The sequence below is a fragment of the Microchirus variegatus genome (genome assembly GCF_963457635.1).
Source record: "Microchirus variegatus genome assembly, chromosome: 20".
Lineage (NCBI taxonomy): Eukaryota > Metazoa > Chordata > Actinopteri > Pleuronectiformes > Soleidae > Microchirus > Microchirus variegatus.
In genome coordinates this window covers 18291621-18363709 of record NC_139821.1, presented here as the reverse complement: position 1 = coordinate 18363709, position 72089 = coordinate 18291621, and the positions used below count along the sequence as shown (strand labels likewise).

General features: G+C 38.6%; 4 protein-coding genes across 4 annotated transcripts in view; 1 reads left to right on the top strand and 3 right to left on the bottom strand.

Annotated features, from left to right (window-relative positions):
* Positions 1-19274, bottom strand: part of ppp6r2a (protein phosphatase 6, regulatory subunit 2a) — a 20695-nt gene extending 1421 nt beyond the window's left edge. Inside the window, exons 1-23 of the mRNA XM_083907308.1 lie at positions 18888-19274; positions 15565-15734; positions 11020-11274; positions 10686-10872; positions 10467-10604; positions 10325-10390; positions 9501-9613; positions 9154-9267; positions 8807-8933; positions 8520-8672; positions 8127-8351; positions 7887-7951; positions 7543-7658; positions 7359-7444; positions 6933-7013; positions 5676-5773; positions 5395-5452; positions 4882-5009; positions 4637-4761; positions 4381-4525; positions 3494-3582; positions 3202-3370; positions 2569-2679 (exon numbers count right to left, since the gene is read on the bottom strand). Coding sequence (XP_083763434.1) covers positions 2569-2679; positions 3202-3370; positions 3494-3582; positions 4381-4525; positions 4637-4761; positions 4882-5009; positions 5395-5452; positions 5676-5773; positions 6933-7013; positions 7359-7444; positions 7543-7658; positions 7887-7951; positions 8127-8351; positions 8520-8672; positions 8807-8933; positions 9154-9267; positions 9501-9613; positions 10325-10390; positions 10467-10604; positions 10686-10872; positions 11020-11246 — 2621 coding nt within the window. The 5' untranslated portion in view covers positions 11247-11274; positions 15565-15734; positions 18888-19274. The remainder of the gene's footprint in view (positions 1-2568; positions 2680-3201; positions 3371-3493; positions 3583-4380; positions 4526-4636; positions 4762-4881; positions 5010-5394; positions 5453-5675; positions 5774-6932; positions 7014-7358; positions 7445-7542; positions 7659-7886; positions 7952-8126; positions 8352-8519; positions 8673-8806; positions 8934-9153; positions 9268-9500; positions 9614-10324; positions 10391-10466; positions 10605-10685; positions 10873-11019; positions 11275-15564; positions 15735-18887) is intronic.
* Positions 19275-20134: 860 nt separating this feature from the next.
* cbll1 (Cbl proto-oncogene-like 1, E3 ubiquitin protein ligase) lies at positions 20135-27308 on the top strand. The gene is made up of 6 exons (XM_083907368.1): positions 20135-20149; positions 21127-21291; positions 24846-24952; positions 25207-25290; positions 25380-25453; positions 25941-27308. The coding sequence occupies exons 1-6, from the start codon at positions 20137-20139 to the stop codon at positions 26947-26949; spliced, it is 1452 nt and encodes a 483-aa protein (XP_083763494.1). The 5' UTR covers positions 20135-20136; the 3' UTR covers positions 26950-27308.
* A 2382-nt stretch (positions 27309-29690) lies between these two features.
* Positions 29691-44791, bottom strand: LOC310941804 (chloride anion exchanger-like; the record flags this gene model as incomplete). The annotated part of the gene is made up of 19 exons (XM_083907052.1): positions 29691-29702; positions 30963-31102; positions 31184-31238; positions 32469-32690; positions 32786-32881; positions 32962-33054; positions 34872-34941; positions 35287-35393; positions 35475-35570; positions 36371-36448; positions 36584-36697; positions 36921-37068; positions 37162-37244; positions 38383-38535; positions 40705-40869; positions 40958-41109; positions 41919-42029; positions 44449-44588; positions 44664-44791. 19 exons carry the CDS (start codon positions 44789-44791, stop codon positions 29691-29693), a joined length of 2163 nt encoding a protein of 720 aa, XP_083763178.1.
* A 6172-nt stretch (positions 44792-50963) lies between these two features.
* LOC310941802 (chloride anion exchanger-like) lies at positions 50964-69685 on the bottom strand (the record flags this gene model as incomplete). The annotated part of the gene is made up of 21 exons (XM_083907050.1): positions 69649-69685; positions 68353-68530; positions 65901-66040; positions 64627-64737; positions 63686-63846; positions 61575-61739; positions 61310-61462; positions 60968-61050; positions 58604-58751; positions 58415-58528; positions 57592-57669; positions 57395-57490; positions 57195-57301; positions 56633-56702; positions 55823-55915; positions 55523-55618; positions 52241-52468; positions 52099-52153; positions 51381-51526; positions 51243-51302; positions 50964-51035 (listed from the first exon to the last, which is right to left on the bottom strand). Exons 2-21 carry the CDS (start codon positions 68481-68483, stop codon positions 50964-50966), a joined length of 2307 nt encoding a protein of 768 aa, XP_083763176.1. The 5' UTR covers positions 68484-68530; positions 69649-69685.
* Positions 69686-72089: the final 2404 nt, after the last annotated feature.

The window sequence follows — 72089 nt, the reverse complement described above, 5'->3', positions numbered from 1 at the left end:
GAAGATGGAACAAAGCGGTCACATACACAAAGAAATAAAAACTAACTGACAAACTAACCACTCCACAAATGTGAATGTGTGAGTTTCTCAGGACATTCTCAGGTGGATTTCTTTGTTGTGATGCTAACATCATCCATGTTGAGCCTTTATTTTAAGATTACCTGGTTGAAATCACATAGTTCTATGTATAGTTCTGTGTTTAAAAAGAAACATCAAATTAAACAATGGTGTCTGAAATGCACATGGTCTTACTCATTAATTTAGTAATTAGAAGAAAAGCTAACTTTTAATCGCGATGAATCTAGATTAACCTCTTCTTCACGGTTGCCCCCTGGGATCGGGGGCAGCGTCAAACGCAGCGACAAAAGCGTCATAAAACCATATCTAACTTTAACAAACACAGACATGCTGCATACCCACAGAAAGGTCATAAACTCAGCTAAAAGCTCATATAAACCATTCTTATGTTCACCAAACACAGTTAAAACATTGACAGGTCAAACCAGCAGGAGCGAAAAAACCTGTTACAGCGCACACATTGAAAAGCAGTAGCGTCAGCGTGATTATGTAAACAAAAAAAACACATGTCAGCTGGACACCGGAGAACCCATAGATTCCAACAGTACCATTTTTACACTCTACGATCAAGATTCACAGATGCAGCCCCAAAGTAAGAGCAAAACAACAACTCACTTTCAAGAAATACAAGCAGAAATGTTGTCTTACCTACCTGCGAATGTCCGCACAAATGCATCATATGCATTTATGTCCTTTTGACTCGCTAATGGAGTGATTCTCACGCATTTGGAGACCGGGATCTGATTTTACCAGTTTAGAGGTTTAAAACGAGCTGTCAATCACCCTAATTGACCAAGGTAAGCCCGAGCTATGGCGCTGCGTAACTGAAGACGCTGCAGAGTCACAGAGTTATTATTACGCACCGCACAGGGAGCATCGATTTACAGCGAGTTATCATACTTTTTTTTTTTTCAAAACAAGTTCTTTTTAGATCTGTAGTGGCATATAAATAAAATTAAATGGGTTTTTAATAATTTGGTACCTAAGAAATCTCAAATGGCACAGATGGTGCCAAACTGTGCCAACAGAGAGAATGCATAGACATCTCTTTACTAAAACCTCTGTAATTTCACTCTGCTTCATTTCAGCAGCATCAGACTTTGCACAGCTCATGTCCACATGTTGTTACATGACCTCCATGTGTTTTTAAGCTCCTACTGCATATTTTAAAGGTGATATTTGCTTTAAAATGCAATCTTTTTTAGGCTAGAGAAAAAAAATCCTTCAGTTTTGCTGTGCTCCAAGTGAATTTACTCTGACATAGTGGCATCTACAGTGAAACTTACACCTCTGGTTGAATCTCACAAGTGTTATCTTTATTTTGATACCAAGATAATCCACATAGAGCTTGTAACTGCAGAGATATAATCTATTTAGTTTGGGCATGTCATTTTCGAGCAGGGACTCCAAAAAGAGGGTCAGGGTGGTTAACAAATGATACCATATCAAGTATATTCATAGTTGAATATCTCACTGCAATGTTTCTGCTCTTTTCTGGTAGCATTCAAGGAACTTCTGATCCATGTACAAGCAGGGTATATGCAGGAATCCTGAAGTTCAATTCAATACCTTTTAAGACTTTTTTTTAAGACCTTCTCCCGACAACACATTTTTTACTTACAAAACTGTTTTAGTTTGCAATTAAATCTATAACGCACAACCATACAAAGGAACGTATAAGTTGGAAAGGAACAAAGCGTGTCTGCTGTCACATGTAGGCGCGCGGCCTGAGCCAATGTAGCACGGCGCGCATGCCTGCACATCATTGTTTTTAACAAGACGCAGGGAGGAACATAAATACATTCATGCATACGTTTTGCAGTCAAACTCAATGGACAAAATTGTATATCTCTTGAAATCATGATTAATACATTTAAAGACCCCACAGATACCCCGACAAGGTTCTTGAAAAAAACAAACAAAAAAAAAACTACATTATATGAGGTACCAGCGTTGTTGTTTGTCACAGTAACAGATCATAGCTTTATCAGCAGCAGTAGTAAGGGCAACTTCTGTGGGTTTTGTCTTGGTCTTTTGAACATTCAGGCCTATTATTGACGCATGTTGACGCATATCAGCATCACCCTTTTTTTTTTTTTTTTTTTAAATCATCTGGCCATAAAGAGATTTATTTATTTAAAATTTAATTTAACTTTATAAGAGATGCTGCCGACACTTTTTGTTTGAAGTTATGCTGCGTTCAGTGCAACTCCAAAAAGGTGAACAAATGAGGCTGTGACGGATGCTGGACAGGGTACTGAAAATCTGTACATCAGCCATGACATATGGTCACCATAGTTGATCACTTTTAAAAGTGGGTCCCCTCATTCTGCTTTCACACTGGACAGCAAGCTTACAGACAATGCACAGATGCTAGTAGTTGCTAGTTATGTAGAGGTTCATTTTTAGTTTCAGTTTTTGTTTTTCTTTATGCAAAGTGTTGAGTTCAGTGAACATGGAGATTGAGAGATTAGAAAGGTGTGGACTTACTTCCTGTCAGTCTGTGCATTTACAGGTAAGTCCTCAGCAGGCTTCTGCTGCTCTGATTCTTTCACAGGATCTGACAGACAGAGTTTCTCCAGAGACACTGCACACTCCTCACTGTGACACACACAGACACACACAGGATCGTTAGAGGTACTGTTTCTTTCACAACAGCATCTGGAAAGTGTCACAGAAATGAAATTACATTTAAAGAATGAGTGCAGGGATTCATTTACACACGCACACAGCAGAGGCTTTGGCTTCACTTTGAACATGGCATCACATTTTTACCAAACTATGTATGTGTTTATGTTTAATGCATTTGCTGTTTTCCTCTGTTTTTATAGGAAACCTTGCAAATCTTGCTACGAAGTAAGCCCCACCGTTAAAGATAAAATTGATGCTACTTACTCAGCCTCAATTCTTAAAGACGTTATTTTACCTTTTACATTGAATTGGAACAAAAATGGATTATTCCTCCTGCTCTGTTAGTTTGACCAAGAAATTAACATCATTTTAGTTTTTCTTTTATAAGCTGCAGGCTTCTAGCTCAATGTGGTAACTAAAACACACACACACAAACAGAACAGAATGGACTGGTCAATAGAGAAGGACTATACAACAGCTACAGGATCAAACCTTTTGAGGTCAGCTGTCTTGTTGCTAGCTGTTTCCGTGGCGATGGCTGTAGTAGGAGGAGCACCAGTGTTTTTGTCATCCTCCTCGCTGTCAGATCCCCCAGAGGAGCTGCCATCTGAGGCCATGGTGGGAGCCTTCCTCCCTTCTCCTGCTGGAGACGCGACGTCTGCTGACATGAACACAACAAACAGGACAGTGAGATTTTCATGTGTCTCAGTTACATTTTTTAAGTGAAACTGGTGTCCATCTATAACAGAAAGGTGGATGTGTTGAAAAGCAGGTTAGCACTCACCACTCTTGTCGTGGTTTTGTTTGGCTTGTATATTTGTATCCCCGCTGTCCATGTCCACAGGAGAGCTGCACCTGGGATTATTATCTGAACTGTAAGAGAGTTAAGAAAAACTTGTCACCAAGCTAGAAAGGACAAGTGATCAATCACTAAGGCTGCGTTTCAAATAAAGACTATATATAAACTTTTCCAACCTGAAAACTATAGTGCAGTTCAGCATGTCACGCTAGTATTTGGAATGGTAAACCCTGATCAAGCTTAGCATTTCCACCACGAGAATGGTGAGAATCTCAGTCTTCCTGGCAGATCCTTGCACACCTCCATCAGATTTGATAGAAGATATCTATAAAACTGACATTTCCCAGCCTCTCCACAGACATTCTCATGTTTAATTCTGGGCATTAGCTGAGACACTCAAGGATAATTTGAGCTTAACCCAAGGTCATTCCTGCAAGTCTCTCTCCTTCTCCCTGTCCCAAGGTGCTGCCACGACCACACTTCATACTATCTGATGGTATTGGGATCATGTTATGCTTAAAGAATCTTTGAATGTTTCTTGATAAACACCAGCAGATGGCATTTCACTGAGCGTAAGAACTTCTGTCATTGTCGTCCAGTCGCCTGACGGCTGAGTGAGGCTGCTGAGATGGTTGTTCATCCACTTGGTCCAGCCACAGTTAAACATCCAAGATTAACGGTGGAATCATCACACCCGCATGCTAGCCAGGTTGGAGGTTAATCACTCAGCTTTTATATAAAGATGGTGTGGAGCTGGTTCAGGTGCAGTTACAGGTGAGCACAGCTTTACTGATGTATATATATCCATCAACTTCTATACTTGGGTTCATGGAGACCATGTGTTGTAATGTAGCGACAGGTTTGCCTCTCACCGGGAGAAAGGCTGGAACTCAGTGAAGTTTGCCCATCCCGTTTCCTGTGTCTCTACTCCTCTTCCCGCTGAGCTGTCCCACGTGGACGGGACCTGGGTAGCTGCAGTCCCTCCAGATTCCCTGAAATTTGGTGACCAGCCTGGACCTAGAAGTAAGACAAACCGTGGGTAAGTCTATCAAAGAACTTTTTTAAAGGCATGTTTCCAGGCTAACCGGACACTTGTGTTATGTGAAAGGCTGCTGTCCTTAAATTTACTTGTATCTGAGGTGTTTTGCTCCGAGTCTTCGTCCTCGTCAGATCCAGAGCCGCGGTCCTGCTCCCTGCCTCCATTCTCCATGCTGCTCCTGGAGCTTCCCTCTGAGGTCTGGGAGACCCCAAACCTGGAAAGATAATGGACAAACACAGAAAACAGAAAAGAAGATTGAAAAAATAAAATAAAATTGACATGTAAAGAAGTACAGTGAGGAAACAAAAAGCTAGCACATTATTAGCAGTTTTACCTGCTTCTGGATTTAGCTTGTGTTGCATAGTTGATCTCTTTCTCCTCCCAAATGTCCTCTTCCTCATCAGCATCATCAAACTGGCGTATCCTCTCTTTACAGCAGGCTTCAAATGCAGCTGCGTTGGCCTGGGGACAAATTAAACATTTTAATATTTTCTTTTTGGCAAAATTATAAACTGATGTTTTGCCATGAAATTGTGATCAATATTTACTTCACAATGACAAATTAGCAAACCTACTCTGTTACGCGCGTAATAGGCCTAAGTGTGAGAATGTTCTTAATTCTCTCACAATGTAATACTATTCACCATTTTTGAATTATGGCACAAAACAAATACATTTTATAGTTATTTTATGACATTATCACATGGTTGGTCACTCATTTTAATATAGTGCTGCATTCATTGTGCATTGAATTTGACTAAAAATTTAAGAAGAAAACAGAAATGTAGAAGCTTTAGCAACATCATTTGCAGTAGTATCCACAGTAAGTAACAGAGTAAGCACTTACACTGTTATCATCAGCATCTAGATTGAAGTTTATTTCAGCGATTCTGTCAAATGTGGCACTGACAAAAAAGAACAAGTGGAATGTTAAAATGATAGACAATATCCAGTAGGTGAGGTGATTCATATACAGAATAGGACAGTCAGTCAACAATAATAATAATAATAATAAAACAGACAAATCAAGTAGTGCTTACAAGAAACAATAATTTGCACAGTACATACAGAGTAGCAAATCTTGCTTGTTTTTCCTGGTTGCAAGTTGTGTAAGACTTTAAGACGTACTTGATATTTTCATCATGCTCACTGAACTCCTCATCATTGAAGCCAAACTGATCCACAAAGTTGGCAGTCATCTGTTGGATCTGATAGTCGGAAAAGGCCTGGAGAAGTTAGAATATCACTCATTAAGATGATGTCATTATGGACAGAAGAGGTCAATATTTAACAGTGGTGGGAGTAGGGTTGGGTACCAAACTCAGTACTTTCAATGGTTCCAACTGATGACTGACGCTACTACTGAGTATCATTTTATCTTACATCAGTCAGTGGCAAAATGTTGTTCTAAATCTAAAATCTTCTGCTCTGCAACTGCTTCACCTCGAAACTGTAAGCCAGAGAAAAAGAACAAACAGAAACTGCAGCTAATATAAGCTGTTGCCCTGACATGCTGTTGAATTTTCTCTGAATACATGCATGTGCAGAGTAACCAGTCCATTAATACACACATAGATATAAAAGAGCCCTGCCAACATGACAGAACATGACTCAAAAGTGAAAAAATCACCTCAAAATATGCAATTTGTCTTGCTGGAGTGTGCAGTACAGCTGCCATATGTATATATCCCCAAATTTATTGGGGATTTTGATGATAATGAGTCAATATTCTGTCAAAAGTAGATTTTAATAGTTTAACTCATTGTGTCTTACAAATTATATCAATGGACAATGTTTCAGGAAAACAACTGTTATTTTCTTCAAACTTAAGCATTCAGGTAAAAAAAAATTCAAAGATGTATAACTGAACTACAGTGTAGAAACATTGAACTCTGGGTAAACATTCAGATGCTCTGCTGTAAAGGTAAATTGTGCAGCAAACAAGCAAGAGGGAATAATAAAACACTTCTCCACAGACTTGGTTGTGGGGGCTGGTGTCTCCAAGTTTTCTCCCTATTAGCATAACCAGACGTGGCTAACTTGTGTGGCATGGAGGATTCTAGGGAGAGGTCATGTGATCAAGTAGGCCCCACTAGTGGCTTCTGCTGTGGAGTTTGTGTGGAGTTTTAGTGCATGTTATTATACTTGATAATGTCTTTAAATCAACAATCACAGTATTATCTTGGACAACATATCTTGCCCACCTCTACCTTGCAGCGCTTGGAAAGAAGTAACATAATGCAACATCTCTACCATCTCAGCTGAGCTGCTGTTCTGCAGGAACTGCATTGTCTTTTGAAACAACAGTATTGTTTCAAACGTGAATGGTACCCAACCCTAGGTGGGAGATGTACTTCTGTTTCCATGGCAGTGAGTCCACTCTACCTGCTGGAGAGACAGGTCGTTGGGAAAGGGGCTCTCCATGTCATCGTCCTCACTGGATGAGTGCATGTTGTGGGTGCTTACCTGCGAGACACAGTGTGGACGTTTGGCTAGTTGTATTTTTAGCATTGCACAGTTCATTCCTGCAGTCCAGTGGCCTTGTATTACATGTGTGTACATCACACAATTATCCTATGGTTGACACCTACTTGAATATTAGCAGTTAGCGAGATTTGATCTCATATGACCTTTTTGAACGGTGGCACTGATTTCTACAAATAGTTCTACATTTATCTGTATATACTGGTGTAATACCTTGGATTTACTGAGGCTTAATAATTCAACACAGATGAAGGATGAAAATGCCACCTAAAGGAGAAATAAACATTGTAAGTTTAATGTAAAAACTAACTCTAAATGAAATCTCACCAGCTCCACGGTGTTCCTCCTGTTAGTCTCTCTCAGGGTCTCGTCCACAAAGCTTTCCCAGCGACCTCTGCAGTCCTCTGGCAGCTCTGAAAGAGAAAACCACGGAAAGGATTTTAAGTGTTTTTGAATTTTCAGTTTAACAATTAACGCATGTGACATCACACACACTGTCGTTCATGATCACCTTTTATGAGGTCAGCGATCTGGGTCTGTACCGGTCCTTTCTCTAGGTTCTGGACCACCATGTTGGCAATTCTAGTGAGATGACCCATGTTGCCTCTCCTGGTGCCTTTCTCAGACCTGGTGATTCACAAGAACACTTCTGATAATATTCAGCACAATAACACAATAATGCTGCAACACAATTTCACTTTTGACAGTCAACAGTTTTACATCTCATATGAATAATCAAATTAAACTGCAATATAAACCTAGCAAAAAGCATCTAACAGAAATACAGCATCAGAAAGTAGTTGTTGGAAATATGATGTTTAAATTGGACATCTCTAGCTATAAAAAAAGACTTACTGTATTCTATCATTCTCTTCCCAGGCGTCAAGGATCCTCTGGACCAATCGACACTTCTGGAAGAGCTGACAGTTTAGGAGAAAAACAGAATGTGATTATGCCAACACTGCTGTGTAAAATAACTCTGATATCTTAAAGAACACATCCACTGTATGACTAACAAAAAGAAAAATTAGACTCTGAATCTTCTTTATTCATTGACTTTTAGGGTGTAATACATTCTTATGTGCCGGTTCTTACATGTGCCACAAGGGCATTGTGGATGGAGGTCTGTGGGTCAACGGTCCTGCCTGTTTCCACATCCTCCCCCTGCACCTCTGGGTTGGACGTTGCAGACCTCCCATGGTGGTTCTGGAGGCCTGGGCTGGGCCGCTCCTCAGAGGATGGATGGTTCAGGACAGCCGCCACACACAGCTCAACTTGGAAGTGCAAAAAATTATTCCAGGAGTATTTGAAGAACAAATCCTGTGAAAAAGCAGATAAAGACAGACAATAAATTAAAATTACAGATTTACAGAACCAAACCAGTTTCTTCAAATGCACAAGGGCTCAAATATCACCGACTACTGCATGTATGCAATTACAAACAGTGGTTAAGTTTCAATGTCCACAATCAAGCCAGGCTTAGCCTACCAGTAGTAGGTCCATGGTGGCAAGATTGCAGAGCTCCTGGCAGATACTGGGGGCATTGGTCTGCAGTAGGGCGGCAACCAGCCGGGCCACATGAAGGCGGGCGTTCCCCAGTGGCTGCTCTAGAAGGCCAACGGTCGTCAATATTGCACTTTTCTGTAGGTGGAAGAAGAAACGTGCATCAACAAGTGCGGTCACAAAAATTATTTGAATCAACACAGAACAACATAGACATGGTTAAATCTAGAATTAATAGTGCTTCATCACATGGGAATGCACTGTGGCTGTACCTTGGGGGGATCCAGAAGAAGCTGCTGGAAGTCCTTTAAATGGGGCTCAATGGCATTTATAATACTGCTGTTGACAGTGTAAGACCTTTCGTAACCCTGAGAATACAGATCCATCAGCCCTTCCAACCTGGGGGAGACGAGCAGACAAAAACATTACTCACAAAACTTAAAAGGGCAGATTCCATACAGAGATTTAAGCATTTGCTCGACAGGAAATGAAACAAGATTTTCATTATTTTGTTCTTATTGTGTCATTGCTCAGAGAAAATTGGATGGACCCGGGGCAAGACAATCCAAACCTCTCAACATTTACAATAACATATTTGACAGCAAACAGTTTGACTCACCCAGACCTCCTGGTCTCCAGTAAGGTAAGTAGCACTTGAGTTCCGTTAACAATGGAGGCCTCCCTCCTCTCACCCTCAAATAAGCTCTTGAGGAGCCCCGCCACGTTCTCCTGCCTGAAAAGTCCATACATTTATGTTGTGACCAATTAGCAATTGAATCAACAATTATCAGCTTAACATTCCCATATAGCAAACAAATCAAACGGTCTGCAGTTGTCTAGTTACAGTTTACAGACACTGATGGAAAAGTATGGGTGAGATGCTGCAGCATAATAGCAGTTTTCCATTATGTGGCACCATTAAACAACTTAAGGCAAACTTTTATCTGTAAGACAGTGTAAACTTACGACTCTAGTACAGCCAACAGTGGGTCAGCCTCCATGTTTTCTTGCATCTGATTGGCCTGGTCTCGACTAAGGCGGATGATGTCACAAAGTGTTTGTGATGCATTTGATTGTCTCTGAAAAGTAAATTGTTGAATTTTTAATCTACATTAATAGTCGATTTCTTTGAGTTTTGAGACAAAGACATTAGTTTTAAGTGATAGTTGAAGTTTGCTGAAGTATGAGGGTGAATTTTTTCTGTGCATGCGAGCTGCAATTAACCTGGCATAAGATATGGATGCGGGCAATGACGCAAGTAAAGCAGATTTTAGTGAACCTAAAATGATAGCTGCTTGATTTAGACACTATTCCAACTAGAAAGTGTGTGTTATTCTGTAAACCTCTCACTCTCCCACACCTAAGTACATTGAGAAAATCTGAAGTTTTACATCACAGCACACAGAGTTGTGGATCCACCACTGCCTCCATCAGTAATTTCAAATATGTTATTTTGATACTTCAGTGTTTCAAATCCATCATTCAGACCTGTTTTTCCCCATGCATTTTGGTGCAGGAAAGTGAGCATTTCATATACTTGAGATGCAAATATGTTCTTCAGATATTGTACAGTTAAGCAAGTGTAGATTTAATTGGGTCAGCTGTTTATTATGTGGCATTTCCTCACTGGTAGGAATGTTTTCAATGTTCATGATTTAAGATGGTTTCTGGCAACAGCATCTCACTGGTGACTTGCACTATGAAACCAGCAATCGATGTGTGTCAGTACCTCAAACAACTTCATAAAAACATGCACTAACAGACCAGAGCTGTAAAGGTTTAACACTCACCTCCTCATCTTTACCAGTATAAATGAGCTCTGTGAGTCTCTGTACCAAATTCTCCTCATTCAGCCACTGGGTTGGAGCAACAAAAACTAAATTAGATACTTTCTTGCCTTTTTTTACACAGAGGAACAAAAACAACACTTACATGAAGGACCTCTTGTCTTAAGGGAGCAGGCTCCACACAACTGATGAGGCGAAGCAGTAGGTCCATCATGGCAGAGGCATCAATATGTTTCAGCACCAGACCAATGAATCCCTCCTTTTTCTTTAGAAAGGTAATCACCTGCCAAAACAAAAGGTGCTTTCATTTTTACACAGCTCTTATGTTGAGTGCATTAACAAGCCATGGTCTTTTCCACTCTACCTGTTCAGTTTTTCTCGCAATGAGATTGCCAATAGTTTTGCTGAAGAAGCTGGCCAGTAATGGGTTGAGAGGAGGGTCCTGTTCCAAGAAGTGGTAAAGCATCTCGAGGAGAGAATCGTCCCCGCCCAGCTTATCGTTAATAATGGACACGTCTGATGTCAGGAGCTCACAAGCAATGTTGGGAAATCTTAAAGGAAATAACACAGAATAACAATGAGTCCTGGAGTAAATAATGAGTTGCGTCTCCAACAAACATTAATGATGCATATAAAACCTGGATTGTAAACGAGGTAACATTTTAACACCGTCTAGACACTGTTGTGGCGGTGCTCACTTGAAGCGGCTCCTCTCCTCCAGGTCAGCAGGAGGCTCTGTGGTGATGAGGCTGACCAGCTCCTGCATGCAGTGATCCTGGGAAAGGAAAAGGAGCAATCGGCGGTTTTGGGCCTTGCACTCCTGCAGGACATCATCCTCCTCCATCAATTCTCTCAGCGTCACGTCCTCCCTGTCCAGGAGCTGGTCAATGTGGGAGGTGGTGTGAAGGTCAAACTTCCAAAACATGGTTGGCGCTGGGACGGTGGACACAGCCCTGGGTCAGAAGAGAAACACAGTGGAAGGGAAGGTGGGAAAGGAAACAGGGGGAAAATGAGATGTAGGCAGGATTGTAAGCTTTTTTTTAATAAAAAATAATTTTTCAAAAAACGTACTTTTTACTCCTTTATGACTGTAAACAAATAGCTTTATTATATTTGGGTTTAATGAGTTGTAGTGTGTAAGTTGTGTAATATCATGTACTGTATCATATACTGTTAATGCAAGAAGTTTGACCTGCCGATACCGATTTTAGCCGATTCCGATTTAAATTTTTTAAACCACTTTACAGCTTACTGAAATATATATATTTTTGCATATTTTCTTTAATATAACATTTTAACATTAGAAATACAATCAGTTCACATCCAATATCCAACTAAAAATACAAAAACGAATCACTACCTGTATGTGTAGTTTATTTAAGTTTAAACATATTTCACAACATATTACCTACACACAAATAAGTAAATGAACTAATGACCAAGAGCTCAGAGCTTACTCTCTCTCGCTCGCTCTCTCTCTCTCTCTCCCACCCCGTGCCAACAATGCCCCGCGCTCTCTGTGCACACAGGTTTAAATGACAAACAAAAAAATGCTGAGTGCTGATCAAAAGTTTTGTGCAAGTGATTTAAGGTCCCGACTCTTGTCCCAAATAAAAAACGTATTCAGTGTGAACCGGTATACCGCCCAGCCCTACACTCTACTACATGTGCGTGTAGTCGCGTGCACATGTGTTGCTGATGCTGCGCGATGCGGGTGCATTTTGATCGGCTTATTAAAATCGGAATATTCTGACTGATCACGTGAAAATCGGCCGATTCCGATCACTGGCCGATTAATCGGTGCATCCCTAGTGATAAGTCGACTAATCGAAAGCATAATCGATAGATTAGTCGATAACAAAAATAATCCTTAGTTGCAGCCCTAGTTAATATGACTGAATGCTTTAATATTTTGTTAGTTAAATTTGACACATTTCTTTCCACTTTGGGAGATGACGCAATCCAGGCTCCATCAGTGTTGGATGTTGGGAAAGCTCTCCATGGACTGATGTCCAGTTATCTCACTAAGCCTTACTTATTCCTCATTACTCAGACTGAGGATTTTACAGACTGCAGCATTCGTCTATATATATATATATATTTAAGATTTCACAAATCCAAAGGCATTTAGATTCCCCAGGGAGCTGACCAGGCTGGTCACTGTCACTTTCCACCTTTTCGATCAATAAATAAAATGTATAATGACTTTAACAATAACAATAAGCATTTGAATGGAATGTTAAAAATTATAAACCGCGGGGAAAAATAATTATAGTGTGGCACGAAATTTCCTGCAGTCGGTGTGACCTTGTATGGCCGAAATAGGTAAGATTAATATTCAGTATCATCATATTATGACTGCCTTTTATGTAATTAATATGAAAATTAAAAATGAATACACATAGGCCTACAACTTTGGGAACAGTCTCTCAAGCTGTGCTTGATGCGCGATTCCCTCCAGCTGTGGTGGTGAGGCCAAGAAATATTCTAAAACAGGAGTTTGGATGTGAAGCTGCTGCAGATCAATGCGTGTGCGATTTTTATGAAATGTCGGGTGCTCTGTTGACCATTAAATTAACGTGAGAAGTTGTTAAACTAGCATGCATATGGGTCAATGACAAATAAAGCTTCTAAAAAGGTATTTTTAAAAAGTATTTTCAAAATAGATGTAATGCATATCTTTGAGTCCAGAACAATGTGTTTGAACGTTTCTCATATATTGAATAACTATTCTAACGGTTTTAAATCATTTTTTGACAGTATTTTTAACTTCACAACAACAACAAAAATGTCAGGTGGCACAACCAACTATTTACAAAAATATATATACACATTCCTAATATTTATTTTAATATTAATTATTTGGCAACTATCCCTTAAGGTATCTACACTAGATTTTTTTTTACAATCATTTAAGATTTTTGCTCTCTGTAGGTCAGGTTTTAAGCAGCCTTAACATCCAATTTTACAGGAAAGACAGGAAAATAATCACACAAATTCATATATTCCGTATAATAACTACACACATTAAATTTATAAACCATTTGGTCACTTTTATGTATCATTTATTGGTTTAAATTGGTTGCACCACCTGACGAATATTGGGTGCACCACCTGACCACATTAGTTATGACATGAAATATGCTGAAAAAAATGCAGTTTCATTTCAAATAGGAACATGTGTTTTAGATATCAGTTAAACCTAACCCTAACCCATCAAAAACAATTCACATTACATTATCGAACGAGGATCGAGTACAGTCGCGATGAAGTGCAGGGGATCTGGGTAGATGTTAATAAAACGTGGTGACGGACTCTTAAGAGCAGAGCGCACTTTTCATTGTTTTCACTCCATGTTCTCAATCTTTGTGTAGAAGACACTTTAGTGCTGCAATTAAGGGAATACAAAATGCATCAGATGAGCTGATCTGTTAAATTAACTGCTCAGAGAGAGAGAATGGTCTCTGGTGTGAAGTCAATGTCGCAGGGAGTTCATAATCTGCTCCGTATGCAGCCAAGTTTCGCTTTAGCGCAAAGAGACGTTCCAGCATTTAATAGGTGCTGTTCCACAGTGTACTCGCTGTGTTTCGGCCGCCAAATTATCAGTGCATCCCTAAATATAACATCTTTATTGACAACAACAATGTAACCATAATAATGACGTATTTGATGGTGTAACTTGAGTTTCAATCAGCACATGGACAAGGGAACGCTCGCCGATTACATGGGGGCGCAGCGGCCTTGATCCCTGGTTAAGAAAAATCTGTGGTGTAAAAAATGTATTTCAAATAAATAAACAACTCTTAGCCTGGTGGGGTGCAAGTAAACCCTGGCGGGCGACCAGGCTTATAATGCACTGGGGGAAACCCTGTAATAACAATAATAACTGTTGTAGAACTTTCCAGCAGGTGAAAATGTACGTGTTAGATGTTATGATTAAGTCCATGGAGCATGTGTAGATCGTAATCAAAGCACTGTTGTCAGCTGGATCATTGTTAATACTTAACCTGTGTCATGCTAATTTTGATATTTTTTTAGTGATGGTGGCATCCAAAATGTACAAATTATCATGCAAAATTATTTAAAATGTGTAATATCTTTACATTCAAAACGAATAAACATTCTAGCAGTGTCATGGATAACCTTAGAGCTTTGAATAGCATTATATAGTGACATTCCTTGCAGTTGTGCCACCTGATTAACGGTTGTGCCACCTGACAATTGCAACTAAACTCAAATTAAACAGCTTCTGTTTGGATGCAAGCATTATTTTCACACAGAACACTTTTTTAAAAAACAAAGAGTTTTATGATCAAATAATTTTTTTCTTGTTTTACATTGGTTGGACCACCTGACATGGAAAGTGTACCAACCTACATATAGTTGAAAGTAGTTATTTTTATCAGTATTTGACAGAGATCTACAAACCTTTTAGCTTAGTCCCAATGGTCTCTGGGGTTCCTCTGGCTGATGCAACATTCAGTTTACAGCTATTGTCTCTCGACTTCAAAATAAAGTCCAATGTTTATGGTTGCACCACCCTGATATTTAGGAAATGTGAATTGTGTTGCACAAAAGTGTTGCAGTTATTTTAGCAGCTTTAAAACTATTGATATTAGGGAAACAAACAGTATTCAAAAGATTTCAAACGTAAAATAATGCCCGAGTATTTTATTTTGAGTTTATCATTATTAAAATAACATTTTTAATAGTTTTCTTAATCTGCTCACTTGCTCGGACAGCTGCATCACCTGATATCTTAGGGGTTTGAGAAGCTAAAACATAAAATAATATAATTATTTGAATTTACTGAAAAATGTATGAAAATTAATAGGTTTTATAGAATAAAGTGATAGATGTCATGAAAAGATTAAAAAAATGTTTTTTTGTATAATGGACTTGGACACAAAAATATGCATGTCATGTCACTGACCCATATTATTAGTTATTTTCTCAATTTAATTTATAAAAATCCCTGCAAAGTTTTAAGGTTAACTAGAGGAGACATCGGCACAAGTCTACTCCAAAGCCAGTTTGTATCCAGTTCCACGAAAACATGCAATCGTAATTCAAATCCCAACCACATTATTTTAGCACTGCTTCAGATGGACTTATATGTTTATACGTATTTAAAAGTCTGGATTTGGTCACATTAACATAATAATTTACATTTTTCTGAGTGTGCTGAGTGACTGTTGTCATAACCTATACATTTCAAATAGATGGAGCATGCTTACACATACCAGTGGATGAAATGTGGATATCTTTAATCAGACCTCCCCCACAGGCAGGCAGGCATTTGTGTTTGTGCAGACGACAGAGAGTGTGGCGAGGCCTGGCATTTATCAGCATGGGTCTCCTCTTAAAATGCAGGCCTCTTTAGGAGATGAGACACTGTGAGACTCACCATAACCTGCACACAACACAAAAAACAGCAGAGATTCATCAGATGAGCGACACGATTTTAGAAGAAATTACGCTGTGTTAAAACAAGATTTTGAATCCTGGATAAATACATACATGTACACAGGAGGATTATACTGTTCTTCAACAAATATTATGTTGGCTGAACTCATTTCATGTCCCAAGATAAAGTTGAGGAACTTCTAATCCATCACTTTTCAAAAAAATACTAATACTTCCTTCTGCAATTTGTTGTTTTTCATTACCTCAAAATAAGCCTTTAATATTTATATCAGGAACTGGGTCTGTACTGCTGAGGCAGCCATTTTGGACCACCATATTTTAATAGTAACCCACAGTGGACAAGCTAAACGCCTATCGAGTTTTGATGCCATCTGAAGGCTACATATAGTAGGTTCTCCAACAAAGTTAGAAGGGAAGTGAGGGATATTCACATGCAACTTCACCACTAATGCTGCCAAGAAGGCATCCGACTGACCACAAACATACAGTCAGAGTCCTGATCGCAAACATATCAAGTCAGACTGGGATTATAGAGACAACGGCAACCAAGACAACTGTGGCAAGTTCCTCAAGATGCTCAGAACATCTACCTGCCAATTATGTTATCAAAAAAAAAAAAAAAGTATATGAGCAGGTGTATCAAAGAGGAAATGTGCTATATTTAAGGCTCAGTAACAACCATAAAAGATGACAGGTTTCCAGACCGAATGCAAAAAGAAAACTAACCCTGTATCCGGATATTGCTGAACAAGATGTGCTTAATATTTCCTATTACCATATTACTTTGGAAACAAAACAGCTTTTTAATAACCTACAAAAATAAAAAAAAAGTCAATGGAGGTTGCATGAAGAACAAATATTTGATGCTTTCATGACCGTGCATGTATGTTGTTTGGTTTTGTTTTTCCTTGTGTGGTTACTGTGGCAGCTAATTATCTAGACAACCAACAGTGACAAAAAATAAAACAATTATGTCTGCTGGCTTTGTCAAACTTGACAGGCGTCTCTGAACAACAAGCTGTCAACTGTTGATTGTGGAAGTAAAGCTCAAAGAGGAAATTAAAAGTGCTTCCTCCTTTTTCTTTTCCTTTTTTCCCTAGGACTGTTCCTTGCATATGCAGCAGCAACAGCGTCCATCTGGCATACATTTACAGAGTACACAAGTGCAGTAATAACCCGTTGAATGCTCCCTGTGGACACTGAGCAGGGAAGCAAATGCTTGACTTTACATCCAAAATAGAACCCCGCCAGAGGCGATCTCAACAAAAACAGTTTACTGCCACATAACAGACAATGAAAAGAGGAACAATGGCACACTTAAAGGGCATACACACGTAGATGTTGTGGGTCAACAACGGTCTGTAATTAGGAAGGTTAAAAAGCGACAAAAATCAAGACAAAGGAATTTCTACCTCAAATTTGCATGCCCTCTATTCTACATACTGAATTCTAAACAAAATGCAACCAGTGGCAACTGAATAGTTATCGTGTTCTTCCAGATACATAGTGACATGTACTGGCAAATGATCAACCACTCTGCAATAGTGCACTTCAGAGAACAAACAAAAGCTAGTTTTCAAAAGCTACAGTTTAAGTCAGCGTGTTCCTTACAGTTATGTGCACCATGGTTGTAAAATGCATGAACAGCATGCAGCACAACTGCATGTAATGCTTGCTACTCAAGTGATTTGAGTCAAATTGTTCACATACTGATATAAGCTCCACAAATGTTAGGGTTTCCTGGTGTTTCATGAAGTCACATTACCAATTATCTAAAGGTAGCTTACTATTTTTTAATCATCTGCATTGTGTGATTATGCAGCCAATTGCTACACATCACACATTTGTTCTCAAAAACTTGATGAAGTCCGTAAAAATCAACCAAACCTTATATTTTTCAGCCAAAGTTTATTAGATAGTTTAGTTGCTTGATGGCCTGTTTCATGTATTTAATATTCACCTTACAGTTTGCCATACAAGTGCTCAACAGTAAAGAAACAAAGAGCACAGTGGAGAAACAGTTCAATAAATTTTTATTTCAGCTAAGCCATTTTGTCACAATTTATCATTATCAAAATATATTTTATCAAATGAAGAAAAAAATACTGGCTAAATATGTTGCCTACAAACACATTGGCAATCAGCTGTAGTGATTTCTAAAGACTAGCCATCAACCATTAAAAACATATCAGCCGGTTACTAATATAAGGGTTTGATAACCATCAAACAAAAATAATCTACAAATTCAAACTCTAAAAGGCTTTTTTCACTAGTAGAAACTTAAATAGCATATCAATCAATAAAAAAATAAAATAGGCATCAAATTCCTAGCAACTCTACAACAATGAGAGACACATTAGTATGTAGCTAAATAAATGTAAAGTGAGCTGCCATGGTCTTGGCATGAAAACACATCAACTGACTGGCGGCTGGAGCTCAGATTTCTGTTTACCTTAACTCCTGTGAAGGCACCTCTTTCACAGATTAAACATAAATCAACGACATGTATTAAAATAGAAATTATCGCCGTACTTACATTCCTCACACATGTTATGAAACACGAGGGCTTTATTTATCCAACTGTAACTAACGAACAAATTCACCAAAACGGTGTGTACTTGAGTTAAGTAACTCAGCAGCAGTGCTGGCCTCAGCCAAATCGGAATTGCTGCACCAAACAACACAGCTTGCATGACTCGTATGTTAAGCACTTTTTAATAATGATCGTTAAAAGACATGCTGTGTTGTAAGGAACAAACACATATATATTACGTGCACCTCAATCGAACTCATCTACGTAACTTAGCGTCTACGTTTGCGTAAAGTGATCTAAATGGTAAGCTGTTTCCTCTTGGCAAATTTAACAATTTAACCATTATCACGTTTTCAATCAACCGACCTTTACGATTTTTAAACACACGCTTGTAAAGACAGCACTCATATAACATCGGTTTACGTTAGTTCCTCGTTTACGCTGATTAGCACGTAAGCTAATTAGCACCTCGCAGTTAACGTGTCCAGAACTGAGATCGCAAACTTAAATTGCTCTCTAACTTAGGTTCAACTTTGTCGATGCGACAGTAGAGTACAGGCTAGCTACTCACCCAAACTCATGACGTTGACTCCGTCCAAAACTTACCTTTGATTTAAAATCCGCTGCCTCTTCTCCTGTTTGTGATGAACTGTTGGTAGAGTTTTGCGTCAAGCAACCAGCTATTAGGTCACTAGCTACCTAGCTATCAGTGTTAGCCAACATACATTAGCCTGTGTGCGAATAGTGATTTGTTTTGAAGAAGGGGTCAGTCTGCGACAACACTGGTTATGGTTAGCTAGCTCAACTTAGCTAACGTCACCTAAATGTTGCTTTTAAGTCTACCAAATGAATAGTTCCCCGGCGTCGATAGCTACTTGAAACTAAAAGCAATACCTGTTATTCCAACTATATATAATGTCGTTCGTACTCACGAACAAAGTAATTCAAACGCAAGGCTAACTTTAGCATGCACGGCAGGAAAAACTCAGTCATATTTTTCGAATCAAAATGGCGACATGGGTAACGAGAGCGCGCAATAGGCCTTCAGGGGAACGTGCACTGACTTCAGACGGTGTGTATTGAGAAATGCAGCCGTGGTGACACTGTAATCTATGGGCACATTCTGACGGCCTCATAATAATAATAAAAATGAACTCATAGGAGTAAATATATGTATATATACGTATATACATATATATATATATACATATATTATACATGTATATGTATGTATATGTGTGTGTGTGTGTGTGTGTGTAACAAACACATTTTAACAAATATAAATAAGTTTAAACTTCCAAACGTAATGAATGTTCACACCTGTTCTGGTTTTGTTTTGTGCTTTGACCTACAATGCACAGTAATCACAAAGTCAAATTATGTTATTTTAAATTGATCATCAGTTTTATTTGGTCATCATTTGCCTGTTCCGCATGTGCAATGCAAATGACGGTATTATGTGCTCCTTCTGTGACTCGTTCAAATAAAAAAATATATTTTAACCATACATTTTAAGCGTGTTCCATTCAACACCCGATTGCGTTGATGACCAAAAACAACAATGTTATCAGACTTAAATCTAATTTTAGACGTTGTAATTTTGCCTTGTATTCTGTGTGTTTGTAATGTCTATGGTCAAAACAAGGTGGAAAAATAAAACTGATCTATTGAAATGTCAGCCAGAATTGGTTCATATCTGTGTTTGTGTTTGCAATTATCTATATATCTCTAAGATATATTTCAATGTGTTGTTTTATTTCCTTAGATTGTTTTCTTCCAGTTCCTCCCTTTCATTCACATCTTCCTCGTCCGTTCTGTCCCTGTCCCACAATGCACTGCGTTCACTCGTTGAATCATGGACCAAAGCGGTAAGGAAAATGCTCTGTAAGGCCAGCGTTAGCTAATTTCTGATATGTGGAACATTTTTACACATGTGATGTTTAGTTGTTGTTCGAGTTCGTCAGATAACAACACACCACTCTCGTTGTGTACGGTATCACTCCGGTAGCCCGTTCTCTACAAAAGCAGCGTCACAAGCTAGCATGGGCCAGGTTAGCTAATATGGCTAGCGCTTGAGTGAAGCTAAATCACTTATTCTCAAAAAGTTAACACGGAGGCTGAAACAAACTTGGCCAGACACATTGCAGGAATGGAGCTAGGCAGTTACTGCATTAAATGGTGAACAATATGTTAGTTAGGCGTGAACACCAGCTACGCATTGGGGCGCGAAAGCTACCCAGCCAGTATTAGCCTAAAGCTAACTAAGCTGCAAAGATGTTTCTTGGACTGCAGAAATTTTAACTATGTGTAATTATTCCATATATTCACCGAAACGCAACTCTTACTTTTTAGTTTCATAATTTGGAATCATATATCATCTTAACGGCTATGGTATATCTTCATTTGATTTCATAACTTCGTTGGAGACTTAAAGTTAACTTTGTATCGATCACTGTGATTATGTGAAAGTGTCTGGAACGTTTTCAATCGCACATTTTTAGGTAAATCGGTTGTTCTTTCTATTCAAATATTGTAGTCAATATGTGGAAGTTGGTGTCAGGGTCATTGGTTTTTTTACGGACAGCAACCGCATTTCATATTAAATCAATTCTGTGTGTCCATTTTTGTTATGCTTCATTTTTCAATTCATCCCTCATTTCATCTCAGAGTCTGTATTATTTATTGGCAAAGACATTTACATCAAATAAATGCTCATCAGATGTTGGTTTATCCTGTTGAGTTCATTGTTTTGATTTGTTTTCTGTTATATTTCTTGACTGAACTCACAGAGATTCAAAACATGTGGTCTTAGGCTAATATCTTGAATGACTCAATTTTTGAACAGACAATGATCTTCAAGGAAGTGATGGCTCTGGAAATTTGGGTGGTCCAGATGTTCGAAGACGAATCCCCATCAAGCTCATCTCCAAACAACCCTTAAGGAGCAAGCCTCAGCCTCGTATCCAGAGACCCATTGGCAGGCCATGTAAAAATGACCTAGGAGAAGATGGTAGGCACGTTTTACATCTCACCAGGTCTCACAGCATTGCTTTTATAAAGATTGTAAAGAGCACTTTAAGCTGAGGTTGGGTGAGTCCAATTCCCAGCTCTGCTCTGCATGCCAACATGTAATTGGGCAAGACACTTTGCACCTGATGGCTGTGCAGCGTGTGAATGGTATGAAAGATGTGTGATAGAAAATGCGCTGCACACAGGTCTGCTGTAAGTATGTGTGAGTGAGTGGGTTTGTTCTCTTTAATAAGATTTCCAATAAGGTATATTCAATATTATATCAGCTCCCCAATATATGCACACTGCACAGCTGTATTTTCTTTTTTTATTATTATTATTTTAGTGGTGATAATGAAGCTGATACTGTAGCTATTTATCAATACTAAATGATTCATTATTATGACCAAAGCCTACAAAATAAAGAGTAAACAATAAAATCATAATGGTTCTATAATGCTAGGCGGTATATGGGATCATTTGTTCAGCCTTAAGGTTGTCATACACTGGCCGCCTTACAAATATACGATCGAGAAGTGCAGATAATTCAGAAGCAAATTAAAACACACCCTCCCATGCACATCAAGCACGATCTGCGAGGACAAGCGGGGAAAAAAACCCACATCATATTCTGTCTGCGACCAGAGCAGGACTTGCGCACACACTGCACCAGAGACGATGTATGGTGAAATGTCAGTGAAAACTATTTTGAAGTTTGATTTACCCACACCATCCCACTGAAACTCTATTACAACCCCTCTCCACTCGTCTTAATCGTTTTATATTTTTCCTTGTTTAATAAAAAGAACAGTGTTTTAAGAAACAAACACAATCAAGTGATCCGCTGCCAAGTTAAATGTTTGGACTGTACATCATCATCAGCAACACTCATTCTGATTGGATTGTGGTGAATTTGTTGGAAAAGGAAGCTCGGGAAAATTGCCCACGACCCAGAAAAAAGTTGCAATTCACGCGGCTAAATTAGGTGGCTGATGTGAATGCTGCGTTGATTGAATCCAAAATGGTCAACACAAGGGGTGTGTTCTCTGAAGACACGCCGTAACCTGTGAAACAGGGGTGCTCTGAAAACACCCCCATTAGCACTTGGTACTTTACTCCTGATGAAATTAACCATAGACTGTATGAAGTTAGCATAGCATAAGTAAATAAATAAATAGACCAATCAGAATTTTGGGTTAGGGTGTTCAAAATATCATTACAATATTGTATATAGCCATTCAAGCGAAAAATATCGCAATACGAGTTTTGGTCCATATTGCCCAGCCCTAGATTGAACACATGTTTGAAAAATATTTAAAACGTGTGAATAATTCACACAAACAAAACGCGTCTGGTTTGCAAAGATTTATTCAAAAATAACCAACAGAGAAATAATTGCTTTTTAATCTTGAAGACTTTGTGGCAACATCACTAGGATTACAATTTTACCACCAGAGGGCATCACTGGATAACCGTTGTTAACCGTAAAATTATGGAGTATGATACATTATTCAGGTGTTATCCTTGGTGGAGTGGAATCAAATTTGTGCTTTTTATTAGTTTAAGGAGAAACCTGACAGTGTTGTAACACAAGATTACCAGGGACATCTGTTTGATATGTGATCGGAGACAAAGGAATGGCATAATTGAATAATCTCAACAATACTTTATACAGTTCCGTTTTGGCTTGGTATTGAGAACTGGTATCAAATTGGCACTGGTTCCTCATTGGTCTCAGTAAGCATGGACAAAAGCTGCCTCGAAGAATATGTGAAAAATGTATAACTGGAGTAAAGATTTATGGAATTAAGACAAAACAAGTTATCTCTATTCTAGTATTCAGGATTTGTTTGGTGTGTAACTTTTACAGTTACTCGCAGGCTAAAACAGACTATTACTTAGCCTACGCTGTCGGGGGCCGACAGCAAGGGGTATATCCGCGAACTTGTCCAATCCTCAACTTTCCAATATACCCAAAGTATACGCACTCGCACCTGCCACTAACGGTTTTAATTAATTATTAATAAATTCAACAAAATAACTGTTAAATATTATGATATAATGCTGACTACACTTTATACATGTTCAAAGTATCCATATAAACTCGATATTGAACACAGAATACCTGAACTCATAAATTTCTCTCTAGTTTTTAATAAAACTAGTTAACCTATTATACCTTGTTAAATATTATGAATATTAAAATGCTAACCACACCTGCCATATCTTGAAAGTGTCCAAATTTCATGAAAAAGCATACACTATGTTTATTAAATTTCATGAAAAAGCATACAATATGTTCAAACTTTCCATTCAATGCATTAATAAATAAATGGAGGCTTAACTATTTTTTATGATAATTAATACATTTATAGTATAATGTAATAAATAGTATGAATAAGTGCTAAATAAACCCATGATATCCTCAATGTGTCCAAATGAGCTCAATAATAAAGAAAAAATGCCTTAACTATTTGTGTTCACTAATAAGTTAACCAGTTCACTTATTATGTAACTATTACCAATCATAGCCAAAGTAATAATGATTGTACTTGTAGATAGTTGTTACATGAATCATTGTACAACATTTGAAGGCAATATCTCCATCAGTCTGGAAAATAAAGCCGAAAAGGTGTTTTTAGCATAATCAATTAATTAATTACTAATAATTAATTAGTACTAATTATTACTAATTAATAATAAAGCTACAAAGATAGGGATAATTCTCAGGTGGTATGTGATGCCCATGCAAATTTGAAGCCAATACCTGCAATACTTTGGAAGATACAGGCGAAAATATGTTTTTTGTATAATTAATTAATTAATTAATTAACTAATTAATAATAATGGTAGACAGCTCAAAATCAATAGGGATCATCTACAGGGGGTATGTAACCCATAAAAAAAATAAGAACATTTAATCTCAAACGCCTTTCCAGTTATCGCGTTAACGGCTAAAATCTGCGGACACGCGCGAGACCGATTCCATAATATCCGCGCGCGTTTCTCGCGGATATAATAAACACTTCAGGTCATTGGTGATTTCTCTCAATAAGAGACCTTGTTAAAATTTTGCTACTGCTACACTGTAACTATGAAAATCAGCAAGCTTTATCAGTACTTAACCCATTCACTGATAAGTAAATGCACCTGGCTGCTCCTACACAACTGTCTTTGGTTTTCTAGCTAGCTGAGATGTCTATGTCCGATGAATGTGTCTTATCTTCAATACAAAAACACACAACAGTTCTTGCACATTATTTAAGATTCATAATAATAATGAAATGTAGTACAAAAGAAGAATTGGAGAAAGCAGACTCCTCCTGTGTGCGACGAAGGGCAGGACAGTCATTTATTAGCTAATTTATTTACCTGCCATTTTAATGAATGATCCACCACCAAGCAGCAAGTTGTTCCTAGTAATAGAGACATGTACGGTATCTTATTGTGACACGACCTGGGAGTGCTAATCACTTTATTCCCCCCCAAAATAACATTTTAGGCTGTTATTTGTTTTTCATTGCCTCATTAATACTTGTGTCCTGTGTTTCACAGATAACTTTGGCTTCAAGCAAGAGGACCGGTTTGATTGTGGCTCTAAATCTGGTGATGTGTTTGGAAGTCAGAGGAGGTTTCCCCAACAAATGTTCTGGGACTACAAGGTACATAATCCCACTGGACAATAAGAAGAGACTCGACACACCTGTCTTTGTTTTCAGACAAAGGCACGGCACATCATTACTGATCCAGATGAGCAGAATTGTCAGACTGTTGGACTGCTTTCTTCCAATTCAACCCCTTTAGTGTGGGGAGTGTACAGATTCAGTTTCAAAGGAATTAACTGACATTTGTATACATTTTTTGTAGTATTTGAGCATATTCTAATGAAAACATGTTTTTTTTTTTTTCTTCACAGTTGCATTTGATTGGAGAAAGAGATGAGGTACCAATTCACTTCTGTGACAAATGCGGCCTCCCTATACATTTATATGGACGGATGGTGTGTACTTAAATTAATCCAATCATTATCTGCAGGCTTTTTTAAGGGAGCTGCTGATGTTTAATTCTCTTACCTGTCTAACTCCTCAGATCCCCTGCAAACATGTTTTCTGCTACGACTGCGCTTTGCTTCATGAGAAGAAAGGAGACAAAATGTGTCCTGGGTGAGACGATTCAAATTAAATCAGCTTAATTTATTTTGCATCATATCACAACGTGCTAATCTCAGGGAACTTACCACAGCAAGGCAAAGCCCATACAGTATTGTAGAAAGAAGGCGAAACCCAACAGTTAACACAGAAATTAAGCGCCAGACTCTGGGCTTTGGTTAATGCGCGGCATGCCCTCTGCTGTTGTAAATCCTAACAACAACACTTTAGTTTCAAAGAAATGTAATGCAGAGAATGAATCAAACGCTGTTGTTTAATTAATTAATTTTTGAATGAACCCAAAGTTTAATCATTTATATCGCTACTAAAATAGTTTTTCTAATCGCTGCAGCTGTTGACGATGCGATATCAAGTTTTTTGTCTTAATGTGTTGTTGTAAACAGTCAAATTCATTGAATTTTAATATTATTATTCAAAATATTTAAAGTAATTGTAGCTCCACATTTCTATTGTTGCTGACATTTTGTCTTCATGTGTTCAGCCTCACCCTCTACAACTGCACAGATCCAGTACAGCGCATCGAGCAGTGCCAGCGTGGTTCTCTCTACATGTGCAGTGTAGTGCCGGGATGCAAGCGCACCTACCTGTCCCAGCGTGACCTGCAGGCCCACGTCAACCACCGCCACCTGAGGGCCGCCAAGTCCTCCACTGGCCGCCAGGATCCTGTGCACCTGCCCCCTTCATCTGAGGACCGCTTCCGTGTGCCTCCACCTCACTTACCCAAGAACCACGTTCACCTTCCCAACCCGCTCCAGCACGGCAGTCACGACCCTTACAGTCAGCCGCCGCCACCCAACGCCCATGAAGGCCCACCTCCATCGTCTGGTCTTGGTCCTGAAACATTCCGCATTGCCACAGTAACAACCCGCAAACACAGCAATCTCATCACCGTGCCCATCCAAGACGATTCCTCTTCCTCCCGTGAGTCCCATTCCAGTGGGCCAGTCCCCGGTCAGCCGCCCCACCACCACCCTTCAGACTATCCTGGACAGCCACCCGTCGTGTCCCACTCTCACCACATGATGGCGCCACCACAGCAGCACTTTGGACCACCTCCTCCTCCCCCTCCCCCTATTAACCACCCAATGCAGCATCCTCCCCAAGCCTCTGGGACGCCACATATGGTGTACAACCAGGCTCCCCCTCCTCCCATGTCAACAGCTCCTCCTCCAATCACACCACCACCTGGGCACATTATGAGCCAGATGCCCCCCTACATGAACCACCCGCCCCCTGGACCTCCACCACAACACAGCGGCCCTCCGGTCAACGCACCCCCTCCCCATCATTACAACCCCAACTCAATGCAGCAGTTCCCTGAAGACCAGGGCACGCTCAGTCCCCCGTTCAGCCAACCGGGAGGCCTCAGTCCTGGGATGTGGCCAGCTCCTAGAGGGCCCCCACCTCCACGAATGCAAGGTCCTCCCCAGGGCCAGATGCCTGGACCACACCACCCAGATCAGAGCCGTTACCGGCCTTACTATCAGTAAACTGCCAACTCAACTGTTAGTTTCATTTTGTTTCACACCACTTGTCTGAATAATGTGATAGTAAACCTCAGGTTAACAGGATGTAGATGTTTCTTTTTGATAAATAAACTGCCCAGAAACAAACGTGTAGGTGGTGCACATTAGTTACAGCTGTTCTAAACATAACTACAGACACAAAGAGCAAATGTGTGCCCCCCCCCCTTTTTAAAAGCTTGTATTTCTATACATGTCAACCGAATCCATGCATATGTACAATGAAAGGTAATGGTAAATATAGCTCAATAAATTTTTAACAGCAGGTTCCAATCTCATATTTGTTCTGTGACTTTACAAAATTACAAGCTTTTTAAAGGGATACTTCACCGATTTGAATGTGGCTTTGTATTGCTAGAATAGCAGTAGTATTTTTTAGAAAATGTGCTTCCCTCCCTCTGTTTTTCCCTGACTGTTTTCCCTTATCCAAATGTGCCCTACTGTGAGTCAAATGATGCGTTTTGCATCACAGTAGGGCAAATTTTGAAAATGGAAAACTGATTTTTTTTTTTACAACTCAGTGAAAAACTGAGGGAGGGAAGCACATTTTCTAAAAAATACTACAGCTATTCTAGCAATACAAAGCCACATTCAAATCGGTGAAGTATCCCTTTAACAACTCACGTATTGGTGTGAAGGGCAGTAGCCAATTGTGAGTCATCAGTCAGTCCTGTGACTGATAAATGAATGGTTAGTGACTGTCCATATCTGCTGCTAGTTGTTGTGATGCCTTACAACAAATTATGTTTGCTTTTAGAATTGAAAAATGCAGGTCTTCAGGTTGTTTAAACTACAGTAGAAGTCAATCCTGATAAATACAACGTATTTGTGCATGTTTCGCAAAATGTGCAACCCTTTTATAAACGGTCAAACCACTCTCTGGCCTTCATTTATCAAACGTGCATACACCAGAAAAATGGATGCAATTATTGCATTTATTTATATGTACACTGGCATAGCATTATGATTAAATCTCACGCTAGCTCTTACCTGGTGTAAGCAAGTTTGACTTTGAAATCAGTGAGTATAGCAGTGCAGTATATGGTTGTGTTGGATGATGAAGCAGTATCACACAGGAGGAAGTGCTTTGGTCATTGTTTAGCAATTCTAAAATGCGAGTCTAAAAATTTGGCAAGTATGTTGTTCAGTATGTGAAACACTGCACAACATAGGTTTTAATGTTTTTGTGTCTCTTTGACGCTCATTTATTGCAAATGGAACTCACCATGAGATTTACATTAAATATATGATTACTATGATTTCTGCAACTGTATCTGAGGGCCTTGGTGTCCAGTGAAACACTTTTTGTGTATTGTATTGCATTTGTTTCATCAAACCATAATTTAAACAGGAGCTGGACTAATCATTTATGCCTCATACTTGCATACGCCAAATACAGGCACAAAGAACTGATGGACAGGCACTGAAGAAAGACTGCGTCATTGATTATATGATAAACAGAACTTTACTGAATGTACAGAACATTACATATGATGAAGGCAATATAGTGAGTAGAGACAGACGGAACATTCTATTGGTAGAATGTTGACAGTGTTTACAAGTTGAACCTTCCTTGTGTTCACACGCGCCGTGAGACTGCAGTTCTTCTACAGTTGGGTATATTTCATCTGTGATTAAGGGGAAAAAAAAAAACTTATCAAGCATACAAAATAATAATGATTTTTTACATTATAATTTGATGGAAATTGTTTTCCTGGGCTGTATCATTGCTATTATCATTACAATATCCAATTTTCAACAGTAGTAGTAAGAGAATTGCAGACTTGGCATTCAAACAACTGGAGAAATGTTTTTGTTGTTCCCGTTCCCACGGCAAGCATTGCCTACTGTACGTCATTTAAAGCTGCAGTAGGCAGAAATATCCAAAATATATAAATTGATTTGTGCGTTCAAGCTGGGATTGACGCCAGAACCCTCATGTGGAGGATAAAGCGGTAGAAGGTGAGCGAGTGAGTGAGTTTTTTGCGTTCCATTTGTATTCAGAACTCAGAATTTCTAAGGTAATGGGCCGTCGGTTTTCCAACCTTAAAGGTGCCATATGTAAGAAAGTGGCCAAAAACGCTTACAACATTAAAATTCAAAATACAGAGGTCTTTTAGGTTTCGTTTTCTGACATAACTGCTACATGCCAAAATATGATTTCAAAACATAAACATGATTTGCAGTCTGCAAAATATTATTTTAATGCAAATATTTTGGCTGTACTGTTGTTTTTGGTGAGTTCAATATGTTTTATGAACATTATTCCTGAGTCTCTGTGACATATTAGGAGGATTGTATGGCCAGTTGCTTTAGAGCACTGCTAATTTTACAGTTAAAATCACTTCTGTTGTATTTTTGTTTCACAGTAAATCAGTCATACACACAGTACTGTTCTATTTTTAACCACTGACGTGTTGCTTCACTGTTTGTCTGCACAAAATACCATGTATTGTACAACCTTATTGTATTGTTATTGACTTTTAACAATGGCTAGCCTGAGATAGGGTCCCGATGTCAATGGAACACACCACTCCTCTCAAGCAGAAGAAGTGCAGCATTTTTTATGCGACAGATGACCTGATACAAACTCGATCTCTGAGATTCCTGCTGATATTGACCAGGTGGCAACCAGTCATGACGTCACCCACAGGAATCTGAACTCCCATTTTGAAGCCATATCAGCTGTCAATCTCACGAGTGTCCGCTCACATTTTCCTCTAAATGGGAATATAATTCACAAAATTGACACCATGTTCTGTTAAACAACAGCTGAAACTAGAAAGTGAGACCATTAACCATTAAGAAAATGTTTACTGACTTGGTAAATCAAGAGGGGAGTATAAGCTATTGTAGCAGAACAGCCTCAAGCAAGTATCCACTTGCTCTGAACTGCCCTGTGATTGGTCAAAGCGTCCAGTCGCGTCACAGACTTAGTTGTGAGACAATAAGCATCGCCCTGTGTAATTGTGTCTCAAACCACTTCATTTATGTCAGTATTTCCCAAGGTTTTTTTTTTAAGATGGCAAACTTTCACGACCAAAATCACAACATAAATCATGATTAGAGAAAATATGTGCATAATATAGACACATTTAAAACCATGTCTGTAACACATGAATCATTTCCAAGACATGTTTTGTAAATGAATTAAAACTTAACTTAATCTTAACCCTCAAGCTCAACCCTTAATCTTAACTGGACCTCAAAACCAAGTGTTGAGGTTATTTTGTCACTTAGAAATGGGACACCCCTTAAATGCAGATATGTCTTCAGACTGTAGGGGGCGGAATAACGTGAAAGCTGCGTCCAGTCTGTCAACTCCAAAAAAGAAGAAGAAGAACACATTTACGCCAGGATTATTTATTACGATCCGTTTGTCAGTCAAGTTTTTAGGTTGTCAGTTAGTTATAAGATGATACTCATACAAATACCATAACCACAGACATATTCAGCTGACAGTTACCACACACCACGACTTATTGAAAAGTAAACCACACCGGCCGGCTATTGACAAAAGATTGTAAAATAAAAGTAAATGTTACGCAACAATGACGTCAGCAGTTTTCATCATTTTTATATCTCTATTAACAAAGAAAATACTTCATTTGTATCGCACTCGCTTCGCTGCTTTCGACGCCATCTTTCTTATGTGAAAACACGCAATGCATTCTGGGTAGCCCTTGCTCCCAAGGGTGGTCTCTGAAAATCTTAATATTGAGGGCGATACAGCCTAGAGGGAGCGCACATTTTTGAGATTGAGGGTTAAGCAAGGAATTGGAATTCACCCTTAGTCACGTTATTTAAAACATATGTACATAAATCTTGCCAAAAGTTTTTTTGGGGACCCTTCTGTGGGTCCTGACCCTGTCTTTGAGAACCACTGATTTACATCGTTATGATTGACATTAATGATTTAAAACTTTGCTTCATAGTCTGTGCCTGGTTATTGTTACAGAGGACAATACGTTCTTTCTTACCGTTCTGTTACTGTTACTGTGATCCTCCTTGTTTTTTCCGAGCACGTGCAGCATGGCATCATGAAGGGTCGGGAAGAACATGGACGTCACAATCTCGTCGTCGAAGAACATGCAGGCGTGCAGTTTCTCCAGGATGTACACTGTCAACACAAGTCACCTGAGTTCAGTCAGCTGCCTGAGAGGTGAATTATGGGTATTTATCTTGTGCTAATGAAACTCACCATCACATGAGACAATGTAAACATCCACTTGAATGTGTTGGAACTCTTTGATTGCCTGTGGAGATGATCAGAAAATAATAAACACAACATTGAATTGTATTTGTGTCACAGTACCAATACAACCACTGCAATTCATCTATTAAAGTACTGTGGGTACAACTTTATATTGCTTTGTACTGTTTAAAGGTCCCGGGTATGTTGGTGAAACTGAATATATTACACGTAATTACGTTTGTACAAATTAATAATCACTTCAAAACAAGAACTGTTTAGTGTTTGCAGCCTCAGAAAAAGCCTTTTGAGCGTATTTTAGTAATTACAGCATTACAGAGGCCTCTTCCCTGTGTTTTTAAATCTCCTCTTAATACCCACCTGTGTTTATTGGCCTTTGATACTGTTTACGTTGTTAATGTTAATTCCATTTCATTTTATTTTTTTGTTTTATTTGATCTGTTTTGTTGTGGTTTGTATCCTCATCTTTATCCATGTTTTAATGTCTTTTAATTCCTTTATTCCCGGACAAACAGATAAGTTTAGACTCTTGGCAAAGGTAAAACCCTAACCTCTCTATTTTCTAATTTCCTTTTGATTTGTTCTACCTGTTTCTGCCATGTATTTGTTGGGCGTGTACAGCTGAGGTTGTTTTAAATGTGCTGTATATGAGTAGGAACACATTTCTCCATAGGCCAAATAACTGTATTGTTTTATTTGCTGCTGCTGCTGCTGATTTTTCGGCAGTACTACTGATATTACTCATCACTATGATGGGAGTTGCCAAATTTATCCTCACTGCAAGACATTTTTGCAGGTCTCATTACGGGATCGTACCTATGTTCCCCGGGTCCTATGTTCCCCGATCGGGGAGCATCGGACCTTTTTTTAAAAAAAGGGTCCTATGTTCCCCACTTTGTGGAAGCCTGAGTGTGCAGCTCCAGGGTAAAGGGTTAGGGTAGGGTTAGGGTAAGGGTTGGGGTTCGGGTTAGGGTAAGGGGTAGGGTCCTATGTTCCCCGGGTCTTTTGGGTGAACAGCGGGGAACATAGAACCCTTTTTTAGAGAAAGGGTCCTATGTTCCCTGGTCTCATACAAAGCGGGGAACATAGGACACTTTGGGTGAACAGCAGGGAACATAGGACCCTTTTTTAGAGAAAGGGTCCTATGTTCCCTGGTCACATACAAAGCGGGGAACATAGGACCCGGAGAACATAGATACAGTCCCGTCTCATACATACTATACATATGTACGTACAGATTTACACTGGAAGCCACTGAGAGGTTTTTCTTTACCATTTTGAGCCCCTTCATAGCAGAGATGTCCAGGAATGAGACAGCAGAGAAGTCCAGGATCAGGCTGTGGATGTCCACTCTGGGAACACTGATGTTGACGGGAAGCTCAGCGTTCCAGTCTATCCGGAAAGGAAGGCCGTCGAGGACGTCAGACTTTTCAGACTTCTCCGTGTTCATGCAGGACTCCGTAGATGTTTGGCAAAACAAGTGGCCCACACCTCCCTGTTAGACAAACCTATTTGAGTATAGGCTTACAGCTTTGTGAAGGAACATGTTTCATCTCCTTTCCTACTGCATTCTTGACTCTTATGACTCACCTCTGTAACATTTTCTCTCTCGTCCAGCAACAGTTTCCTGATTTTCTTCTCCGCCTTATTCCTCTTCCTAAAAACTCTCAAGGGGTTAAATCCAACCTGTGACAACCAGTACAATTATGTTACCCTGCTGAAGAAACACTAACCCAATGTGAGGTAGAAGCGTCATCCATACATACGGCCTCAACAAGCTTGTCCCTGAAGAACTCAATGTTGGCAAAGAAGATGGGAGAGGGTATCCTGAAGACTTTAACTCCATTTGGTTCATGAATCTGAAAGGAAATGCATCGAGATTAAAAAAGAATTCAGTGGACAATAATGATATTGAAGCCTGAGATAATTTGTTTCTGAAACACACCCTCTCAAGTTAGTTATAATAATAACTTCATGTTAATAAATACATTAAGCTGTCTGGGAATAAAAAAGATGTTGACTGATCAAATTATGGAAGCCTGGGTGAACCCCGCCAATTATCCAACAAGGCTGTTGCTTCCATTTTAAGTGACTTGGGGCCAATTCCAAATCCTATCTTAACCCTCAATCTTAACCCTTAATCTTAACTGGCCCTCAAAACCAAGTGTTGAGGGTTATTTTGTCACTTTGAAATGGGAGACCCCTTAAATGCAGATACGTCTTCAGACTGTAGGGGGCAGAATAACACGAAAGCTGCGTCCAGTCTGTCAACTCCAAAAAAGAAGAAGAAGCAGAACACATTTACGTCACGATTATTTATTACGATCCATTTGTCAGTCAAGTTATTAGGTTGTCAGTTAGTTATAAGATGATACTCATACAAATACCACAACCACAGACATATTCAGCTGACAGTTACCACACACCACGGCTTATTGAAGGGTTAACGATAGCAAACGATCGTGTGTGTGCACCGGCTGGCTTTTGACAAAAGATCGTAAAATAAAAATAAATGTTACGCAACAATGACGTCAGTAATCCATAATATGGGCCTAAACTAAGATAATACAGTGGTTTTCATCATTTTTATATCTCTATTAACAAAGAAAATACTTCATTTGTAGCGTACTCTTTCGACGCCATCTTTTTGTCAAAACATGCAATGCATTCTGGGTAGCCCTTGCTCCCAAGGGTGGTCTCGGAAAATCTCAATATTGAGGGCGATACAGCCCTTAAACTTGGCCCTCAACTTAATTTTTCTTAGAATCGGGACAACACTTGCACTAGAGGGAGCGCACATTTTTGAGATTGAGGGTAAAGCAATTGGAATTCACCCTTGCTCTATGAAGCTCATTAGATTACAACAAGCATGTTTATTGACTGCATACGTCATTGGTCTGATTGGTTGTAGATCTCTCCAATTGCATATAGAAGCCTTTCGATCTCAGTTGGTTACACGTCTTGCAAGTGAGAGGTGACTACACCCTTTCCAGACTTATACTCCTTTAAGGTACACAGGTACATTATTTTATTTTATTTACTTATGATAACAATAACGAAAATCAATATGTATTTATTTTATTTTTTTAATTAGACCCTACAATATTTCAGATACAGGCCTCTACCAAACAGTTGAGACATAATAAACCTGGTTTGCATAATTCATAAACTACAACATTCAGAACAAGTCACATTAATTGTTAGTGAGTTCAGCTTCATGCATTTTTCAATGAGATATAGTGACTTAAAGTGTGGTCGACAAAATGGTTGAGTAGTACCTTAAAGGGTTAAAAGATAGTGAGATGCAGTCTTGTATTAACCAGGCTAAATGTATGGGCTTAAGAGTGACTGTTAAACAAATGAGTTCACACAATGTTGATCTAGGCTATCTGCTCCACACGACGTTATCTGTGTTTCTCAGTATATTGATCACGTGTCACCCGGCTACATACAAGCTTAGTTATTTCACACCAGATGAGGGCAGCAGCGACATTGCGCTAGTGCGAATGACGTAAGCATATAAAGTAGGTCACATCGCTTCTGATCATGAACACCAAACAGAGGCATAACAATGAAATTTAAAAAGAAAAATTCACCAAAAGTTGTGCATTGCAGCTTTAAATGAAAATCTGACCATGTGACAAATAAAAACCCTTGAATCCTTGAATATACTTACATGCAGGTAGTCTTTGCGATCCCTGTAGAGGTCAGTCCCAGGGATGTTAGCCAAGACACAACAACGTGGACTACAGAGACACAACGAGGATAACGCATACACAGTAGACACAACATACAATAACTGTCTCATGATTTGTAACTCATATTAACACAGGCTGACAGATACATGAGTAGTAGAGTCACGGACAATATCACTCCCTAGATTACTACTTATGTTGTTGGGACCTAAATCTGTTTATAATGTCCTTCATGCGAATATCTATCTCTTTAGGTCAATAACACATGCTGTAGTGGTTGGAATTAGGTTTACGGTTAAAAATGCCATCAGCAAGTAGAAAGTATAGAAAACTGTACATTCTTTATGGAACATGTACTAAAATATTAGTGTTTAGTTGCATTAAATGTGTCCTTACAACTGAGTCCTGAAGACAACAGTAAGCAGCTCCACCCCCAAGCCCACTGCCAGACCAAGGTCCAGGCCCAGCAAGATGGCAGCCACGCATGTTCCAATCCACACGACCTGTGGAGAAAACAAACACTGACTGCTGAATTCTAAAAACATACACACAATTAACTTCTAACACATCAACTGTTTACCTACACATTCTGGTTTGTCTCTCCTCCACAGGTACGGTATTTCCCTGAACTGCATCAGCATCCCCTTCAGATTCACGATTACCAGGGCACCCAGGACAGACTGCAGTCAATCACAGTGTTGAATGTGCATTAGAGCTATAACATGAGACATTTCTGCTTTAATATATCGAAAAACAAACAAGACTTATGTTATATACAGTATTGTGCTGACATAACAGTGACCAACACTCTTTAACCACTTCTTCCCTGACCCTCTTTTTGGAGTCCCTGCTCGAAAATGACATGCCCAAACTAAATAGAGTAAATCTCTGCAGTTACAAGCTCTATGTGGATTATCTTGGTATCAAAATGAAGATAACACTTGTGAGATTCCGCCAGAGGTGTAAGTTTCACTGTAGATGCCACTGTGTCAGAGTAAATGTACATGGAACACAGCATAACTGAAGGATTTTTTTCTCTCGCCTAAAAAAATATTGCATTTTAAAGCAAATATCACCTTTAAAATATGCAGTAGGAGCTTAAAAACACACGGAGGTCATGTAACAACATGTGGACATGAGCTGTGCAAAGTCTGATGCTACTGAAATGAAGCAGAGTGAAATTACAGAGGTTTTATTAAAGAGATGTCTGGGCGTTCTCACTTTTGGCACAGCTTGGCACCATCTGTGCCATTTGAGATTTCTTAGGTACCAAATCATTAAAGACCCATTTAATTTTATTTACATGTCAGAGAAAAAGTACAATAAATACATAGACACTGGGCAGAATAACAATGAAAAATACTGTATATCTGTACATGGAAATATAACATAAGCAATTCAGAGAGTAGCCTTTCCATACATTCATAAAACAAACCCAAACCCGAGTTGTTTGACAATTTATTGCAGAAAAAAACCTCACCTTGGGAAGCGGCTCCAACAGGAACCCAAGAGCAACAGTAACAATCATAACAATCAGGGCTGAGACCAATCCTGCAACCTACATTTGTAAAAACAAAACATGTGACATGAAAGAAAGTGTGAAGTGACTATTATAATAAATCTTTATGGGGATATGACCCTGTAAATGTCCACAACAAGGAAGCAGGAGGTGTTCATTTGTTTTTTTTCTCACCTGTGTTTTGCCTCCTGAACTTTCCTGGACGGCTGTTCTGGAAAGTGCTGTGCTGGCTGCAAAAGACCTGAAGCTTGCACCAAATATGTTGCTAACCCCAAAAGCTATGAGCTCCTGGGGAAGAAAAAGTGAAGTTTTATGCCATTCAATCCTGAAACTGTTGCTTGGACTTATTTAGTTTGCCCTGCACACATGAAAGCATGCACCCAACCTTTATTTAAAACAACTGCATATAGCTTCATGATGAAATATGATGAGACTTACTTATTAAATCTCATAGTATAGTAACTAATTAACACTTCCTCCAACAGAGACTGTGTTTTTAAGTGTCATTCACCTGATTGGCATCAATAGAGTAATCATGTTTGACCGAGTAGACTTTGGCCACAGAGAAGGCAACAGCAAACCCCACTATGGCGATAGGAAAGGCTTCCACAGCACTCTCCTGAAAGACTGTCATACTGGGGGCAATTGGAGATTCATACCTGAAAGAAGAATAAAAACAGTGTTTAATTGTAAATGAAACCTGGTGCTATCTGCTGTAACAGGAGTGAGTATTTTCTATGTTGGAAACTTACCCACGAACCATTTTGCCAACAACATCAACATCATACTTCTCCTTAAAGTTTAAGCCATACGACATGCCACACGCTATGACAGTCTGTGTAAAAAGAAAATACACTTGAGTCTTATGTGGATTAGGTAAATTGGACACTTGGATGGTTGTTTGTCTCTATGTGGCCCAGCTGAGTTTGACACCGTCATGTGGAGGATAAAGCGGTAGAAAATGGATGGATGGAATATTTTTGCGTTTGCATTTTGTGTATTTCATATTGCTTATGTTATAATCTAATCTAATGTAATCTAATCCTTGGGGATATTAACCAAGGAAACACAAGAGGAAGTCGTAAAGGCACCAGTGTTGCTACCGGAGGCAATTGCAGGCAATTGCTTGCGGCCCTGAGTTGAAAGGATATGGCTGAATACGTCAGCCATGACAATTCTGTCAAAAAACCCTAAAAATGGATGATTGGCTACATACCCAAGACTGCAATGACATCATAGCTGACCCCTTGCCCTTTACCTCAAATTATCCTGTACTGACTTGTTTATCTGTCTCCTTTTACCACTCAGAGTTTTTGTGATTCTATAGATGGTCTTCATGTCCTCTTCCGCCTCAGCGGCCTTGTCATATGCTTGTATAATTGTGGTGTCTTGACAGCAGGATGTGAACCATGCCATGATGATCCTCTCTGAGTTAGGTTCCCACTCCTTCAGACTCCGTGCACTTGTCTTTGACATAATGAATCCTACTCCTCTTACATTCGGTGGGAGGCCAGAGTAAATAATGAAGGTTTCTCCACTCTGCAGGGTAGTCTTACCGTTTCCTAGCCATCTCGTTTTGCTTAACCCAACTATTTCTATGTTCAATCTCTTCATTTCTGCAGCTACTTGATTCTACCAGCTCGATAAAGGGTTCTAACATTCCATGTTGCAATGTTAGTAGGTATTTGGGGGACAAAAGCTTCGGTCGATGAGACATCATAGACTTCCTCCTCCAGAAGTAAAAACATATTGGCAAGACTTTTTTAAGTCTATAAAACCAAAATGATTCAATTCTAAAGTATAAATATACACCTACATACATACTGATGAGTAGAATTTTCAATTTCTGCTAATAAAGCCTCATAAATGTTACACAATTTACTTTTTAACAGTGTATGGCAAGGAACAGTGGACATGTGGAAACTAAAATGTCTGCTATAGTATTCTAGAGTCTCCTGTCAGGATTTCCTCACCATGATGACTTCTATGGGGACAGGGACGGGCAGTTTGGCTTTGTATCTGTCGTTCAGCTCCTTCACTATGAACACAATCACCATAATCACTATTGACATGACCAGGTCGCAGATGTTTACAGAGGTGATCTGGACGAAGATTTTTTCCAGGGTCTGTAACAAAAATGTATTACATGAGACATATAAACAATGAAATGCTTCATCTTCATGTGGTCAATTTTCATAGAAAAGGACATCATAAAAAATGCTATTAAACTGAAAATGGTTCTGTACTTTAATATGACATGCACTTTGCACTGAAATTAAAATACCTGGGAAGAACATTTTAGTCTTGATTCTTTTACAATCAAATCATAAAACCTACCAACAAGTCTGAGGGGCCGTGTAGGCCATAATTCCTTTTTTTTTACCTCTCACATACACAATTTTACCTCTCACATACACAATTTTACCTCACACATTCACAATTTTACCTCTCACATACAATTGTTTTAGCTCTCACGTGTAAATGTTTTTACCTCACACATGAAAATGTTTTTCCACATTACATGTGAGAGCTAAAACAATTGTATGTGAGAGGTAAAATTGTGAATGTGTGAGGTAAAATTGTGTATGTGAGAGGTAAAATTGTGTATGTGAGAGGTAAAATTGTGAATGTGTGAGGTAACATTGTGTATGTGAGAGGTAAAATTGTGTATGTGAGAGGTAAAATTGTGTATGTGAGAGGTAAAATTGTGTATGTGAGAGGTAAAATTGTGAATGTGTGAGGTAACATTGTGTATGTGAGAGGTAAAATTGTGTATGTGAGAGGTAAAATTGTGAATGTGTGAGGTAACATTGTGTATGTGAGAGGTAAAATTGTGTATGTGAGAGGTAAAAAAAGGTATTATGGCCTACACAGCCCCTCATAAACAAGTCTAAATATTCTCCAGATATTGTCTGGATGGGTTGTGTTTGAAAGTTCAACCAAACTTATTAACCAGCAGTTTACTAGATGGTTGTGATTGCAATCACAAGGATTTGTTGCCAGTTTCTCCTCATCAAATGAGATTGTGGGTGATAATTAACAAGTTCCAAAAACAGTTCCAGTTTGTTATTTTGAAACATTGGTTTCCTTCTTGTCTTTTACTCTAAAGAAACAAAAGCCCCATCCAATATGCAACATTCTGCATTTAACTGAGGTGTCATACTCTGCTCAAGACATTATAACTCTACTATACATTTACATCATTCATATTTATTTCCTGAAATCTTGTTTGGCAGAATGTTGCATATTGGACCTATAATGATTTGTTTGGGTCTTTTACCCTGACAGATGACCAGAATTGTAAGTCAGAATGAAAACTGGGCCATAGATGGTAAGCACATTACATTAGCCTAAAACTTGATTAAAATGCCACAGCCTGTTTTTTTTGTTATAAGAATATAGACATTAAGAGAATTAATCATTATGCAAGTAATATTACTTTTTATACTCAAAGTACATTTAAAATCAGGTACTTTTTACTTTTACTTAAGTAGGGTTGTCATTTTGGTACTTCTACTTTTACTAAAGTAAAGATTTCTCTGCTTATTTGTACTTTTACTTAAGTACTGAGATTCAGCACTTCCTCCACCACTGATGCCAGACATGTCTGTGTCTGGCAGATTTGGTTGGTTCACCCATCTTATTCTCCCATCATAGCCACACGTTCATGGTGTTCTGTACACATTTTTTATTTTGCAATGAGGAGTTTTCCAATTGAAAAGCAGTCCACATGCTGGTGGTGAAAGTGAGATGGCATAGAGTACTTAAAAGCATCTGGCTGCAAAGCTTTCTCTTTGACTCTCTAAAAAGGTCTTCAGACAAGGAGAGATAATCGACTAGCGTTGATACTGATCTGGCATTTCCATGATTGAGAGCTACTCCTCAACTTAAAAGTTGGGCTCCATCAAACAGTTTTTTCTTCCTGGACGCTTAATTAACTGATATTAGCTCTCACTCATTTTTATTGTACATCAATTATTGTACATTGGACTTTTAAATACAAAAACTGTCATCATCGAGTCATCTGTGAAAAGTACTGCATACTGGACATTTAAGAAGTTGAGAAGAAGAGTTGTCAGCTAAGTGTTTTGATTTTATGATGATTCTTTTCCACTCACTGACATCTGTACTGTTTAATTGTACATTTAGACATTATCAAGATCTGTTTGCATATTTGAAACTATAGTCTGTCTTCTTTCCATGAATTATCAGAACAAAGAGTGGTCTACCCCAACTGTTTTCAAATCATTACAACTATTACTGGTAGTGATGGTGCTGTCACATGTTGTACTTACATATATGATGGAGAGCGGACCACTGATGCCTGGAACAACTAACCCCAACACAAACTTGAGCTGGGACACCACGATGTGTACGGCTGCTGCTGTGGTAAAGCCGGACACGAGAGTGTCTGACAGGTACACAACAATAAAGCCCACCTGCAGAACACCCATGGCAAGCTGCACCAAACAGAAACATGGGGAGAAATGATTGGTTAAAAAAGCACTTGCAGAATCTTCAATCTACAGAAATAGAGGTCAAGTCTACCTGGAAAACCCCCATGAGGAAGGTGACAGAGGAGGCCACCAGGACTCTCTGCGCGTCCAGATCAGAGTCTGTCATATTGACTGAGGTGCTGTTGTATGGGACAAGACGGTCCACCACAGTGCCCACCATTAGGCTCAGGACTGGGAAGGAACCTGCAGGGAGGAAGTGTGTGGATGGTTGGGGAGACACTATGGCTCTATTCAGACCTGGTACGACTGAGATCAGATCTGGCTTCCCCACCCCACACTGATGTCATGTCTGTTCAGTCTGACTTTATAGATGTGTTTGTGCCATCATGTCCAAGTACCAAAATACTCTGTAAAGACCAGGATATTACTCTGTTTATTCTGCATTAATTCATTTTCCAGTCACTAGTTTCCCCTGATTGAATTGTATGGATGTCTCAGGTGTGCTACTAACCATTTATGTTATAGCTACAGCTGACTGTCACACATGTCTTACATTTGCAGTAAATTTGCAGAACTTTATTAAATATGGCATGATGTAATCTCCTTCAATTCCTGCTACTCCCACTGACACTATTTCCATGAAACCTTGTGGAGTGTGGAGGGACAGACCATGACTCAAAGAAGAAACCATTAACATTTAAGGATCCAGATAAAAATGCAAACCCAGGAATCTATTTACACCTTCTCTAACGTGGCACGAGGGTGTAATCTTGATGTGACACTATACGTGACAAATATTGATGCCAAGCCCATGAAATTGTCAAATAAAAAGAGAAGTGGCGTAGAGAATAACCAGGAAAAGCAGGACTCATAAATGTTTTAGATCCTTTTAACTTGACGTTTATTTGAATTGCAGGATTATTGGAGCAATGCCGTGCAGACGCATAATCATAATGTTGTATTGGCAAACAGATTCAACTTGGAATTGGATGTTATTGAGCAAATGTAAAAAAACTGCTCCTATCATCTTGTTTTTGCACTGTATGACATACCTATAGATATGTGTCTTGAGGTACCAAGGAAAAAGTATGTGAGAACAGGGAAGAAGGCTGTGTAGAGTCCATAGCTTGCAGGCAGCGAGGCCAACAGAGAGAACGCCAGTCCTGAGTGAGACAAACACAAAATGAAGCTTCACAGAGTTATTTTAGTTATTTGTAGCTACTGCAACATCTTCCAAAAACATTTAAATCAGTCACTTAGACCCACCAAAATCTATCTGTGGCAACAATTTCATCTTTTGGCTTCTTACCAGATTCTTGTCCTTATTTGTACCAGGTAGAACCAGGTTCTGCCTGGAACCCTTTAAAAGGGTTCCACCAAGAACCTTTTATCCAGGAAAGGTGTTTTAAAGGGTTCTCTGGGACCAAAATGGTTCTTACTGGAACCATTAGTGTTACCAAGAACCCTTGAAACCCTTTCCCGAAGAAAGGGTTTTTCAGAAGCAAATGGTTCCTGATAGAACCTCAGCCCTTGTAGAAGGAACCTTTTTGAACCCTTATTTCTAAGAGCGTAGTTAGGTTTGCCCACATGGGAAGCCCATTGAAATGTAATCAAATCTGGACCTTGTGAATCGGAAAGCGAGTCAATTCAGAAAAGCAGTAGTGATACACAGTCCTACTTACAAAGCAATATATGTATGAACTCACAGATCAAATCACAGTGATTTGAATGAAATGGACATTCCTTTAAATTCAAGATACATGCAGTACAGATAATACAGATGTCTACGAGTTAGTCTCTTGTTTTCAATGCCCTGGCATAATATTTGAGTCAGCTCTGGTCAAGAAAGATGTTGTCACAGAAATGGATATCATACGGTGTGACACTATTTATTTAAATTGTTTGTCCTCCATAAACAAAGAAGTGCAGAGGACATCACAGAAGGACGAGAATTCAAGTCCAGCTGTCGCTTATCGTTTATATCTATGAATCAAATCTTTTTTGCACTCCCACTTCAGTACGTTTAGTGTAATGTATTATAGCGAACAATTTACTGTTGTATTTTACAACTAATAGCTACGTTTAATGTATGTTTTCTCCTTTTAAACACTTTTGTTTTCTATCATCACATGAAAAAAAAAAAAACGTACCAGATCATATGCGCGGTCCAATCTGTTATTACAATCAAATGTTCTTTATGAATTTCTAAAATGTTATTACGATCAAATGTAATTTATAAAATGTTGAGTTGTCATCATTCATTCGTTTTGCCACTTCTCACACTTCATGCATTCATACAATACTCCTTTTTTCACTAACTAGTAACTACTGAACTGTCCAGGGTGTACCCCGCCTATTGCCCAATGTCAGCCGAGATAGGCACAGCACCCCCGCGACCCTCCGGTGGAGGATAAAGCGGTAAATAATGGATGGATAATAATGGGGTGTGGTTCATCCTGTTGCGTGATACTATATAATTTGGTGGGACATTCAAAATTGTGAAAATCCTAAAATTTCGGAACACATGGAAAAAAGTAGCAGAAAGTGCATTTTTTTAGATTTATGACAGCGTTTGTCAGAATTAATCTAAAACAATGAATCTAAAAACTTTGCACGATGACTAAGAAACATAATGCTAAATTGAATAGATCTGAACAAGGAAATGCAAGATCTAACGGTGGTGATGATAAAGTGAATTACTGAAGAAAGTTAGACCCCATTTTCATTTTAAATACAATACGTTTTTTTGTCACAACATATGACAATTTTTGGGACTAGTTCAACAAATTAGTTAATAAATCGAGATTCAAGTAAATATTTTAAAAAGACCACATGTTTTTAGAAAAATAAGTCAGTACAACATAACTCAGTCATTTTCATAAGTAATATTTGATCATTTTCTTCAGGCTCAAGCGTCATCCACCCGGCTACAGATACTGTGTCTGTTGTGTCCACTGAGGCCACGTGTACGCCCCAAATCAAAAATGTGGATTTTGTGAATGGATCTGAGGACACATGGATGGACGTTCACACTCGTTCTGGGGTTTTTGAAATGTGCATCTCAGGTGTGTCTCTTTAGTTTGTTGTAGTTCACAGCAAACTATACAGCAATTGTTTCTTATATGACAAAAACACAACTTGTTTCAAAATAAAGCACTGAATCTATTCATTTATTTCAACAAGACTTCTCTTCTGAAATATTTGCAGATCTTGACATAAACCAGGCTACATAAGAATGCTAGACTTTATATAATTTACGCCAATTTCAAAATCAATCCCTATATAAAACAGCAGCTCTACAGAGGACACACCCTGGTGTGAACAATACAAATGTGGGAGCAGGTAGTGTAGTAAGTATGCAGTAAAGAGTGACCCACGCTGAAGAAGAAAGAACCGCCTCTTTGTGGAATACTGGAAAAACCTTCTGCTCGATTTACAGAACTCAGAGACTAAAAGGCTCACTTTTTTGTTCACTGAGCAAACATTTTAGATTATGAATATCAGTCGGAAAATGAAGCCATTAACGCAGATTTGAAGAGAAAAAGTTCATCAACAATCATCAATATTTAACGTCTTTCTCACCTTGCATGATAGCCACCAGTCCAGTGCTGATCCCAGACACCACATCCCCCAACAGCCACTCTCTGAATCTGTAGACCCTCATCCAGCCAATGATGGGCAGAAGAGAGAGCACGGCGTTTTTGGCACGTTTAGAATCCCAGCTGCACACAAAGACAGGGAAGAAATTACGTGAAGAACAAACTCTGTCTTCTCTGCATAATCAGGGCCAAACTTACGTCAGGTACTCTTTGACATGATCCAGGGTGGTTTTGTGCACCCTGCTGATTCTATTGTGATCCTCTTCAAAGCTGTCCTCAGAGTACACCTCTCTTCTCACCACGTATTGTTTCCTCAAAGTTGCCATCTTCACATTCCACAGGTGTCTGAGCACTTTTGCCTGCTGCTCCTTCTGCTATACAGTGATTCTGCGTCTATCTAATCTTTCATCTGAGATCAATTTCATCACTATGACACTTTTGTCTTTACTGTGTTTAATCATTAACACGACACTGTGATTCATCCTGGGTGTCAGAAAGATTTTCATTTTATTTTGGTGGGAGTGGCTTCATTCAATTGCATTGTTTTACCTTGTTGCACTAGAGAGAGGCCTAAGTGACATGTTACAGAAACGAATATATAGAGAGACGAAATGGCCAGATAATAGGGAAGGAAAAAACAGCAGGAAACTGAGTTTAAAATTAAATCTTTAAATCAGCTGTCAGTGAAATATTTTAGTTATCTGTGTTAATTAACCAAACTACATAAAAAGGGACATATTGCTTTTTTCAGACCAGATCAATTATTGAATGTATATAGGTCAAATCCATATAGAGAGATAAGATTATTCCAGAGAGGATAAAGACCATATGAAGAAAGTGATAACAGGGCTTCAGAGATTAGGATAAACACTGGGCACAAGACAAGTGTCTTCCCAAGGACACATGTAGATTAGCGGAGCCGGGAATCCAACCATACCATATAAGATATGATGTTGGATGGTCAACATAACTGATGGTCTCAAACATATGAAGAAGGCGAGGAATTCCTCAAATAATCCATTGACGACCTCATGAATCTGATCGAGGGAATGACAGAAGTGTCATTAAAGTAAAAGACGGCTACTCCAAACTAAATATGGAAAATGTCAAACTCTTTTTTGTTTACGATATAATTCCATGTCTTCTTTAATAGTTGATGTTGATGTCTCCCTTCTCTCCTTCTAGGGCTCACCACAGTGGATCATTTGTCTTCATCTTGTCCTCTTCTGTTACACCCACTGTCCTCATGTCCTCCTTTTTAGTTTAGTTTAGTTCAGTTTATTTCGAACATGTGAAGAATAACAACGACAACAACGAAAAGAAGTAATGAAAATTAAAAAAACAAACAAAAACAAAAGAATAATAACATAATAAGAATAACTCTTTTTTTCGTCAAAAAATAAACATACAAAATACAGTTTAACATTTCTGAAAAGGAGTAGTAAGAAGAATAACTTAACTTCTCCATTCTCTTTTATCTATAAATAAATCTATAAATTTGATTACATGCACTCTTTCGAGGTCCTCTCCCCCTATATTTAACTTTACATTAGAATTTATTTTAGAATTGCAGAAGACTGAATTTAGTTTTGGACAATTTATTTTTGTCAAACCATCCCTTTAACTTGTCTAATTCAAGAACATTTCATGTTCCTTCACATCATCTATGAACCTTCTCTTTGGTCTTCTGCTTTTCCTCCTACCTGGCAGCTCCATCTTCAATATCCTATGTCCAATATAATCACTATACCTCCTCTGCATGTAACCAAACCCTCTCAACCTTGACTCTCTTACTTTATCTCCATTAGTGCCCCCCAAAATGTGTCAAAATCCCCTTCAATATGTTGGTATTCACGCTTGTTTGGAGTTGCTTGGTGAATCGGACGACTGCACCCTGCCACAGTTATAAGGAAATAAACCCAACATATTCTGAGCTGTCACTCAAATATGCTAATTGCTAATCCTGACCATCCTAGTCACTCCTAATGAAAATCTCAACATCTTCAGCTCTGCCACCTCCAGCTCCACCTCCTGTATGTCTCTCCAAGCCATACAGATCATATCGTCTTGTTGACCTTCCCTTTTAATGTTCAAATTTAAAGGTGCATTATGTAATAAATCATAAAATCCTCCAAATATTTCACAGAGACTTAGGAATAATGTTCATATAACAAACTGAACTCACCAACAACAACAGTACAGACAAAATATTTGCATTAAAAAAAAATATTTTGCAGACTGCAAATCATGTTTTGGCATGTGGCGCCACCTACTGCTGTCTACCAATCATTGCAGTCAGTAGAGTCTGTAGAGTCACATTCTTACATATGGCACCTTTAAATAATAATACAATGAAATAGATTTTGCAAAAAGCATGGCACATAATGTGTGATTGAGTGCCTGGTTGCAGGTGACGTTTGTTCATTTCTGGTTGCAAAACTTCAACATGACGTCAGTCAAACTGAACTTGAGGCTTTACAACAGTTCAAGAGTTCAAAGTTTGATGGGTGACGCCCCTAACGTTTGCCTCACAATATCCATGACCTTATAAGTTCAGGTCTTTAGAGAAAAAAAAGATCCACCCTGGTTGATGCGAGTCATCCTTTACAGTGTAAGTTTACGTTACTTCCTTTAGTGCATAGATATAATGTGCAGCAAATGTCATTTGTCCTGGCTGCTATTAGCCTGGTGAATGAGTGAAGTGATAACTGCTATTTGTTACTGTATTTTTATTTTATTTTTTTCTGTTGTTTTATCTGTTGCTGTTAAACCAAATTGCTCCTCGGACAATAAAGACACAATGAGCCTTGAAACACCTAAACCATCTTTTTTCAGCATATATGGTTATCTGGAAATGTTATTTGCTGATCCAGGTGTAAAACAGTTTAGCGTAAAGTATGTAAAGACAGTACAGTCACCTTACCTGTAGTCATTTTAGGTAAAGATGTTGAAGTTGTGAACCAGTATAAATACCTGGGAACCGTAGTTAATGACAGACTGACTTTTGAAGCCCACGTGGATTCACTTTCTAAAAAGGCTCAACAGTGTGTAAAAATGTATTTTTATAGGAAGCTCTGTGGTTTTAATGTAAAGTCTACTTGAGAATGTTTTATTCTTGCTTTATCGAGTCTTTACTAACTTTTAATTAAATCTGCTGGTTTGGTCTTTTAACATAACATGTAAGAACAGGGACAAACTGTGGGGAATTGTCAGGGTGTGCAGTGAAATTGCTGGCACAGCCCTAAATAACCTCACTGATCTGCACAAGGTTAGGGTATGGAAGTAAATCTGTGACATCTGAGTTTGAATTCGAATTTCTAACACTGAATTTTTTTGCATCGAAATTAGACTTTGAATTTTAAAAATCATCAAATTTCCATTTGCCATTGATTTTTATTCAACGTCTCAAAAAATTCAGTTGCAAAAAGTTTGATGTCTCAAAAAATTCATTTGCAAAAAGTTTGATGTCTCAAAAAATTCAGTTGCAAAAAATCTGATGTCTCAAAAAATTATATATAATACAGATAATAAAAGTTCTTGAAGTATTGAAATTATACATAAATGTCTGTGTATCTACTGCCTCTCTCTGGCCAAACACCAACTACTGCATTTACATTTTGCCAATCGCTTTCTTGGCGTCATACTAAGCTTGAGGTCTTATTAAGCCAAACAGCCACAAACTGACCAGAAAAAAACCCAACTTATTCGATGTTGTCATTCGCTGTGATGTCACGCTACAAAACGCAAGCTTGACCCAACCATTCCACACCATACCATACTGTACCAAACCGAACCGTACCATAATGGAAACACAGCACTGTCCACGCTTGATTCACTGGTCTAAGTTTTCGCCACCTTTTTGTCTAATAAGTGCAAGGATTGTTTTTCCAGATCCCTCGCCTTTTATAAATGCTGGAGCGCTCACTGCTTCACCGCTTGATACGGAGTGTGAGCGATTGAACGGCGCCCTACACTGCTCCCCACTCTCCCTACCTCCGCTCTCAGCCCGCTTCTTGACATTTTCAGGCATAGGGCGGAATTAGCCTCAGAAGAGGGGGTTTGGTTACACTTCGAATCTTTTAAACAATCGATGATGAATGAACATTTTTGAGGTGCTAATTGGTAATATTATAGTAGAAGTATAACATCCCAAAAAGTAATATTCAGGTATTGAATGAGTTTTTATGAAAACAATTACTATAGACTCTAAATTGCAAATTACCATATTATATCTATACATACACATATCAAACATTCACACTCTTTAGTTTCAAGGTAATGCTGTTCATATTGTATTTAATGCGTGTGTATTTAATGCAACTTTTAGTACTTGGAAACACTTGTTGTACTTGGAAATATCATGGTAGTATCATCCATCGATAAATAAAAGGAGAACGTGCGTCACACAGTCTAGCTCCAGATACAATTGTCTTTTATTTTTTTCCTGACGTTTTGGCCCTGAGGCCTTCTTCTAGATCACATTATAGAAACACAACAAAACACAATACTTAATATATACATTCACAACTAGTAAAAAAAAAAATATAGAACAACAAAAAAAGCATATTCATTCAATAAGAGATAACACCTGTGTACTGTATACATATATATCCAATATCTCATTAAACCACTACATCCACGGTTCTCTAACTATGGTGGTACACAAGCTTCCTCTGGTGGTACTTGGAGGAATATCAGAAATACTGTTCTACTGTATATACCAGTATATATATATATATATACCAGGGTATGTGATCAGAGTGGCACTGAGGATTTTTGACCTGAGAGCATAGAAAATTAAACAAATGACAAATCAAATAAATTAATAATAATTACCTTATCTTAAAATATTTTGGCTATACCAGTGTCTGAAGTATGTGAGGATGATGAGAGAGCTGTGAAAAGTCTGTACATGACTTCACTCTGCCGATTTACACTATAATATTTAATGTTTAGCTCAATATTTTGCAGGTGGTACTTGGAATAAAAAGTTTGAGATCCACTGCACAACAGTATACAAGGCCGTTGGTGTTATTGTATATACGGTATAAGGTGCTGATACAGTAAATACAGTAATGTATATGTACATGAAAACATAACTTTTAAAACATTTTGTCAAAAAAAGGATAATTCAGGTAATTCATTATTATGAAAACACACCTAACATTTCTATAAATTCACTATGTACAGTATGAAAAACAGCAACAGCATCACATGTGTTTCTTTACATTACAGTGTATAATATATACTGGTCAATCTTTGTTTGATTGTCAGATGAACAAAGATGTCTTTGGTTGTTTTCTTCCAGCAGTCGTCATCATCTCATCCAGACGTTAGAACCTGGTTTCTGGATGTGAAGTCGACTGTGAGAAGAAGCAGTTGAACATTGAACATTTTAGGAAAAGGAAAAACACTTATGGAGCTTTAGGATTTACAGCAGGTGCATCTTTTACATTACAAACAGAACGTTTGTCTTTGAATGGGACATATTTTTTGTTACATGTATTAAAGCAGAGAAAAAACACATTTTGAAAAATATGAAGTTAATAATAAAAAAAAAAAATACTCCATACTCCAGATCTCTGAATATACTTAGCTGAATATTAGTAAGCTAAAATAGAACACATTTAGTACATTAATTATGCACACAGTAAGGGAGCTTAGTATTTCCAAGTTAAGTATATTAAAGCTCCAGTGTGGAGTGTATCTTGGCCCCCTTGAGGAATTCTGAATATTTACTAAAACACTGCCAGAGCCTCTACATCATTGGTTCTCAATGTGTGGCCCGCGGGCCAATGGCGGCCCGCAGAAACATTTCTGGCGGCCTGCAATGAATTACAGTTGATAGTTTTAATCTAGGCGCTACTAAGCTTGTTAAATGTTTATTGGACATTACTGGATACAGACCAATAAATGTAAACACAAATTCTGGGTATTTACCTGGTTTCTATATGGTGAATTTTAGTGTATTATTGGGTTATAAGCTGGTAATAAGCAGGTAGCTACAGCCCCCAATTACTAGCTATTTACCCAGTAAATATATGGTAACAGAAATGTGTTACTTGGTATTAACCTGTAATTAGAAGGTAAGAACAATGGCCAAAATACTGGGTAATTAACCAGTAAATTATAAAAAGCGCTATAAAGCGTTATTATATTAACGCTTAAATTACTTTATATTAACGCTTATATTACTTAACGCTAAACTGTAGAACTGCAATCTGGTCATTAAAATGATTACAAATGGGATTTCTTTCTGTTTTTTTTCCTTTGGTGGCCTTCAGTCCAATGTTGGGTTCCTATATTGGCCCTCAAGTATCAAAACTTTGAGAACCCCTGCTCTACATGATGCATGTCCTTCATTAACTGATATAAAGTACATAGGTTTTTTTCTGTATTTTTACCCTCTGCCTCCTCTACATACATTTGCTAAAATAGTTATATATAGCATAAAATAGTATATTTTTCATGTATTCAGATTAAGCCTAGACACTAAAGCTACAGTGAGAGGTGAACCACAGAAATGGACGACAGGTTTCTGTTGTCCGTTTTGTGGGACGTGACCTGTAACTACAGAAATCCATGTGGAAGACTAGACTAGACAATGTCACTATGGACATGGGCAGATTGGATTGGATCAATTGCAATATATAATGTGAACAGTTGGTCAGGAAGATCGGATTATGAATGTATACAAATCTGATTTGGGCTGCAGTCTAATCAAGGCCATCAAAACAAACCACATCACAACTGTTGCTCACACATCAAAATACATACGTTTCCATCTCTGCTCCACAAACTGCCTCCAGGGTAGTGGACTGTGGCTGTTGTTGTAATCTGCAGGACAACATTGAGAGTATTGCGTATACAGTATTGAATATTATGTGGAACTTTCTTCACAGAGAGGCTTCCTACCTTATCATAGTCGGACTTTGTTTCCGTCAGCTCCGTATGCTTCGTGAGGATGTGCAGCATGGCATCGTGCAGAGTCAGAAAGAACATGGTTGGCTGAACTTCATCATCAAAGAAGCAACACTCGTGCAGTTTCTCCAGGATGTAAACTGCAGACGGGGAGGAAAAGTTACTCAGTAATTAAAGCTGTGGGCTCAACAACATATTTGTCACTACAAGGATAAGTATTTTCATCCACAAATATCCAAACTTAGCATTTTTATTCTATGCTGACGACACACAGCTTTACATTACACTGACCCAAGACCCGTTGATTTTATCTGCTTTGTAGACATCATATCCTGGATCGCAGACTGTTCTTTAGCTCAACCCGGACAAAAGTAAACGTTGGACTCGAGAGACACCAGGTGAATACTAGACTGCAAGTACTCAAGTTAAAGATCTGGGAGTCATTTTTGGGGCATATTTTTCTTTGATCTTTAGATTAGGAATATTTTACTGATTGTTTTTTATTATGTAAAGAATATTGTCAGCGTGCAACCGTTTGTTTATCAAGCCAGTGCAGACATTACTCTGATTTGTGCTTTTATTTTATTTTTTTATTTAATTATTATTATTATTTATTTGTCTAATTAATTTAGTCTATTTTAATTCATTTTATTTAAAGTGCTTGGCAAATAAAGCTTGATTTGATAGATGAACTGAACTGTTTCATACTTACCATCACAAGCCACAATGTAAATGTCCACCTCAACCCGGATCAGCTCTTTCAGTAACTGCAAAAAAGGGGAAAAAATAAATAATCGTGAGAGAATTCAACCTGAAATAATTGTTACCTTTGATGCCGTGACATGACAACATACATTTTTGAGCCCCTTCAGAGCAGAGATGTCCAGGAAGGAAACACCAGCAAAGTCCAGGATGAGGCTGTGCAGGTCCACTCTCGGAACATATATGTTGGCTGGAAGATCGGCATTCCAGTTGATCCGGGCAGGAAGGTCCTTGAAGTCAGGGGGCAGATCCAGCTCCTCCATGCTGCTCTCATCCTCTGATTCTTTTATTGGTCCGCAAGAGGTATTCAAGAAGCCTGTCTGTAATGGGAGATAATATATCTGTCAAATTACAACAACCAAAAACAATTCAGCCAGAGAGGACATGGATGGAGAGAGTTAAAAAAAAGTCCTGGTCTAGAGACCTCAAATCTGATACCTGGGTAAACCCATTTTTTAGGATTTCAATGAAATCTAGGTGTGTCTTAATCCATGTGCAACACTGTATGACAGGTTTAATGTTGGTTTGAGTGTTACAGAAGACATGAGCCCATTGTGTTTAAAAGCTCAGTTGTGTACATTCTGTCACCCCTAAGGAATTCTGATTACCTGAACGCTACATGATCTTTGCTCCTACGCTACTCAGTTGCAATAAGCAGTGATCTCACCAAACTGCAGAAGAATCCACAGTTGAAGCTTTTTTGTGGGCACTTCTTTGTGTTTCTATAGTAATACCCAAACTGTTCGTAGCCATCCATCCCATTTATAAATGTCAGAGGCATCACTTTGTCCAAAGAACCTATGAGAATCCATGAATATATATTATTCTATATTCTATACAGCTGTGCAAAAGTTTGTGTAACAGCTTTGTTGGTTTTTTTTGTCTGTCAAATTCTGTGATCATGTGAATTTGCTGGTCTTATATATTAACAAGCTGTCAATGAGTTTAACTCATGCAACATGTGTTTGCTCAAGCATGTCTTGAATTAACCTAGTAAGTAAGTAAGTTTAATTTACAGAGCACATTTAAACACAGCATACACTGACCAAAGTGCTGTACAATGTCAATAAAAGGCAAATAGCAAAGATAATACAAAATCAATAACATTCAATAACAGGGCACACCACATAGACAAGAACAGGAGGTAAACGGTTAGGGGGAAAGGAAGGCCAGGGAGTAAAAGTGGATTTTTAGCCTATACTTGAAGGTGGTAATGGAGAGGGTGGATCTAATCTCCAGAGGGAGCTGGTTCCAGAGCAGCAAACAGCAAAGGCTCTGTCACCTCTCTGCTTGAGCCGTGAGCGTGGCACATGCTGAAGCCCTTTGTTAGAGGATCTGAGGGACCTTTGGACTGAGTGGGGCTGTACAAGGTCAGTGATGTAGGCTGGGGCCAGCCCATTGAGTGCCTTAAAAACAAACAATAAAACCTTAAACTGTTTCCTTAAAGGAATGGGGAGCCAGTGCAAGGAGACATAGCAGGACTTCGTAAACCATTGCTCCAGTTATTTTTTGTTTTTAATCGCTGTGTTTTGGTCATCATCTCCCCCTAAACGTAGTGTTTTCTTTGCCCAGAAATCCTCCCTGGGTGGGCTTGAGGCGCAAACCTTCTAATTTAACGTTATTGTTGTATCAGGCAGCAACACTGACCTTTGTTCCACTCTCATAAAATGTAAATCCTAATGTGAAGGCAGTTTCTCAAGGTTGAACATTAAGCCAACATGATTCAATTCGATGAATTTGTAAATCTCAACTTTTTTCATGATTTCCAGGCTTGTAGTGGTAAACATAGATGCCCTTCAAGAAGTTGACCCAGTACCAATACTAGAATTAAAATAAATAAATAAATAAATAAGTAAACACATTACTGCAAGGTTTCTTGTTTAGTTGTGAAAAGGCTGCTTGGTTTTACATCTCAGGGTCAAATGATGCAAAACGTGTCATTTGACTCATAGTAGGGCACATTTATTTACAACTTAGTGAATAAGTGGGAAGTACATTTAAAATAAAATAAAATAAAATAAATAAAATACTACTGCTATTCTAACAATACAAAGCCACATCCAAATAAAGTATCCCTTTAATATCAAATTAGAATGGAGTTTTTTTTTTTTTTTTTTTTTTAGTAACAGGTGAATTTTGCATCTTTATGTCATTCCATATCAATACAGACACTATTATTTTAAATTCATTATTTTTAATTAATTCTGTGAGATATCTATTATTGCAATATTCCAAGGCTATTCAACTTAAGGCCCGGGGGCCAGAACCGGCCCTTCAAGCAATTTGGACTGGCCCGCGGCCCATTAACCCATAAATAATGAATGTATTATTAAAAAGCCAAAAAAAACAGCAGTTATACCTGAATATTATTGGTACTGTTGCTTGTATTTCTGCAAAAATAGCCTATTGTGGCCATCGCACCTTAATGTTGTTTGTATTGTTACCTCTAATTTTGTAAGAGCCTTATCCAAATGTAGGTGGTACTGTAACTGTAACCTTTTTGCACTATACGCAAATTGCATTGTACCTGAATGTTGGTGGTTTTGTTACTTACCATTTTTGCACAAAACTAGCAGCTATTTCAATAAATAACTGCTAAATAATTGATAACATTTTGTATCTATTTGTATCCGTTTATCGTACATGCAACACAAAATAGTAGTACAGGGGTTAACCGGCCCACTGGCTGGACAGCCTTCCGAAAAGCGGGCCGTCCGGAAATTTTAGTTGAATAACTCTGCAATATTGTGATGGCATTTTGTAATATAATCTCTCTCATATCACCCACCCCGCCTGGAAAGTTGCTTTTTTTCCCCAAAAAAGCGTTTTTCACTCGACTGGCCCCCTTCTGCCCCGTGATCCCAAGGTCTTTTGAGTTTGAGAGCCCTGGTTTAAATTGTGCAATTCATCATTTAACATTTCCTACAAAAGTGTCTCTCTGTAGACATGCAAATAATGATTTGGTTCATCATTAATATATCTGTGGTTTGCAGGAATGTACAATAGCAATTGTCCTGCATATACTGTGTGTCATAAACCTTGACAATGTTGTAAACCAAACACAACAAACCCTTGACTTGTCAACACAACACATCATGCACAACACAGTGCTACTTTCTTATGAGGAAATCACAGGTGAACTTTGTACTCACATCACATTTCATCACAGTCTAAACCTTTCTCTCTAGCTAAGAATGACTATTACTGTAATATACTTTCCTATAATCATACTTATTTTGTGTTTGTAATCTGAACAGATGAAAAACAGGAAACATTACGTTGACAAAAACAGAGCAAATAAGGCTTTTTATGGCAATGTGAAAGTGTTTCTTCAGTACAAGCGTGTCACGTTGTCATCAATGAACATTACTTACTGAGGTCCACTGCAGGTCACCTTTTTTCAAAAGCTTCCGGATCACTCTGAGAGCTTTATTCCTCTTCCTCAGCACTCGCAGTGGGTTAAATCCAACCTGAGCATTGAGATCAATTATTTATCCAGTTATATCTCCATTAAAAGTGTTTATAAAGTTAATTTAGTTATGTTTACAACATCTTGTGTAGCTTTTTCAATTGTTTAAGATTCTGCGTGACAAACTCAACAAGCCATTTTGAATAAGAATGAAGATATAACATATTTCTGATATACTTCATTAATGGATAAAATGCAGACTTACAGCTTCCACTAGCTTGTTCCTAAAGAACTCAATGTTGGCGAAGAAGATTGGCGATGGGATCCTGAAGATCTTCACTCCTTCTGGCTCGTATATCTGAGGAGAGTCATTTTCATTAAAAAAAAAATAAAAAAAATAATATATATATATATATATATATATTTTAAATTTCATTTTGAAAAACCACACAAAACACCAGTTTGTGTTATTTGTGTACAGTTTATTTTTGTAAATTTCTGGGAGAAAAAGGCAGCTAGCCTAAGCTTTTATTTATGCAAGTTATTTTTTGTACAGTAAGTTTTTATTTCTTTTGAATTAATCAATGTTAACTTTTGTCTTAAGTTTGCCTTTGTGTGATCACATTATCACATTATCTTATACAAACGGTATTGTTTTGATGCCATAATTTGCCTTAACACACTATGCATTGTATCAATTTTTGAATCGAGAATCGTTTGAATCGAGAATCGTTTGAATCGAGAATCGATTGAATCGAGAATCGATTGAATCGAGAATCGTTTGAATCGAGAATCGATTGAATCGAGAATCGATTTTGAATTGAATCGTGACCCTAAGAATTGGAATCGAATCAAATTGTGAGCCACCCAAATTCACATCCCTACCTATACATATGCTTATGTGTATTATATTCAATTTCTCCTAATTGAACCTCCTAAATGTTACACAATGGACCTTTAATGGACAGGAAACGACCTTCCCATCTAAAGTTGGGAAAAAAAGAATTGTTTCTGCCAAACTATTCCTTTAACGTGGCCTACAGAGTGCACCTGACAGAAACACAAAGCAGCTTACGTCAGTGTAGTCCTTTCTGTCTTTGTAGATATCTGTTTCCTTGATGTTGGCCAGCACACTGCAGCGAGGACTGGAAAACAAACAAAGCTTCAGTCACAACTCATAGCCCTGAAAGTTACAGAAGAAGAAGGACTGGGTCATGCTTTGCACATCCGTGTGTGGGCTGTGGGACGTAAATGACATCATCCACTCATGTTTGTGCCGGTATGCACGGACCCTTCACGGACAAACTTCAGCACCACCGCATTTTGTGGCAATGCAGACCATACTTGTACATGTGCTCCCTGTGGCATAGCACTTTCCAGTCTAGTTTGCAGTGTACTCGTTTTGGTCAAAAAGACAACGAAGAAGACAATAACAATGGAAACTTGCCTGAGAATATGCAAGAAGGCACCGCCTGAGTGTAACACTCATTGCTCAAATAATACAAGGACATACAGATGGGGGTGAATTCCTGGTGACAAACTGTCGCTATCGGAATGGAATGTGAGGAACCCAAGACTGATGAGGAAACCCAAATCTAGGAGGCTAAAGCCATGTTTAGTCACTTGCTGATACTAACAATTGAACCCTGAGGACAACACTGAGCAGCTCCACACCGAGGCCTACAGCCAATCCAAGATCCAGTCCCAGTAATATGGATGCAACACAGGTCCCGATCCAAACCATCTGGGAATACAAGAAGGTGAAAAACACCTGGTTAACAAATCATCAAACGCAGATATTTCTTTATAACTTCTCTAGGATGAGGTGTGAACTTACACAGTCCGGTTTGTCCCTCCTCCACAGGTAAGGGACCTCTCTAACCTGCATTAGCATGCCCTTCAGATTGACGATGACCACGGCACCCAGCACAGACTAGAAATAAGGTGAAGGAAGTCAGATCTAAGAATGTCCACTGTCCGCTTACGTTCGCTTATGTTGTGTAACGTCACGTATGAGTGCGTTCTGAAGTTTACCTTCGGGAGTGGGTCGAGTAAGAATCCTATGGCCAATGTAACGATCATCACTATCACAGCTGACAGTAAACCAGCCACCTGAAAAGGACAGAACAGTTAGAGAAGTTAAATAAATATTAATATTATTATTGTGTGAATACAATAGTGTGGAAAATGTCCAACTGAATTTAAGCACACTAGCAAACTGTACATTAGTTTGAAGATATTGCAGGCTTTAACTGTAATAATTAAATGGTTTATTTATTAGGTTCCCCCATTAGCTGTGCCCTGAAGCATGTGCTACTCTAGGGTCCACACTTCAAAAAACTAACAATACCTTTATGGTTAAAAAAAAAAATGGTTTAAATTAATCAGTATAATTTATCACATTCAATGGTGGAGTCCACAACAACAACATCAAAATAATGAACACTATAATGCTGTATTTTTTTGTGATTTGTGTATGATAAAATTGTTATTAAAAACAGATAAAACAGTATAAATAGAGAAAATACTGCTTAATCTCAGTAACATACTGCGTTATAGTACTACTATGAAGTTAGTTACAGAAAAAACAGTATTAAAAGAGAAAATACTGCTTAATCACATACTGTGCCACAGTAGTACTATGACTTTAGTTACAGTAAAATAAAGTATTAATACAGAAAATACTGCTTGACACTGCATGACATTACTACTGTGACTTTACAGCAAAGCACAACAAAAAGAGAAAGGGAGGGGTGAGCAGAGGAATCATCAGTTTGTTGCAATCTGCAGTTTCACCATTAGGTGTCACTAACTCTTAGGGTTATTACTGTGATATTTATTGTAGACCTTGGTGTACCTGAGTCTTGCCACCTGTGCTTTCCTGCACTGCGCTCCTGGACAGAGCTGTGCTCGCAGCAAAAGACTTGAAGGACGCTCCAAAGATGTTACTAACTCCAAATGCTATCAGCTCCTGTGGTCAAGTCAGAGAGAAATGCATCAATATCACCCTGAAACTTTTACCTCAGTGTTTTCATCTTCTACAAACCTGATTTCCATCGATGGTGTAATCGTGTTTCACAGAGTAGACTTTTGCTACAGAGAAGGCCACAGCAAAACCCACTATAGCCATAGGGAACGCTTCCACTGCTGACTCCTGGAAGATGTGCAGGTTTGGAGCCATTGGAGTCTCATATCTGAAATTGAACAAGTCAATGCTCATGTACAGAATTGTCTTGCTGAAGAGTCTCTGGCTCAGAACTGGTAAGTAACAAACATACTCATGTTGCTGTTGAGATGTAGTTTAGCCTACGCGTTCCTGCAAGTTTTAGGGTGACCCAATGAATTTGGGTGCAATTATAGTAAAAAAACAACAACAACAACACAATTTCATATTTTGTGTTCCCACTAGCGACGCAGCAGGCTTCCTTGATGATCCACTGTAGTAGTTAAAAGTGTGTTTCACCTGTTTTGATTTATAGATTTAAAGGTGCATTATGTAATAAATCTAAAGCAACTGGCCATAAAATCCTCCTAATATGTCACAGAGACTCAGGAATAATGTTCATATAACAAACTGAACTCACCAACAACAACAGTACAGCCAACATTTTGCATTAAAAAAAATATTTTGCAGACTGCAAATCATGTTTATGTTTTTGAAATCATGTTTTTTTTGCATGTGGCGTCATCTACCGCCGTCTACCAATCATTGCAGTCAGTAGAGTCGCAGCTGCCGAGCAACCACGGGTTGCCAGTTATGTCAGAAAACGAAACCTTAAAGACCTCGGTATTTTGAATTTGAATGTAGTAACCGTTTTTGGCCACATTCTTACATATGGCACCTTTAAATGTTGAAAAACATAGTAATGTTGATGTTTGTTGGTGAATATAAGAATGGTGATCTATAATTTTACGCCACCTTGTTTTATGGAACTAAAATGACATATCACACCTCCAAAATGTTTGATATGTTGTGTTGAATTTTATTTTTTCATTGCACTTTAATTTCAAATGAGCTGCCTTTTACTTTTACTTGAGTAGATTTTAAGACTGGTAGTTTTACTTGTACTTAAGTAAAAAAAACATTTCATCACAGTAGTAGTATTGTACACTTGTAAAAAAAAAAAATCCAGTCAATCATTTCAACAAAGCGTTTTTGCTTCTTTTTGATTTGCCGATTTTGATGAATGACTTGTCAGCTGATATCACTCAGTCATTCTTTTGACACATATTAAGTGATTAATGACGGGCGGGGCTTCCCAGATAAAGAGATCTACTGTTTTTTTATGTCCTCATTACCTTTACACCATGACTGACGAGTGAATAAATGACTCTGACACAGCAGTAAAAAAAGAACAGAAAAAAGATAAAGGAATAAATCAGTATTTTGATGGAATATCCATCTTTCAATTACTATTTGTGATGATGTAAGATGTGCAAATTTTTTACAGCATTAGCTTCACCTGCAGTCATATATGAAATGTAATAATCCATTAAACTACTATGAGGTACTGACACACAGTGCTGTCTCACTGTGAGAAAGCATTTTCTGTTATAGTGATAAACCACATCAAAGTCCATAGAGAAAATCTGCATTTTCATCTCATAGTGACTCAGGAGCCAATGGTCTACTGCTGCCTCGTGTGGTAAGTTTGTGTTGCTTAGTTTAATCTGAGCAAAGGTTTTCAAATACAGATTAACACATTTGAACTTACTTATGGACTCAATGCATGTGTGCCTTGTCGTGAAATCGCTGACTTTTTCTATGGACTTTGGTGTGGGAGAGTGAGCGATGAAGAAAGCAAAACAAACTTATCAGAAAAGTCTGTCTAATGATGCAATAATGGGTAGATTTTATGATACTTTATACACTATTAGAATTAGTGAAGCATTAATAAATATTGAGTTCATCATTTATAATGCATGACTACGCATTAGTATGTAGTTTATAAACACAATTATAAATGTTTTACCCATCCCATCACATGAGGAACAGTGTCCAAATAGCTGCTGTACTCAAACAGCCAATCAGCAACCACCTCCACGAACAAGCTCTTTGATCGACTTACAAGGGACATGAGTAAAACATTTATAACTGTGTTTATAAACTGCATACTAATGAGTAGTCATGTGTTTTAAATGATTAATTTGATATTTATGAACTGATGCTAATAGAGTGTACTTCCCAATGACAGCAGTGCATTGGCGTTGCACAAGGTGATGTCAGCACTGACATATCCATTATGTTGCCCCATAAAAACCACACTTCAAAGAACCTGAACTATACCTTTGAGATAACAACCTATTCTACATAAAAGTACTGTCACTTCTTGAACCAATACACTGGGGTTAACAAGTCTGGTTGTTTTTATAGAGGCCTTGGAATAACATAAAATTATTAATTTCTTACCCTTTTGGGATATGTCCAACAATATCAATGCCATATTTCGTCTTGAAGTCAAAGCCATATGAGAGACCACATGCAATAACAGTCTGTGGAGGAAGCAATATGCAGCTGTAAATCACTGTCAGTGACAGCTGTTAATACTCACAGGACTCACAGGATCAGTTTATGACCTTTTATCGACTCGATTAACGTGACATTGTGAGCTCTGTCCCAGAACGGACAGAACGTCCTGCCAAGCACAAGTCACGTGCCAACACAATATTAATAATGCTGTCATTATGATTATGTGTTTACATAGCTACTATGCTATGGAAACATTACAAGGAATGTGTTGCTCAATCTCACCATGATGACCTCTATGGGGATGGGCACTGGCAGCTTGGATTTGAATCGGTCGTTTATCTCCTTCACGACGAACACCACCACCATGATGACCAAGGAGATGACCACATCACAGACATTGGTGGAGGTGATCTTGTTGAAGATGATCTCCAGGGTCTGAAAAAAAGTACGAATGAGTGAATTCATATTCGTATCATCAGCAAACAAAAAGAAATGAGATGTACCCTGGTTATCAGAAAGAGAAAGCTTTACACAGCTCTCCACTTACATATATGATGGCGAGAGGGCCGCTGATGCCTGGGACTTGCAGCCCGAGCACAAACTTGAGCTGTGACACCAGGATGTGGATGGCAGCTGCCGTGGTGAAGCCGGACACTAGAGTGTCAGACAGGTACATGACAACAAAGCCCACCTGCAGTACGCCCATCGCCAGCTGGAGGAGACGCAGATGTCAGACATCAATTACCTCTACCTCCACAGTGTTTCATTCATCATGCTGAGCTATGCTAATCACAATATGGGTCAAAGGCTGTGGTGTGGTGCTCCTGAGCAAGGCATCCCTGATTGCTCCCTGTGTGCTGCACCCAGCTTATGAGTGTTCACTACTGGCGTGTAATAAGGATAACTAGTTGTGACACTTCGACTGCAGAAATGGTTGTCATATTTTATTATAATATTATAAAGTATTTGTTAGATGGTGCCTCCAGTATTATTTTTAAATTGTTCAAGTCTAAGCTGGGACATCACCTCCTCCACCCAACGCCTATAAGAAGGAAGTGTAACTGTCTTCCAGTTGAGGATTATCAAACGCCACCTTCGGGGACCATGAGGAAAAACTTATTTTAGCCACTTTCTTGCTATCCTGTCTCACTCACTCTTCCTCAACAAAGTTGAGTTGAGAAACATTTTTAGTTTACAGGGACACAGGAGCTGCAGGTCTACGTCTGCCTTGTTTGCTAAGGTTATGTAATTTAGGCAGAACTAAAGGAAGGATTAAAAAAACCAGAGTCACAAAATAATACATTTGAACTTACTGTTGGTGGATCAACAAATCATGCTTGCTGTGATGTGATATGTGTGATTTGCTCTATGGGCTTTGGTGTGAGAGTGGATGTCAAACACAAACTGTAGCTTCCAGTCTCAAAAGGTCGTCTAATGGTGGCATAGATCAACAAATATTAACATATTGGTGAGTCTTATTTCACTGGGAATTTCAATGTCAAGATCCACTTGGTGATGCACTGGCCCTTTAAGAGTTGCAGTTGTTGTGGGTCAGTCGTAGGTAGGTCATTGTGTTGGCGCATCATAGTTTCTGAGAGTTTGTGTGTATTATTTCATTCTATCATTATTACATAACACTCTTTACATTTAAACCTGCTGAAACTGAAGCTCAGCCACCATGTTTTTCTTACTGGAGTCACACATGTTATTGTGTTGCTGGCTCCAATCTAATCTAATCTAATCTAATCTAATCTAATCTAATCTAATCTAATCTTAATGATTGTATGTCTGATAAAGAGACACTGTGTCCCTTGGTGGCAAGGTTATATAGTGCGTTCCATTTGTATTCAGAACTCCGACTTCAAACTTGGAGCAACTTCACATAACTCAAGTTAGCATTCCAAGATAGCTACATCAGACAAATACTGCTATATATACATACATATGTATATGTATGTGTGTATATATATATGGGGTCGTACCTATGTTCCCCGGGTCCTATGTTCCCCGATCGGGGGGCATCGGACCTTTTTTTAAAAAAAGGGTCCTATGTTCCCCACTTTGTGGAAGCCTGGGTGTGGAGCTCCAGGTTAAAGGGTTAGGGTTAGGGTTAGGGTAAGAGTTCGGGTTGGGGTTAGGGGTTAGGGGTAAGGGTAAGGGGTAGAGCCCTATGTTCCCCGGGTCCTTTTGGGTGAACAGCGGGGAACATAGGACCCTTTTTTAGAGAAAGGGTCCTATGTTCCCCGGTCACATACAAAGCGGGGAACATAGGACCCGGGGAACATAGATAAGGTCCCATATATATATGTTTGTTTCACAGTAAATCAGTTAGTTGTACATATTACTTTTACATTTTTATCCATAGACATGTTGCTATTCTGTTTGTGTGTGCAAAATACTGTGTAGAGGCTATCAACTGCTATTGCTAACGGCTAACGGCTAGTCCAGTATGCGTTTGCGTCATCGTTTTTTTCTGACTTGTCTCTTGAACGGGGCAAACCTGGAGGTGACAACACTCCCCGCTCTGAGTTCAGATGTAAATAGAACGCAGGGTAGCTCACAGTTTTATTAGCCTTGCAATCCTGCTGGGGGAGGAGTTACTGCAGACCTCTGTCTTCACATTTTAAAAAAATAGATGAGAACAAGAAGGTGTTAAACCTGCATGATTCCAACGAGGAAGGTCACGGATGAAGCCACCAACACTCGCTGCTCGTCCCTCGTCAGGCCTTCAAATCCTGTGATGTTGAAGGGTGGACCCTCGTCTGGGACCAGCCTGGTGACCACTGACCCGATCATCAGACACAGGACAGGGAACGGACCTGAAAAGAGACACAGGAGCACATGGTACAGTTTTAGTTTCTGGAGATTCACACACACACACACACACGCACGCACGCACACACACACACACACACACACACACACACACACACACACACACACACACACACACACACACACACACACGCACACACACACACATATCATTGACATAATGCATTCTCTAGCCCCTTACCCTAACCTCAACCATCAGAACTAATTGTGCTTTTGAATTACACATTCTCACGATCACCAGCTTTCTGCAGTGCTGCTGCTAAATACACCAGATTCTCCTCCTAAATATTGAGATTTTAGAAATGCCTTTGCTAAATGTTGGAGATTAACGCATGTTTTGGGATTTTTCCGAGTATTTTTCGGTGATCGGCAGTTCAGCATAGTTTGGTTTGATTCCTGTGTCAGACGTCGCGCTCATGACACATTTAGTATCGGAACCTCGCCAGAGCAGGTACTAAAAAAAAGGCACCAGGTACCAGGTACTATCCCTAATGGAAATGCAAAAAAACAACAACACACAAGTAGAGTTAAGCCAAGTTGTATGGGAAAGCACCATAAGTGCCTAACCTTAACCCTTACCCTTACCCTTACCTTACCTTAACTCAAGTCTAACCCTAACCCTAAAGGCAGGTCTTAACCCTGAAAAATCCTTTTTAACTTGTGGGACCAAGGTCAAAATCTCACCACGAAGGCAGGTTTTTAAGATTTTTTGGACCTGTAAATACATAAGTACACACACTCGCACACACTCAAGTATTCCTTACCCACTGAAATGTGCCGGGAAGTGCCAAGGAAGAAGTAAATGATGACAGGGAAAAAGGCAGAGAAGAGTCCGTACCATGGTGGCAGGGAGGCCAGCAGACAGTAGGCCAGACCTGCAACACAATAACATGCTCATTTACATTTACAAGACATGTTATCCCATAGAACTGATGCTAACTGTATTCACTTCTCTGTAAATACTCAGTTTGAACTTCAGCAGCTTCTCTTCACTGTACTAAAGATGTGATGGGCTAATGAGATGTTTTTGAATGGATTTAAAAATCTGTTTCAAAATAACACATTTGAACTTGCAGGTGGGGGCAGCAGAGGGTCAATGATTCCTGTGTTCAAACAAGTAGTGACACAAGTAACACATTTGTTCATATTTAAAGGTTACGCACTGCAGCTTTAAAGTCTCTATGCAGTCACCCACACACACACACACGTTCACATTCTCAAGCTGTTTTCTATGATTTATAGTTGTGTCTTTGTCAGTTCAGTGTTTATGGGGGCATTAGGATTTGTTCATTTATTTTATAAATCTGCACTTTTTCTTTTAAAAATACTCCAAATAAGCTATTGTTGTTGTTTTTGCTTTGATTTCCACTTGTTTTCCCCTCAGAATATGTCTACCACTAACACTTGAGATAACATTACTGTTACAGTTGCTTAAGACAATGATTTTGCTCTTTAGAAGCAACAGTTCAGCTTTGTTATATGACATGAATCTGTTTTTTTACACAGTATATATATATATTTTCTATATTTGTAGATCGTATATTTATCATTTATCAAAATCAGAATCTATTTCCATTGTCTGGTGCAGAACAAACAATATGAAAATATGATAAGAGGAAAAAAGGTCTCAGGATCGGTGAAGATTAAGATATAACCATTACAATTTGACAGGGACATTACATCAGGCTTACACCACAGAAATCTTTTTTATTTATTTTCTTTTTTCTTTTTCAAATGTACTAATTCCACTGTTGCTGCTTTAACTCTTCTAAGCTCAGCCAGCCAAAGACCTAAGCAAACTAAAGCCCTGATGAGGGGGCCCCCAAATAGTGTGTGGATAAAAATAAGGATCTAGATATCTTTAGATATCTATCAATATTAAAATAGTCTTAATCTGGTTTTATTTTGTAGTTGAGAATTGCACAGTTTGTGCACGTATACTCATCTGCCATTAAACTGGTTTACTTATTTACAGCAAATGCAATGTGCAAATTAATACTTGTGTGCGTGCGTGTGTGCGTGTGCTGTGGATGTTTACCCTGCAGCACAGCGACCAGTCCGGTGCTGACCCCCGACACGATGTCGCTGATCAGCCACTCTTTGACTCTGTAGATTTTCATCCAGCCAATGATGGGCAGGAGAGAGAGCGCTGCATTCTTGGCGCGCCTGGCATCACATCTGCAATGATGCAACAGAGACAAGGATAAAGTCGACATGCTACAGCTTCCGTGTGTGTGAACAGAGACCAGTGTATTTTGACAGTGTACATTGATCTTAAAGGGACGCTTCAAGCTTTTCAAAGGACAGTTGCACACTTTATTCACAGAGAGCGTGTCACCGTTGACATGAAATAGCCTAAATTATAATATATCTTATATCATCGATATTGAATATTTTCTGTGCTTATTCTGGAAAAATGTTTTTTGTAAACTACTTTCTCTCTCCAGCACTGAATTCCTAAGAGAAAATCAACGATTTTACATCATCGGACACACGAGTTGCTGCCACCGTCAGTAAGTTCAAATGTATTATTTTGTTTGGCTTTGGGGCTTGAGATACTTTGTTTGGATTAATCAGAGAGAAACAGAGTAATCAAATGCAGCAACAGTAGACTTCCCCCCCCTGTGAGCTAAAGATGCTGATTTTCTCAATGGACTTTGGCACAAGAGAGCGAACAGTAAAGAACACTGTCTAACAGCAAATAAAGCACTTGAGATCCTTAAGATATCCTGAAGATATGTAATCAAGTGTAGAATGTTTAGGTTAACCTTATTCTATCCTTGCTGGCAGATATGTTATCACAGCAAAGTCAGTGTTGATAATATGTCAATAACTCATACAGACATATATTGGCTCTTTCCATGTTCAGTTAGAACATTGGAAGGAAATGATATGAGGTATAGATTCATTTCTCAGAATTTCCCACTTCATGACACTTCTGCTCAGTCACATTTCATTGCAGCATGAGTCAGGAGTTATGGTGAATTTAATCAGTCAATAATGTATAATGTATGTACACTTAGCTCCACACTGGTTAACAGCAATTATGAAATGATTCATTCCAGAAATATAATGCATATTATTATAAAGTCCTCATGATTTTTGTTCAAAAATAATGCACTTTGCTGTATTAATATGAACGCATATTACACTTGAAGTCGCAAGTAGATTAGTGTTTGGGTTAAGACCATTACAATCACACAGGCCTTGAGAAGCAGAACATACCAAGTGAAGATGAAAACAAAACCTTTCTTTTTCAATCAATTAAGCAATTCAGTATAACAGCCATCTCATTTTCATATCATATTTAATATTTTGTAACTTATCTGGTAACATTTTACAATAAGGGTACATTAGTTAACATTAGTAAATGCTGTAATAATCAATTAACTAACTGTTAATTAACATTTTAACTACGCATTTAATAATCAATTCATATATTATTTAAGGACTGAAACCTTAAGCCTGTGAACCTTGAACAACCACACAGATGCTAAACATTTGTTTCCCACACCAGGAACATTGATGTTAGCCAATTTCCATGTGGGAAGTTAATTCGGATTTATGGGCAATAATAGTTAATAAATGCTTAACAGAGTGAAGTAATGACGATTTAGTGCTATTACACAAAAATGAAGAGTCACTTTACAGTTAACACTTTACAGACACAAGCTTTAATAAATGTTAATTAATAACTTCATTAAGATTAATAAATGGTTAGTTAAACCATTAATTATTCAAGTCAGTCAAGTAAGTCAATTAAAGTACTCTTATTGTTAAGTGTTACAAATGATGATGTGTTTTACTTAAGTTATGGCTTGTTTATTTTTCCTCCTATATCTTTTATTTCATATATATGCATGTATATTTACTTTTCGTGTTCATCATCTGACACATGATTGGCTGAAACTGAATCATTTTGCTTGCCAGTTTACATTTCCCTCAAACGATGTTTTAAAAGGTTATTGCACATCTGAACGTGATGCATTAGAAAGTTACTTGTTAGCTGAATAGTGATATCAGATCAAAAACTGATGAAAAAAGATTTAATTTACTTCCTCCAATTTTACCTGATTAAAGTACATTTTGGTTCTTCAATCTCTGCAAATAAATACAAATATACCTGTGTTATAACAGGAAGGTAAAAACAACCAATCTTTAAGTGTTAACTGGCTATTGGCCATCTTGTACTTAAGAATAAATCTTTCTCAGTACAGGTCTCAGTACAGTTTTCAAAATGCATCTAAAGGCTGTAAATTCATCACTGACAGTAAACCACACAGCAAATCAACCAAAATCTGAAGTCAGTGAATTGGTGGCAAGTGGACTTTTTCGATTTCTCAAAGATGATCCACCTCTCATCCTAAAGGCTTCCTGAGTTCTGAAAGTTTGTGAAGAAGCACTGCCACTGATTCACTTACTTTTGGAGAACTATGGCCTGGATAAATGATCATCTACATGGACAATAAAAAGAAAAGCGTCTTCCTCACGTGAAGAACTGCTCCAGGTGGTTGAGGATGGTCTTGCGGGGCCTGTAGACCTTCTCATGCTCCTCGCTGAAGGACTCCTCAGAGTAGATGGGCCTGGCCACCACGTACTGCTTGGCTCCTGGTCGCATCATCGTTGCCTCTGCTGCGCGGAGGACCGCTGCTTCCTCTCTATGTGGCTCTGAGGTGCAGTAATCGCATTAGAGTTAGGAAGAGGATCCTGTCCTGCTTTGAAAATTACTTTATCAAAGAACATTAAGAGGCAACACAACAAAGGTCCAGATCCCCCAAAACCTGGGCAAAAAGACAGGTGCCACATCAGGACCTGCACTGTCAGGCTTCATTTGAGCTGGACAAACAGATTCACACCATGGCTTCTTTTACATACTCGTACCATCAATATAAACTTTTACCATCTTTAGAGATGCGTTAAATGTTGAGCACCATGGGTTTCTGACTGCTTATGAAGATCCTGTGATGTGTACAATATTATATCTATCTATTCTATCTCTATATATGGATATATGTTGATATATCAATACTCTGACATGAGATAATATACCGTGTTAGATTTAGGATATTGTCATATCATGATTTGGCATCTCTGATGTCTTTTACTGGTTTCGAGAGCTGTTGCAGAACTCATATTGAGTCATTTAGCAGAATTTGACCATATTTTTAGGGAATCTCAGTGTCTCTTGTACATAAAAAATGTAAATATAACAAATATAATTTCAAATTAAAGGGAAGAAGTGTGTTTAAGGAATATAATACAGAAACATATACAGCGAGACAAAAAAATAACTGTATTACTTCACTAGTGAATTTATTTTAGTTGATTTTTAGAGTTGAGTAGCCTACGCTGTCAACTCTAACAGTTCATTGAACTTCATTCTTGTCGTTGTTGACATAAAACACAAGTCACCGAGTATTAAAAGTAACGAGTCAATTATAGTACAGATATAGATAATATCTACAAACAGTAGCCCGACAAGAAATAGTGAGCTCAAATAAATTGATAACTGTTTTGCGTTACAACAACATGAGTCATCAAGTTGAGTTGACCTGTATTTCTAAAGCAGCAGGTGACCTTTTGTCTATCTATCTTGACATTTAACGTTACATTATTATTGTCATTTTCATTTCACAAACCTCTAAAAAAAGAAGCTCATAGAAAAAGTCAGAAGCATATAAGGAAAAAGCCCTAAAAATAGTGAGACATTGTTTATAAGCCCTTGCTCAAAAGCTTTCTGTCTCTCCACTAACCTTCATTCGTGCAAAGATTTGTCCAGCACATACCTGACAATGCTCAAAACTGTCCCAAATCCAAAGTGTCTGCTCTCTCTTCTGACTCGTCGCGCTCCTGGAGATGATCTGGGATCAGCGTCAGTTATGCCATCAATAAATGCCTTGTTTCTTTCTTATCACGACTGTAATTATTAACACTAATTATGATAAACTCAAAAGCTGTGTTGCACAGCTGCTGGATGCTGGACTTATCCTTGACCATTGTTCTCACTGATATCTGTAAACCGCAAGTTTCTGTGGAGGGTTTCCGGGCCAGAGGAGCATCGGAATGATACTGTATCGATGTGCAGGATAGGGAGGATGTGGACGGGACAGACTGGACAGAACACGTTATTGTTGTGCACTGGAAATCAAGTGACTTTTTCAGAGGGAGGCACTCTGACTGCAACAATGGTTTGTGTTCTGCAGGAACTGGGATTGTTGGCGGAAATAACTGCTGAATGAAGGAGTTGGATTTCTAATGTCAGCGTGTGAGATCAGATGATCTGGTGCTCTGACAAAAACAGGCCCGGGCATCACAACACACATTACAAGTTCAAACTCATGAGACGTCTTAAAACTTAAAGCTGCAGTTCGTAACTTTTGGTGACTTTATCAACATTGCCTCTGTTTGGTCTTTGTGACCTTCATCTGAAAATAGTTTCTATAAAGCAATATCAGACCTCACCGAAGGAGCGTTTATGAGTATACAGCAGCAGCACAGAAGGCGTGTCAAACAACTGGATGTTGTTTTTGGAACAGTAGAATTCCCTTTCTGTGGGCACTAATTTGTGTTTTCAGTCATACTGACTTACATACAGTTTGTCTTTCACAACAGTCACACAATGTCGGATTATCAATCCCAGTGGCACAGATTCTTGCTCTGTCTTGTTCGGGGGAACTGGCAACACTTCAAGTAGGAACCCAACCTTAATTAAAGCGGAACTAGACCGGAAGTTCCTATTAACGCTGTTTTTTAGTGTGTATCTGCGTCCTTACCTTGTTTATGAAGCCCTGAAGGCTCGAAACAAACAGTTCAGCCATTGCTGAGAACGCTGTGTTTATTGTAATCTCGGGCTCAGCGAGATCTCTGAAAATCCCGTAATAGTTACGTAAACAGCGGTTCTACTGAACAGCCGATCGTCCGGGCACATCCGGTTGCGTACATTGAACCGCAGAAGAAGAATAACGTCCGTTGTGGAGGTGTTTCACGAGCGACAGTGTCTTCTGACTCTGGGTCTGACTCCGGGTCAAAGTCATAAAAGGGACTGCGGCGGGGAGTCGTGACGAAGCTATTTTTAAACATTGTTAAAACAATGTTTTGATAATGAGTAGCAGTGCATCCACCGTTCCAGAGGGGGGAGCTACGCTTGTGAGAGCTGGTGTGCTGAATAGTACTGGCCAATCACAAGACTGTCTTCTGGGGGTGAAAGTTCACTCTGCAACATCGCAGCTCAGTACAGCGTCAGAAAAGAGGATTTCAATCGGCTCGTTTACAGCAACTAGGAGGTTTTTGACCATAAAAACAAGTTAATGTATGTAAGTAGACCTCCATAACTAACATAATATGTGTGTAACATATGTGCAACAGGACCACTCTATGTGACCTTTAAGGTAGAGGATAAAGTGGGGCATTGGTGCCAATCCCAGCTGACATAGGGCAAAAGGCAAGATACACCCTGGACAGGTCGCCAGGACCACATAGAGACCATTGACTCTTCCACTCACAGCCATGGTCAATTTAGAGTGTCCAACTTGCCCAATTCCCAAATATCCATGGGAGAACCTCGGAGGACCCAGAGAATTTGTTGTGAGAATCAATTGAATTTCAGCCTGACTTTGTGTGGCCTGATCTTTGCATAAGCTGCTACATGTTTTCCCCTTTTCCAAAGGTAACAATGCCAATTATTTATTTGTAATGTTTGGAATTTATTTGAACTACATTTTAGTCTAAAGGTGCATTATGTAATAAATCTAAAGCAATTGGCCATAAAATCCTCCTAATATGTCACAGAGACTCAGGAATAATGTTCATATAACAAACTGAACTCACCAACAACAACAGTACAGACAAAATATTTGCATTAAAAAAAATATTTTGCAGACTGCAAATCATGTTTATGTTTTGAAATCATGTTTTGGCATGTGGTGCCACCTACCACCATCTACCAATCATTGCAGTCAGTAGAGTCTCAGCTGCCGAGCAACCACGGGTTGCCAGTTACGTCAGAAAACGAAACCTAAAAGACCTCGATATTTTGAATTTGAATGTAGTAACCGTTTTTGGCCACATTCTTACATATGGCACCTTTAATTCCACTATTTAATTTCTTTGCTGTTACCTGACAGACATGTGGAACCTTTGTTTTCAGTTGTATGTTTCCCTATTGCCTGTTTTTGTGGGTGCCCCTGTGCTGTAGCTTCTTTTTTTTTTTATAAATACTTTGCTATGT

Coding starts and splice junctions, on each gene's coding strand:
- cbll1 (XM_083907368.1), top strand. Junction 21,292..24,845: donor AAATGACCTAGGAGAAGATG/GTAGGCACGTTT, acceptor TGTGTTTCACAG/ATAACTTTGGCTTCAAGCAA. Junction 25,291..25,379: donor TACATTTATATGGACGGATG/GTGTGTACTTAA, acceptor CTAACTCCTCAG/ATCCCCTGCAAACATGTTTT.